Source organism: Leucopleurus acutus (assembly GCF_964270905.1).
Source record: "Leucopleurus acutus genome assembly, chromosome: 7".
NCBI lineage: Eukaryota > Metazoa > Chordata > Mammalia > Artiodactyla > Delphinidae > Leucopleurus > Leucopleurus acutus.
In genome coordinates, this window is record NC_139150.1 from 109,049,359 (window position 1) to 109,121,447 (window position 72,089).

The 72,089-nt window shown below is 38.6% G+C and overlaps 1 protein-coding gene across 1 annotated transcript; it reads left to right on the forward strand.

Moving 5' to 3' along the window:
* Nucleotides 1–10,608: 10,608 nt before the first annotated feature.
* HPGD (15-hydroxyprostaglandin dehydrogenase) lies at nucleotides 10,609–39,034 on the forward strand. The gene is made up of 7 exons (XM_082842277.1): nucleotides 10,609–10,750; nucleotides 11,045–11,168; nucleotides 14,292–14,398; nucleotides 22,203–22,299; nucleotides 34,213–34,289; nucleotides 36,906–37,069; nucleotides 38,064–39,034. Exons 1-7 carry the CDS (start codon nucleotides 10,658–10,660, stop codon nucleotides 38,200–38,202), a joined length of 801 nt encoding a protein of 266 aa, XP_082698403.1. The 5' UTR covers nucleotides 10,609–10,657; the 3' UTR covers nucleotides 38,203–39,034.
* The last annotated feature ends 33,055 nt before the right edge of the window (nucleotides 39,035–72,089 follow it).

Sequence of the window (72,089 nt, forward strand, 5' to 3'; positions counted from 1 at the left end):
TCCTCCACTTACCCACCTCCTCAGATAATCCGTTTCTATTGTGCTACATGGGAACTCTGTACTTTCTGTTCAGTTTTTCTGTAAACCTGAAACTGCTCTAAAAATTAAATCTGCTCGGGGCTTCCCTGGTGGTGCAGTGGTTGGGAATCCGCCTGCCAGTGCAGGGGACACGGGTTCGAGCCCTGGTCCGGGAGGATCTCACATGCCGCGGAGTACCTAGGCCCATCCGCCACAACTACTGAGCCTGCGCTCTGGAGCCCGCGAGCCACAACTACTGAGGCCCGCGTGCCTAGAGCCCGTGCTCCGCAACAAGAGAAGCCACCGCAATAAGACCCGCACCGCAACGAAGAGTAGACCCTGCTCTTCAGAGCTGGAGAAAGCCCGCACGCAGCAGCAAGGACCCAATGCAGCCAAAACAAATAATTAATTAATTTTAAAAAATTAAATCTGTTCACTTTAAAAATGTATTGCAAAATAAAATGTTTAGGGGTCAAGATTTTGTTTCATGTGACCGAGCAATATCAAATTTTTTCTCAAACGTTACAACTGCCATTAGCGTATTTAAAAACTCTAATGTCAGCATATTAAGATTAATTTGGCCAAACTGTAGTTTGAATGTCTCAGATTCTTTACATTTCTGACACGCTGCCAGTAATCATTACTTGGCAAAAGCAAGTCTCTCCTTAGGGAATCTTCCCTATTTCTTCTTCTTTTTTTTTTATACAGCAGGTTCTTATTAGTCATCTAGTTTATACATATTAATGTATATATGTTAACCCCAATCTCCCCATTCATCCCACCACCACTCCCTGCCACACTTTCCCCCCTTGGGGTCCATAAGTTTGTTCTCTACATCTCTCTATTTCTGCCTTGCAAACTGGTTCATCTGTACCATTTTTCTAGAAGGAATCTTCCCTACTTCTAAACATACTTTTCTATCTGTCAGCAGCCTGCTAATGTTTAAAGTATATTAGGTAGAGTCCCCTGTGCTATACAGTGCAGGCTAACACAATATTATAAAGCAACCATACTCCAATAAAAATTAATAAAAAAATAAAAATATAAAGTATATGTGCACACAAGGGAAGAGTTTCATGTTTAGTTATAGTAGTATTTATTTGAGGATTCTATGTGAAGTTTTTATAACTTGTATAATAAACTTATTACACTAATAGATTATATTCAAATAGTATATTTTTGACTCAAATCTATAGTGCCGAGATTATTTCCTCGATCAAGATAAATCTTTAAAAGACTGCCCCAATATATACTTTCAGCTATTGTGTACTCAATACTATTAAACTCAAAAATACTGAAATAATTAAATTAATTAAAATTATAATTTATCTAGAATCTCTTATCCTTCCAAAAATATTTTAAATTACACAACTTCCAGACCAGGTGTGAGAAGCTGAGAAGATAACAGAGAACATTCCTACCATTAAGGAATTTACACTTTCTTGAGTGAAAGGGACCAATGAACAGACAATTATAATACAGTACAATTATTTCTACAGTAATGGATAAGTTTAAGATTTTTAGTGAGTAAAAATTGTTCACATACCTATTGCTTTTATGCCAGTCTGAAAGATATTGCAGAGTTAAAATAGACAGGATAAGAAAAATGATTAGGAAAGGAAAGAAAAGGTGGAGGAATAGTAAGGATATGATGATGGTCTCTGACTTGGGGAAGTGGGGCGATGAAGACATGGTGCATGGGAGCAGGACCTGATTCTGGGGCCTGTTGGAGGTGAGAAGGGGAGAGTGATCAATGCAGATGGAATTGCAGATGCAAGAACTGGGCTTTAGATTTGAGAATGGTTTGCATTTAGATAAAACTGACGCCAGGAAACGAATGTGCATAACCAGCGAGTCTGTGTAAGGTGTGAAAACAAGAGAAGGCGTTAGCATTTAGAAGTTGACATCAACAGGTTAACAGAAGAAGACCTTGCAAAGAATTCTGAAAAGACTCAAAAATTAGAGAGAAAAAAGCATAGAGTGCAAGGTCAGGAAACTCAAGGCAAGAAAATGTTTCAAGAGGTAAGTGATAAAGAGGGTTAAGTGGGGAAGAGAAATAAATGTGATCAAGACCGGAATGTGCTTGGGCCTTGCGGTGTGGGTACTATTATCATCTTAATGGAAATTTAAGATGGTTCTGTTTCACCTGCCCACTCTCAGTGCCCAGCTCACTAAGCACCATCCATTCACTGATTCAGAAAATATTTATTAAGGGCCTATTATGTCCCAAGAAATGCAGTTCTTTCAAAAGAAAAGGTGAGCTTTTTCAGGTTTGGAATATATCAAAGACAAAACACACCCAACTCTTTGCCCTTGTGGTGTACCCATTCCAGAGGTAGGGAAGACAGACAATAAAACACATATATATATTTTTTAATGGATTGAAGAATGAACAGAAAGTGATGGATTTAAGATAATGAATATATACCAATATGAAAATACGTTAACTAAATATGACAGCAAGAGATTTTTTTCTAATTCAACAGAAAAGAAACTGGAAAATTTTCGCATAGCATTGATGCTAGCAGAGAAAGAAGAACTGAAAATAAGGGGGAAAGGAAGCAGATAAATGGTGAATTAGCATTGCCATGAAGAGGGAAAGGACTAGATTTCAAAGTACAGATGGAGAGATTAGACTTACACCGAAGTGACTTTGCTAGCATGATCTGGATACAAGGAGAAAGGAAGTAAAGTCACAGGTAGGTTGATAATAATAGAGGAAATTCCATTTTATACTTGCAGGGAAAGTAAAAGGTTTCCTCCTGACAGTGAAAGGAAAAGAATAGCGATAAAGGGGTTAGAAGAGAATTCGAACGCTTCAATTATATAATTACCATGGGGCATGAGAGAGAGGACAGCATTGTTAGAGTTTATGATTTGCCCTCATAGCACCCCAGCTGCCTGAATTTGAAAATAGAGAAGCTGGATAGTTGTGTCGTTATTGGTCCAGTAGACGGACAATGGCGCAAAGGTTACTGGCCAAGAAGGTAATGCACTAGTGGGTTGTGGGTTCTAGAAAAGACGAGGAACAGGGAAAGGCAAGAGAGGCCAGATAGGCAAGAGGGAGAATGCCCAAAGATCTAGAGGTGCAAGTTTGAAAGCCTCGTGAAGTCCAGCTTATCGATTCTTTCTTTCATGGATCATGCCTTTGGTGTTGGCTGTACAAAGTCACTGCCAAACCCAAGGTCAACCTAGATGTGCACCTATGTCATCTTCCAGGAATTTTATATGTTTGCATTTTATATTTAGGTCTGTGGTCCATTTTGAGTTCACTTTTGTGAAGGGGTACTGTGAAGGCCTGTGACCGTTCATTATTTTTGCACGTGGATGTTCGGCTGTTCCAGCACTACTCGGTGAAAAGACTATCTTTGCGCCATTATATTGCCTTTGTTCCTTTGTCAAAGACTGGCTAAATATAAAGATCTTCCTCGACCTATGATGTTGTTACATCCTGATAAACCCATCATAAGTGGAAAATATCATCAGTCAATAATGCATTTAATACACCTAACCTACACCTTAGGGGGACATTGTTCCCTCCTCTCTGACCCCATTTTGGCCAAGAAGACCCAGTCTGAACCTGCTGTATAAAAAAATAAATAAAATAAAATTTTAAAATTAAAAAAAAAAAGGACCCAGTCTGGATATTGCTGGCAACTTGCAAGAATTTTTTCTTCTCCCAGTTTTGATCTACTTTGCATTGCTGACAAATGCCACCTAGGAAAGACTACAGCACTTTGTGGTTCTCTTCTGTGGCCTGGATTCCAGGGGTTTTTGAGGATCCAGAAGTCACCCTGAGGAGGGGGAAGTTGTCATGACAACCTCTAGTGGTTTGGGGAGAAGGATGAATTGACTCCCTTTTTCCCAAGAGATGTCACATAACACCCAGCATATAGAGGGGGAGCTGTTCCCAGGTACTACAAAGGAACATGCACCCTGATGTCCAGAATTTGGTTTGCTAGAGTCACTTGTGGTAAGACTACAGGGGCCAAGCTGAAACCATAATTGGTACAGAGACACTGTGTGTGATACGAATCACACAGGGTCTGGAGGAGACTGTACCGAACTAGAGAGACAGTGCCTTTTCTGAAGGTGCATCCCCAGATGTCTTGATGACTACAGTTATAAGAGATGAGTGTGTACATATCACACTGGGGCTTTTCCTGGAGTTGAGGTCACTGTCAGAGCAAATAAGGGTTTGTTTACTCCTGTAGCCTAAGAACGGTTCACCTCAAGGCTATTACTGCACAGACAAGAAAATGAAAATAGAAGAAAGGGGAATCCTATAGTCTTTTATCATCCAGCCAGAGTTTTGTCGACGCAGATAGAAGTGATCTTTACTGCTTACCAATGTTGCCGGCCCCTAAGGCGGGCTACCCTTCCCAAGGCATGGAGAGACAGAAGGTCAAGTCAATATAAGCTTGAGAAATCTTCCGGTTTCTGGAAAAAAAAAAAAAAGAAGTAGATCCAAACTTTTACTGAACCATTTTCTAAAAAGTTCTACTGACATCTGACAAACTACAGACTGCACATAATTAAAGTGTACAATTGGATTTGTATGATGTACATATAAACCCATGAAACCATTGTAACCATTCTAGTGAACCCTTCCATCACCCCTCTATTCACCCTGTGCCCTTTAGTAATCTCTCCCTGCCCTCACTGACCCTCAGGGAAACCACTGATTTACTTTCTTTGACAGTAAATTAGTTTGTATATCTAGAATTTCACATGACTGGAATCATAACATGTTTGCTTTTAAAAAAAATCCTGGTTTCCTTCATGCTTCATAATTATTTTAAGATTCATAAACACTATTTTTGTGAATAGTTCATTATCTTTATTGCTGAGTAGTATTCCACTGTATGGATACACCAGTACTTGTTTATCTATTCAGCTGTTAATGGACACTGGGGCTGTTTCCATTTTGGGGCTATTACAAATAAAGCTGCATTTTTTTTTTTTTTCCGGTAAGCGGGCCTCTCACTGTTGTGGCCTCTCCCGTTGCGGAGCACAGGCTCTGGACGCTCAGGCTCAGTGGCCATGGCTCACGGGCACAGCCGCTCCGCGGCATGTGGGATCTTCCCGGACCGGGGCACGAACCCGTGTTCCCTGCGTCGGCAGGCGGACTCTCAACCACTGCGCCACCAGGGAAGCCCTAAAGCTGCAAATTTTAAACGTACAATTTGATGTTTTGATACATGCTTAAACCCTTGACACCAAAGGTGTCCTCTGGCCTTTTTAATCCATCCTTAGTGACTAATAAAATTATTGGTACAAGGACCATATCCTAGCTTTTGGAGGATATTCACATGGAGTGGATAGTCACACGTCCATACAAATAGCCAGGAATGTGCCATGAAGGCTTAGTCCTCACTGTATCTCACGGCCATTCTTGCTTCACTGGTGTCCACCACGTTACGGGGTTATTTTACTTACAATTCCAAACACCCTGTCACTTAATGCATAACCTCTTCAGAGTGCATTTCTAAAATATAATTTCATAATCTTTGTAACTATCACACAAAATAAAAATATTTAAACTATGATCAGAAATGGATAAGGTGAAGGAGCTGACAATTCATAGAATAAAAAAAAGTGACCAGTAAACATAGGAAAAATATCCAACTACACTAGCAATAAAGATATACAAACTCAAATACAGCCACCTATTTAAATTTTTTGCCCACATTTGGCAAGCCAAGGAGAGAGGCCTCAGAAGAAACCAAACCTGCCAACGCCTTGATCTTAGACTTCCACCTTCCAGAGCTGAGTGAAATAAATATCTGATGTTTAAGCCACAGAGTCTATGCTATTTTGTTATGGCAGCTGGAGCAGACTAGTACGCTATGAAAGGTTAGAAACATCTCACCTGTATTCTGGAGCTGAAAGTTTACCCTCATCAGCATTGTTTTTCCATTTTTACCTGTCTTTTATCTCTAAATCCAGAAATAAATATGAACATCAAGGAAGAAACTAATAACAAGGATTCATTGGTCAAAGTATGCATGGCACGTCCTGTAATGGGTGCTTCACAGAATGCCAGTTTACTCTGCACCTAACAGTCCAGGGCACTTTGGGCCATAGACATTGAGTAACCAGCCCAAGATCATACCATCAGCACAAAGGTGGGGACGGCATTTGAACGCACATCTGTCGAAGAGCTGAGTTTGCTGGAAGGAGCAGAGGCTTGGGTTTGAATCCAGGTGTGTTGCTAAAATCTCAAAGTTTGACCTTGGGAGAGATTACTCGTCTTCCATGAGCCTCAGTTTCTTCATCTGTAAAACGCGGGGAGTAATATTTACTTTGCAGGCTTGGAAAAGGGATTCAGTGAGACAACATGCAGAAGAATGAGAACATAGTAGATATCCCAAAGTGGTCAGCTCCTCTGCTGTAGCTTGCAGAGGCAAAGCCGAGACAAGAATCCTTGACCCTGGTGTTAGCAGAAACTGCCGTATGTCAACAGGGCTTCTTGGTTTCAATAAGGAAAAAGCCTATTTCTGTGTTTCTTTATATGTGATTGTTTAAAAATTAAACAAGCTTTTATCTATCAGGTGACTGATCTGTCACAGGTAGATCAGTCCCCTGATAGACTGGGGCCCTCACAAGCTGGGGCCTGAGACTAGGTACATTTTGGGATGTCTGTGCTCACCCCTGGGCACAGGACAAAGGAAAAGCAAGTGGAGACTGGCCTGTCTTAACAAGTCAGGGCTGAGCTACAAGCACTAGTGTGTGTGTGAAAATCTAATGGGATCAAGGAATTCTGATTTGAATTTTAACTTGAATTTAAGTCTGTTTTTAACTTGTGTTTCTTAAAGAAATCACTATTCAATCATGGCGAAAAGTACTGCTCAGCTACAATTATCTCAAAAAATAAAGAGTTTAATTTAAGAAAAAGAAGAAGAAGGAGTACCACTCAGGAGTCAGCCACACTTGGAGTCAAAGCCAGCTCCTTCTATTTTCTAGATAAGTGACCTTGGCCAAATCCCCTAACCTCCCCAAACCTGTTCTCCTCATCTGTAAAATGACCACAATAATAACCACCTCACAGTTTGGTAGTGAATAACAAATTCAATTACATATGTAGTATTTATTTAATTTGGTATAGTCTTTGCAACAACTTTATGAAATAGGTACTATCATCATCCTCATTTTCCTGATGAGGAAGCTGAGATTCAGAGAAGTTATGTCACTTGCCCAAGGTCACACAGCCAGTAGGCGGTAAAGCTGGATTCCAGAGGCTGTGCTTTTAGCCTTTATGGGATGACTGTCCCTGAGTAAATATCAAACACCTGCAATTGCATTAAAGGAAAAATAATCCCTTTTTTTTTTAACATCTTTTTTGGAGTATAATTGCTTTACAATGGTGTGTTAGTTTCTGCTGTATAACAAAGTGAATCAGCTATACATAAACATATAACCCCATATCTCCTCCCTCTTGCGTCTCCCTCTCACCCTCCCTATCCCACCCCTCTAGGGGTGGGATAAAAATAATAAAAATAATCCCTTTTAATTCGACTGTTAATTAATTTTTGTTTTTATTTTAAGAGAACTTTGTACAACAAACTAAATAAAACATAACCTATAAATAGGAATGCTTTCACAAAATTATATGAATGATGGTTTGTTTCAGATTTAACCTAGTTTTAGCTAAGAATTATGTTTTTAATTACACAAATTACATTGACGATAGAATTATAGAGTTAATGTAAATGAAATTAAATAATGTTATGAGCACGGAAGATGAGAAATGTTTATCAAAAAACCACAGAGGAATGGGGAATTTGTTTATTGGGTAGAGAGTGCTTCTTTTGGTTTTCAAATATACTATACATAATATCCTTTAGATATTTTAAAATCAAAATGTACATTTAATATAAAATATCAAAACATTCTTCTTCCAAACCGCCATACCCACGTATTTTTTCTAGTCTTACTTTTAAGTTATATAAAAAGGTAATCACAGTATATGGGAATTTTCATCATTTTCCATCTTCTCTCAAACACATATCTTATATTTATCTGTTCTTTTCTTTATTCAACATGTATTAAGCACAGACCCTGCCGTGGGTGCTCAGGACACAGCTTGAAGGCACTCAGGGACAGGAAGGTAATTACAATAATGTGAGTGAGAAGTGTTTCCACTGTAGAGTTCTCCAGCTCAGTGGGAAGACAGGTGAAGAAAGCAGGAGGGGACTATACTCAGGTGAGCAGATACTGTATGGCAAAGGCCTGAGCCTGGACAGTGGGATAGGTTTTAACTGATGTGGCTTCCCAGGCTGTAAAGAGGGGTTACAAGAAAGATATGGGGAGTGGCATGCGCCCTATGCCATGCCCTGGGGTTGAGATAGTTTAAGGGTTTTAAACATCAGAATGTCTAAACACGATCAGATCAGTGTTTTAGAACTTTTATTGGGAGGAGTGTGGAAACCGAATTGGATCTAAGAAATCTGGGGGCAAGGAAATCATTCAGGAGTCTAACTGCTGCTGCTGTCACAGGAAAAAGTATAAGGGTCTGAACAAAGGCAGTGGCCATGGAAACCAACAGGAGGGAAAGGGGTTGGGGGTAGATCCCAGTCCTTCCTTTGTGCTAATAAACCTGTTTCTCACATTTTTCTCCATCTCATGTGTATTATTTGTTAAGGACCCAGCAGTAATTAGTTGAACTAATATTGTTATTATCTTGTGCCAGACGTAATTTCATTGTTGCAAGAAATCTGAGGCACAGAGCGGAAGCGACTTGCCCAAGATCCCACAGCTGGGCAGGAGCAGAGAGAAAAGACCCGAACCAGCTTTGTGTGAATCCACAGCCAATGCTCTTCCAGTTCACCCACCCGCCCCCGTACTGCTTCCTGTTTCCGGCTTTGCTCTCAGTGACTGGCAGCCTTTTAACCTGAATCCGTCCCCTTCCTTTCTTAAAGGAATAACTTATTGGCTTACTAATCTTTCCAACTACTGTCCAATCTACTGCTTTCCATATCATGTTGGTCTGGAGCCTCTGCAATGTTCATCTTCTCATCAGACATTTTTTTCCTTAAATTTCAGCCATTTGGTTTCTGTACCATCTAAATTTACTGACGTTGACTACTGTCTGGAAAAATTCAAAGTATTTCGTCATCCTTCCTTCCCTGCACTTATCAGAGTACTTTGTGTTAGTAACAGCTCCTTTATTCTTGAAACTCCTTTCCCCGTATGTGCTGCAACACTTTTCTTTCCCAACATGTCCCTGGGTCACTCCAGAGGCTCCCTCTCTGGCTCTTAAGGTGTTCTTTCTTGATAAAGAAAAACAGTTCCTTTTCTCCTTCTATGTTCTGTGCGTGCCCCTAGAGGTGTTGGGTTTTCTTTGGTTTCCTATGTTTGTTTGAATCCTCTGCTGTTCTCTTTCAACGTGAAGACTTGTTTCAGTGATTTACTGACAACATACGTTTCACACAACCTCCCCAAACATTCCTGCCCTGTCAGTCACCTCCTCTGCCGGTGACAAAGAAGTACACAAAGGATTCATTCTGCTGTGTAAGCTTTCTGCCTGACCCCCACCTCCCCAGGTGCTTAAATTTCTTTGATCATAAAAATAAATGCCAAGTAGGTATTAAGCTTACAGAATTAGAATTGAAGCCTGCGGGTGAGAGAGAAAGACAGACAGACAGACAGACAGACTAGGTCAGCTGCGTAATCCCGGCTGAATGCATCTCAGTTCACAGCTCAAGCTCAAGTTCCTGGAGGACCAGGAACCTCTGTCCCATACTTAACTCAGAGCCTCCAGAGCTAGTATGACTCAACCAGCAAGCATACCATTGAACCAGCACGCCACCAGGCTGACAGCGAGTCTGGGAGTCCCGTGCAGTCAGTGATAACAATTCTTGCTGGGCACTCTCAGGATGACCCAGGATTGATACTGATCTGAAACATAAGTGCCAATAAGACTCCTACTTCCAAGATTCAAGAGTTCCAGCCTTGAAATGATAGGATCCAGGGGTTTCTGTTCCGAGCACAGTGCACCTTTCATCTCCAATATCTATACAGGTTTGTCCAAAACACAATTAAGAAAGAAAAACAAAACCCCCCAAAAACCCACAACGGTGTTCGTGACCTCTGCTCCCTCCATCCCCACCCCAATGTCCAGGAGATGGGAATTCAGACAAAAACTTAGACAAAAAAGCAACATCCCTAAAATTGTGCTTTACAGTTTGCTGGGTTTGTTTGTGGGTTTTTTTCCCGGTTTTATTTTTCTTTGGGGTGGGGGGTAAGGAAGGAGAGGGGAGGACCTGGGCGCAGAGGAGGAATCCAGGCTCTCAAGCCTCTCCTCCACCATTCTTTTGTGGGGTGGTCTTCAGCGCACTGAAGGGAACACTTCTTGGGGAGCACCCTTTCCGCTTGGTGCCTCCCACCGCCAGTCAGGCAGCCACAGGCAGAGGGGAGGCTCTGATCTGGGCTTGGCTGCGAGTCAGGAAGGCAAAGATCGCGGAACCGGAGCGCTCAGGGCCAGGTGACACAATCGTGGGTGCCCGGCGCTGCTTGACAGCTTCATCCCCGCCCACTGGCAGGAGAACGCGGACGGGCAGCACGCGAGCGCGCAGGGTCCTTAAAAGCCGCGGCCGCGCGGAGACGCCGAGCTCGCCCACCGCGCGCAGGCGGCGACATGCACGTGAACGGCAAAGTGGCGCTGGTGACCGGCGCGGCCCAGGGCATCGGCCGAGCCTCCGCCGAGGCGCTGCTGCTCAAGGGCGCCAAGGTAAGCGAGGCAGGGCGCACGGCGCGAACCTCGCCGGCCCACCCGAGACCCGCTCCCCGAGCCGGGGCCCCGGGGGATGCGGGCAGCGACCGAGGCTGAGCCCCCGGTGCCCGCCGTGCAGTCTCCAGAGCTGCCCAGGCTGGCGCGCCCGAGCGGACCTCGAACGCTCCGGGAGAGATCCCGAACTGTAAACTGCCCATCCCAGGTCCAAAAGAGGAGCGTCCTGTGGTCTCTTTATTGTTGGTCTATTTCAAGAGCCGCGCAGGATCTCGATTCCTCTCCTCTTGTCTGTAGGTAGCGCTTGTCGATTGGAATCGTGAAGCAGGTTTAAAGTGTAAAGCTGCCCTGGATGAGCAGTTTGAACCTCAGAAGACTCTCTTTATCCAGTGCGATGTGGCCGATCAGGAACAACTAAGAGGTAAGGGCAGGGAATCCATCCATCCACGCGGAGCGTACCTTGAGTAAGCAGCAACATGAAGGCAACCCCCGGCCAGAGATCCAGCCTGGGGCGGGCGGCCGGCTATCTCCTGGAGAGCAGCTACCTCTGAGCTGCAAGAGATAGCTGGGACTGTTACGTTTCCTCTGACGTCTCAGTAGCCCTAAAAGCTAAGGGGCAAGAAAAGCCAAGCATGCTTGAGAAATCCTTTTATTTTAGTCATGTGGCCGCACAGAATGTAATCAAGATTCCTTGGTGTATTCCAAGACGGTGCTGCTACAGTAATTATTAAATGATCGAACTTGCAGATGGAACTGGGAAAGACAAAGTGGGCTAGGCCAGTATGGCAAACAACTTCTCCCAGAAAGCTGGAAGTCACAGAGTCCAATGACAATCAAATGTGGCAGTGTTTCTCTTTGGCATGGACTAGAATGAAAGGTCAAGGGTTGTCATCACAGACGTACTGGATACTTTTAACCACATGCTCTCTCTGGTGTTTCCCCTATGAAATGATATTTTAAAAACAATAATAGCTGTACTGTAGTCTTAGAATTGCAGAAGAAAAGTTTCTACCAGATTTTCCTCAATGCTTTCCTGTTTCCGTCTACTCACTTAAAATAGACCAATCTAGTTGTGAAATATCAGGGACAGAATTGGTGTACACAATTAACAGATTTGGTCATATAGAAACCCAATACATCTATATGAAAAACATACATATTTTTCTGGGGGAAAATGGGAAAATAAAATATTTGTATTTCACAAAGTTTTTTTGAAAGACTAAATTATTAGGCACGTCTTTAGTCAAGGGACCAAAAATATCTTCATAAAAGTCACTCTGGTACTTCTGTTCTTAACGTGGATGTGTGTTTTTTCGAAAATGTTGGGCTGTTCTGTGAGAGAGTGAAAATGGAGCTATATGTTAGAAGGAAGCCAATGCTGTTCAGGGAAATTGTTTTAAAGGAAATTATATAATTAAAATCCGAAAATGTTATAAAGACCTATAACACGGATTACAAGCATGAGTAGAAGAGACCTGTAAACATAGTGCTAGTTGCTAGAGGATAAAGTTTTGCTGATTGCACAGGATAGTTTTCATCAGGGATAAAGTCATGTCAAATCCCAACAGCCATGCTGATGGAACAGGGAACAGATTCCCTACAGATCATCTGAAAGCTATTTCTGTCTGAATTTATGTAGTTTCACACGTGACATTTAACCTTAATTGTTTTGCTTCCCAGTATTTAAAATTAGTACCTTGACTGTAAACACATTCCTTAAGGATAAGTGATTGTGAAGGAGGAAACCAGACACATAAGTGACCAGCAGAAGGCATGTTGGTCGTGAGAAATCCACATGTTGTCTGGACATCAGCGTTTATTTGCAGTTTAGGAAAACGTGGCATTGGCTCTTCCAGTGTCAGGATTTAATGTTGCCTACAACTTTTAAAACTGCTTAGACATGTGGCCAAAGAGACTTCATTGAAATCATAAAAATACAGAGGTGAAAAAGTTCTTGGAGATGACTTACAGATGAAAAATGCAACCTGAAGAGTTTAGGCAAATTACAAAGAGTACCACAGCATATAAATGTCAGCAAGAGTTACTAATAGACTGTAAGTTGCTTGAGCCCAAAATTCAGTGGTGTGTTATAAAGAAGAATACACCAATGTATAATTTGGTGTGTTACACATCAGTAAGGGCAGAGTATAAGGAATACAGTGGACACCGAAAGAGGAAAGAAAAGTAAAGAAGCAAGTAGACGTCCGTATTTGACAACCTAATTTCCTGTAAGGTGGATGTGGAGTTCTGAAGAGTAGAATATATTTAAGATGAAATGCAAAAATTAACAATAATAATATTCCTTAGATCTTTTCTACTGGAGGACCCTTTCTGGAATCAATTTGAGATCTTAAGAAGCATTTTAAAGATTCTTTGAAAAAATGAACAGTTTTTATATATTTTGTCGTTTTCCATTCCAGTACAGTAAAAGGTACTGTAAAGGGTACATATTAGAAAGTCTTGGCAATATTTTTGGCAGCTAACTTGCATAGTAATTTATCCATTTGGCAAACTGGTCCATGCCGTCTTCTATATGTCTGGTGGTTGTTAATAATTCTTTAATTTTATTTCAATCAGTATAAAGTTTGTGCGGATCTATTTTTTTCAAGGAACCCATATGTTGGACCCAAGACCCGAGAACACATTCCTATCATTTGGAAGAATAACCACAATTGTTATCTATAGTTTCAAGTAATAGAACTAGAACCAGGGGTAAAAGGCCCAGGGAAACAACAGAACTATGTAAAAGGCTACTTTGAGAAATAATGTTTCTCAATACCAAGGGGTAAAGCCTAATTTTAACTGGTCAAGGAGGGTTGGCAAGGACTGGAAATGTGGTTGGACAACGTAATGAGGGACCTTCAGACCTCAGAATCTATGCAGACTTGACCTTAGTTGAACACAGTTGTTATACAAACTTGCAATACAAAGCTGTCAAAATAGAAAAAGAAAAGGCAAACATCGAAGTTACAATAATCAAATAAAATCATCTGAATGAAAAATAGACTTACTAGGATATCCAAATGCACTGAAATGATCATTATGGATCTGGATACATAACTGTTTAATATGACACTTTATGAAGAAAATATGGCTTCTTTTTAAAGGGATGCTCGTCATAGTCTAAGCCACAGAGCTTCAGTAACTTCTTAGGGACAGAGATGCTGGCTGCTCAGACTGACTTCTAAGAGCTCTTAGCATATGATGCTCAGTTCTCTAAAATTTACACCACTGATACTGCTTACAGAACTTTAATGTGCATACAAATCATCTGCGGATCTTATTACGGTTAAGATTCCGATTCCATAGGTCTGTGGTGGCCACAGATTCTGCATTTCTAGCAGGTTCCCGGGTAATACTGATTGATGCTGCTGGCTCACAAACCACACTTGAGAAGCAAGGCAGGAAGTCACCGTCTAAGAGTATAACTTTCACGAGAAGCGTGGATGAATTAAAACCTCATTTCAGGGCACAGACTGTCATAAATGTGTCTGTGCAAAATAAGAACGTATCTATGATGTCTTTTTTCTTTTTTTCTTATTAGATACTTTTAGGAAAGTTGTAGACCACTTTGGAAAACTGGACATTTTGGTGAATAATGCTGGAGTGAATAATGAGAAAAACTGGGAAAAAACTCTGCAAATTAATTTGGTAAGCCGTCTTAGCCATGTTCATGGTCTACAATTACTTAACAAAATGTTTTAAAAGGAAAAAAGGTTTTTTTTCATGGAAACAATACAATGACCTACAATGTAGAAAAAGGGAAGTTATAAAAAGCTGGGGAAAAAAGTATTTCCTTTTACAAATAGGAAGACATTTGAGGTTTTCAATTATGAAAATAAATCTGCCTTAAAATATTAAAAGGAAATATCAGAAAAAACCATCGTTTACTGTATAACTTAGGAGTTGGCAAACTACGGCCCTCAGGCCAAATGAGCCTGCCACCTGTTTTTGTGACCTGCAAGCTAAAAATGGGCTTTACATGTTTTAACAGTTGAAAAAATAAGAAAAAAAAGAAATGTATGAATATACAAAATTCAAATTTCAGTTTCTATAAAGTTTCATTGGAACACAGCCAAGGTCGTTTATTTACATGTTATCTCTGGCTACTTTCATGCTACCGTGGTAGAATCGAATAATTGTGACAGAGGCCCTATGATGTGCAATGCCTGAAATGTTTACCATCTGACTCTTTACAGAAAAAAAAATTTCTAACCCCTGGCTTAATTTATGTACTTAAAAAATAAATCTTAATTCCAGGACTATAACAGACAACAAGGCTAAAGTGACCGTTGGACTCTGTAATTATTAAGATTTTTATCCTGAATGCCAGTGTGTGTGTGCATGCGTGTGTGTGTGCATGAGTGTGTGTAATTCCCACAATGTTTGATGACTATTTAGCTCTTCCTTGAATTGTAAACATGTAGAATAAGGAAATAAAATTTGTTTTATTCATTGTATCATAAGCTTGCTGATTATCTTATTTTATAAACAGACTTGACATAAGATATTGGGGTTTAGTAACAAACTTTAGCTAAAGCCAAATGTCAGAGCTGGGCAGGGCATGGGGTCACCCTGTTTTTGGTAAGGTCTTTCTTACTAGTCTCGCAAAGCAGGCACATGTAAAGTACAGAGGGGCAGCTGTGTGTGTATAAATGCACAGGGAGTGGTCCCTACTTCGCCACATCCAACTCCTTAAAAACAGGAACCATGTGATGTTTTTCTTTGTGCTTCTCTCAGTAATCAACACAGTATCTTGAAGATAGTGCTTAGTCAATAAATGTTTGACTTGAATTGACATTCTCATGAGTAATGACTTAACTGTAATAACTTGATAGGAGTAATGAGAATTACCCTAACTCACAAGAAAGCTGAATCTGTGAGTACCACTTTGATAAGGTACAAGCTTGACAGATGCCTAAAATCCTTTGACCCAGAACAAAAGATACTATTTTAAAGTACAAACACTCTCCTTCCAGTTCTTTCTAAAATTTGTCTCAAGTGTTCCTGGATATCATTATAGTTCAAAATAACTTTAAAACCTATTTGTCAAGTGTCCCTCAAAATCTTTCTGGTGTTGTGTGTGTGTGTGTGTGTGTGTGTGTGTGTTTAGAGACATGACAACTGCTGTTCCTGAGTTGAGATAATTCTATGATTTTCTTCTACTTTAGGCTAATAATGTAGTGAAATAAAATGAAACATTTTCATACTGTGAACCATACTTACATCTCTTGGCTAAATCTTACTTTGTCATGGTATATCCATGTCTAAGATACCATTGAATTTGCTTAGTTAATACCTAATTTAATTTTATATTTGTGTCTCTCTGTTATAAATGATAAGAGCTTATAATTTTCTTTTCTTTTTTTTTTTTTAAAGAAGATGTTGGGGGTAGGAGTTTATTAATTAATTTATTTTTGCTGTGTTGGGTCTTCGTCTCTGCGCGAGGGCCCTCTCCAGTTGTGGCAAGCGGGGGCCACTCTTCATCGCGGTGCGCGGGCCTCTCACCGCTGCGGCCTCTCTCGCTGCGGAGCACAGGCTCCAGATGCACAGGCTCAGTAGTTGTGGCCCACGGGCCCAGCTGCTCCACGGCACGTGGGATCCCCCCAGACCAGGGCTCGAACCCGTGTCCCCTGCATTGGCAGGCAGACTCTCAACCGCTGCGCCACCAGGGAAGCCCTAATTTTCTTTTCTTAAAATATTTCTATTTGGTTTGTCTGTCAGCTATTCCTTTGCTTACTTCTATCTCCTTGATCTGTCCGTTTCTGAATAGCATGTAGTCATATCTCAAATGACAAATGTCAACTTGCCTACCTCTTTCAGTCATTCTGTCAGTGTGAATTCTACATAAATGGCTGGTGATTATAATTTACTGATCTTTGATTTTTTAAAGTTGTAGCCCCATTTGCAACCTGTGATTTTTGATTTGTTTTATATTTCCAGAAATAATATTGGTACCTTATGTTTTCTTTTGATTCACATTTACCTAGGCGTATCTTTTTCTATTTCTTTATTTTGAAAATGAAAGTAACCTTTTATGTGAATTTTGTCTCTTGCTAACAGTATAATGTGAGATCTTAGTTTTCAAATCACATCTAGAAACAAATGCTTTTTATATTTGTGAATTTAAGTCACTCATATTTATTTTTACTCTTCTATTAGGACTTATTCCTTCCACTTTAGTTCATACTTTATGTTCACTAAATTTTCTTTCTGTTTATGTTCTTTTTCCATTCTTGTCTTAAATTCCATTGGATCACTTTAATTTTCTTCAGCTGGTAAGAAAACCATACATTTTATATGCAATCTTTGGTGGTTACCCCTGACTTATTATGAACCATACTTCATTACATCCTTTGGTTGCCAGATTTAAAATAATTTTTTTTGGAATATGCAACCAATTGGAAACTGCAGGAATTTTTAAAAACATGTTTTTATAAACTTATGCCCGTCTCCAAAACCACATAAAGTGACTTTTTTTTTAATCAAGCTATGCTAATGAAAAAGCATAAATCACACAGCAGCTCTCTCCCTAGAACATCACTACTATTTGTAGTTTCATCAGTAAAACTACAGATATTTTATAGATAGAGGTCCCTAGGGTATAAAGTTCCTATATTCAGTGCATTCATAATGGGCACCTACTGTGCCTTTCTTCTGAGAAATCAGCTGTCAGAAAACATGTGCAGTGATTAGAGTTAATATAATGAAACATGAAAATAGTGAAGAGATTGTCTCAGAGGTAATAGGATTCGAATTATCTATCTTCATCCAGCAGACAGGGCATGTTTGCTTTAATATAATAAATATACAGGTGAATTAACACCTGCTCCAATGTGGAAAGTTCCTGCATTATCTGCAAATAGAAAATTCTGCAAGACGGGAATTTTATTTGCCCTGTTTGGTTACAACTCACTCTCCTGGAGCTGGCCTTTATTTTTCTTTGAACTCTGCTGACAAAGGCCACTCCTTAGCTTAACTCCAGGGACTGATGACATTTATTTAATATTACATAAAAAGAACAAGCTATAACCTTTGTTACCCATATATAACTTAAAAACAAATTACTTCCCCTCCTACTTACAACACCCATTGCAAAAGTAGATTAGAGTCTGACCAATCATTATCCTTATAACTTGATTATCTCTGTTAGTATAATGCAAATATTTGTGTGTGGTTTGTATAATAATTTTTTTCAACTCTGCTCTGGATGTAATTTACCTCCTTGTACAATTCCCTGTGTGGTCTTTTGCATATTTTTCCATGTTCTTGTCCATGTCAGAGAGTAACGGCTTAAAGGACCTCACCATGTATCTTTCCCTCTTCTGAAATTTTATACAACATAGTTTATACCATCCTTATAAGGCATGTCAGTTTTTAAATTTTATTAGAATTATTTCTATACATGTATAACTTATGCTACTCTACTGTAAGTTCTCTGAAGGCAGAAAATTGTTGTTTTGCATACACAGATGTTCAATTAAAGTGTATTAGAAAAATAAACTGCTATTCTATGATATTTTGCATACGTGGATATTCATTTTTGTGTTTCAGTACAATGTTTGGATGGTTTCCTAACACATCAGTGTTGCAAACAGTGTACGACAAACAGTATATATGTCCTTCCACTTTTACTCCTTAGCAAATTTGCCCTTTCTTTATTCTCCAGCCAGCAGCTCCCACCGCTCTTCCCACACAAGAGATACAGTAAACCTCTTCCCAGTCTTTTGTTTCCACTAGGCTCCTCTGTGTGTCAGCCACAGCTGCCTTATTTATAGCTGCTCAGGCTCACAGGGAATGTTCAGGAAAGAATGAGTCTTTGTATAACTCTCAAAGGTTGGTCTGGCCATTGGGCAGAGGTAGACTTAACTCTGAATATTGATGAGGCCATTTGGTAATGTATTTATTTTACTTTTTGAAGCTTTAATAAACATAAATAATTCATTCCCACTCAGATGGGACTTCCAACCTAATTTGGACATATGACTAACTTATATTGACGCCTTTAGTATATTCAAATAAAAATTAAACAAAATAGATGGCTATTGTTGGGGATTTTAAAAAAGATTTGTTTCAGACCTGAATTTAAAATTCATGAACTTTTATTTCGTGTCTCTGATCTTGAATTTCCCAGTCTGTGAAAGGATGAAGGTAATCCTCTTACCTCTAAGGTTGGTTAAGCGTCACTAATCCATAATTTGTATGAAGCATCCAGCACGGTGCTACTACACAGCAGTCACTCAAAAAATTGCACTTCTCATCCAGAGACAAAAAACCTACATTTTCTTCATTTGCACTATCTCATTTCTAAACGAGGTGGGTCCCTCTGCTCTATACTGTCTCTAATGGAGAGTTGAGGAAACGGATAGAAACAGTGTTGTCAAGTGTACTCCTTTTTCTTGGCTCCCAGGGGTGTTGATTACACCTTAAATTAGTAACTACTTTCTGTTATTGCTACTCTGCCATATCTAAAGATCCCACTGAAATGTTATAGTTAGGGAAAGCTTGTTAAATTTTATAAGCAGCTTCTGCGAGGGGGAAGACAATCATATCTACCCCCTAAATACGCAGAAATTTTAAAAGATTGAACATGCAAGAATAAAAGATGAGAAAAGGTTTCAGGAAAAAACTGATCATCTATATTAGTATCCCTTGAGAACTGGCTGGAGAAAAAACAAGAAACCTGAAAGGCAGAGTTTCATGATTTAGATGACAGAATCTTTTAAAAAATTGCTTTAATTACAGTGTAGCACAAGAATCATAAATAAACTAAAAGCAACTGCAGACTGGAGGGAAATTAAATAAAGGAAATGACAGATTAGGAAAATTCCGTAGTGAATACACACACACATACACACAAATGTTATAGAAGCATATATACATATATGTGTGTATAATAGGAAGACATTATGCCTAATAAGAGGAGTTAAACAAGTTCATTTATCCATTTATCTGTATTACTAGAGAATTATTTCCAGGATAGAGGAATTTATGAGAGTGGTTTTAAGTTATAGAATGCTTTAACTTGTTAAAAAAAAAAAGTATATTAACATTTGGAATACTATACAATTTCAGTATTACATATAAAAATTGTCTCTTTGTAACTAAAAATGTTGAGTAAGCATGTGTTAATTATATCACTTTGTCAATAACTGAATTTTCATTTATCCTCACTAAGTAAAAGCAGACTTTGGATTTTCCTCTTTTTTTGTTTGAGAGTCAAATACAAAATTTTAATACCTTTACAAAATGGACTAAAATAATGCTATAGATTCCAGCTTTTTTTTGTATCTGTAGCGAGAACATATCTGTAATTTTTGTTTTCTTTTTTCCCCTGGATATTACAATGGCCCAATCTATACAATGTATAAGCATTGCCAAAAGACCACAAATATATTTAGGAAACATTTTTATTCTGCGTTTTTCTAACAATTCCATTAATATATGATCTGGGATATGGAAGAGGTTGTCAAAGTAAAGGAAAAGAGGTGAAAATTTCTTATATGTACAGCTAAAACCTTAGGCTTTGTCTTGCAGGTTTATCCTAAGAAGCCTTTTATTTGAAAAGTTACTCAGTTCTTAACCTGATAATGGATGGCAAGATAATCCTTTGCCTTCTCCATCAAAAACCAGGAAATAAATCTGGCTTTTAAAAAAAATTAAAAACATTCCCAAATTTTCTATCTGGCTGCATCTTGTAGATGTTGAAAACACAAAAGCAGGTGTCAGCAAAGCTGTAAATACCTGAGAATAAAAGCGTAGCGCCAATACACATAAACAGAAATTCTGTTCAGACATGCTGGAGACTTGGGCAGAAACACACAGAATCTAACTGACTTCAGTAATTTCAGCCATCTACATTCTTTTCCTTCTTATATAAGCCATTAATGTTTTGTTTTTCCTTTTTAAAGGGAATCATGTGCAGGTTTTACTCATTCTCCCTAAGCCTACTTAATATCAAACTGATGCATGGCTTAAGTGAATAGAATCTTCAGCTTACTTTTTTTTGTGCTAGAACTACTGTTAGGTAGAGAGGCAACTCTGGATCCTTGTCAAAAAAACTCCAAAAGGACTTTTTAAAATAAAAAGAAGGTAACCACCAATATATACCCTCAGGTTCAGACTCATTATCTCATTATCTGTTGTATCATTTTCTTTGCAGTGCTATAAAGAATGAGAGACATAGGAATTAAGATGTCAAAAGCAAATTTTCACCTTTCAAAAGTCTGAGTTGGAAGGGAGAGGAGTTCTTAAATCTCAAAGGGAATGCAAGGTTTCAAATATGTTTCATGTCACAAGTTGATTTTGACAGTGGTTAATTCTTAAATGTTAGGATAAAACCCAAAAGGTGCCTATACATGGATGTGAGTAGCAAAGCAGGGTAAGCTTTCAAAGGGACAGCTGCAGGAGTGATGAACAAAATTAAGTGATTTCATTACTGAAGACCATATGTCCAAGGAACAGAAATCCCTTTTGCTCAAACTGGGTACAACGGCTATGTGATCTCATACGACACAGAGCTCAGGATGGCTTGACGCTGCAGCTCCCAGATCTCATTCCCGTCTGCCAGCCATCATGGTGGTTTCCTCTTAAAGATGCTATCAATATAACTTCATTCCAGCCATCGCCCCCATATGAAGCAATGAGAAAGGAGTAACGCAATCATTTCTTCCTGGTTTTCTTAAGAGCGATGACAATTTTCTCCGCAGAGTCCTCTTCCATCACCCTCCCCAGCCCAGACCCCACCTCCAGCGGACTGCTTCTCAGGTCTCGCCAGAAATGGTCACATTTGGCTCCTAAACCAGTCACGGGCAAGGGGAATGGGATTTCTGTGATTGAAATAGGTTAATCACTGTCTGCACTAAAACAGGGGAGATCACCTTCCTCTATATTACATGCAGAAGAAGTAGACACGAATGCAAAATAGAAGGAGGAAATGAAAACTGTAGGAAATCAAGGGTATCCACTATTACATATTCCAAGATCCAAGAGAATGAAACAGAGCAGATGGATGTAGAATAGTTGGACAAGAGAACCATGTGCTAAGAAGGGTGAATACATTTTGTATCCAGTATTTAGAAAAGAAAAAGAATGTACAGAATTCTTGAAGATGCTGAGGATTAGTGAAAGTAACAAGACACTTGGAATATAACCTTTATCATAAAATCTCAGATCAGGCAACTAAGTGAAGTTTTGCAGAGATGTGATGAGCTCTACAAGTTTAGGCAAATAAAAGAGAATCCAGTCAGTGCGTTTGAAAAAAACACAGCCACTTCGAAACCTTTCATTGATAACATGTGCAGGAGTCTCCCTCGGTATCTGGGGTAGCAATAAAAACTGTGGTGTGTGACCATATGATAAAGTATGATAAAGTATAATAGCTCTTTATCAGAGCTATACTCTTTAATAGAGTATAATAGCTCTGTTGCTTTTCCCATTTCTGCCCCTGGACTAGGTTTCTGTCATCAGTGGAACCTACCTGGGTTTGGATTACATGAGCAAGCAAAATGGAGGTGAAGGTGGCATCATTATTAATATGTCCTCTTTAGCAGGTAAGGACAATTATCATGTTAATAATGATTTCTTACTGGTAATTGGGACCACAAAAGTAACTCTTCAAAGTGTATTTATTATCAACTCAGGTTTGAAATTGAAACTTGGTTTACTTTTTTTTTTTTACTGGTTCTATGGAATTTTCTGTTATATGATATCAGAAGTTCAAACTCTAAGTTTATTCCTATTATCTTAAATTGTGACTTTATCTTTCTGCAGTACTATTTAAAAAAAATGTATAGATATTTTCCTAGCGTTGCTATTTGTCAAAGGTTACTGTGAGATTCCTAAGCAGTAAAACATGTAAAAGCACCTTTGATAAGACTAAAAAGGACTGAAACAAAGTTAAGGTATCTCTAGTCCTGTGTGATTTTAGTAAGCGTGCCTAATTTTTCAATATGGCATATATAGTTAGTTCGGATATACTGTAGGGGAAGCCAGACTTGATCTCTACTTTCTCAGCCTCTCTGGCCCAGCCTGAGAATGAAATTGACATAAGATGGATCAACAAGGGCAAAGCGTACAGGTTTTCACACGTCCATGAGAGTCCCCACAGGAAAATGAAGACCCAAAGAAATGGCAAGGCCTCGCTGTTTATAAACTAGGTTGAACAAAGCAAGGCAACTGTGGGAAGGTAACTAAAATATATGGGGAGACTAAAGAAAGATAAAGTTATTTTAACAACGTCTGTACAGATGTCTCTTGGCCTTGACTCCTATCTCCAGCGATAAGGTTCCTTTTCTCCTGGTACCGGGACAGCATCTTTTACATGGGATTCTGTGTCCTGCTTTCAGGAAGAAAAGGGAGATTAAAGTGCTCCCTTGCATCTGCTGTTTTACAAGTGCCTTTAGCTCAAATTCACCCTTATGCCCATGTGACATACTTTGGGGTGGCATATTCCACCTCCCTTCAGTGCTAAACTGCAATAATAAATAGACCCAAAGGTGTAATGGTTTAAACATAGCGTAAGCTTATTCCTCACTCATATATCAGCCCAGGGCAAGGGAACCTCTTCTGTACGCAGTCTTTTGGGAAACCAGGCTGGCAGAAGCTCTTCAGCGTGGAGCTTCCAGGGTTACGCTGGCACTGGGGGACTCCTTTCTCTCCTACAGAAAGAGCAAGAGAACCCTGAGGAGGTGTGGCTCCTCTTCTAAATCCCAGCCCTGCAATGGCAAACCTCACTCTGTTCACATTCCTATAGGCTTTGACCTCATGGCTCACCTGACGACAGGGAGTCTGGGAAATGTAGTCTAGCTGTGTGTCTAAGGGTGGATGTCAGAGGAGAGCTGATCATCCTTGCCACAAAGGGCAATCCAAAATGTGTTTTATTCGGGGCAGTGTGATTTACGATCAGCTGATGTCGTCTTACTCAGTATTAGCTATAAACCTTTGGCAGGGACTTTTGGAGCAGAAAGCCTTTACTTTGAAAATTCTAGGAAAAAATCATTAATGGGTCTTGAATAGTTAAAGTGAAATCATGAAATTTTAGAACACTGACCAATATTGACAGCAAGTCTAAACTATTCGTGTCCAAAAAACAGTGAGACTTTCTTCAGTCATCGGGTTGGTTTCAGTTATTGTGGTAATTGCAGAATCGGTGTTCCTTGCCCCCCACCCCCCATCCTGTCCTCCACCTCCTGGCTGCAGTAGCACTGGGGGAGTCAGGTGACCACACTAGTGTCTGAGGCTCAGCGTTTTTCTCATTCCTCCAGGAATCATTGTCAGATGGTCTTGAAACCACTGTGAACTTAGCACGAGTGGAAACTTAGACATCTCCCTCTTCAGAAGTTCTCAAAAATAAACCCGCATCTCATTTTCTGAGTTGCTTCAAGACAAAAATGCCATCCTAGAGTTATTATAGCCCTGGTTCTATAAATTGTTCAGGGTAATCTGGTTATTTTTCCTAACATGTCATCTACTTATAAATTATAACATTTCAAGTCCAAGAGTACATTAAAAGATGAAAGCATGGGCAATACTTAAAAGAGATATTCAGCCCCAGAGAGGGCTAAAGTTTGGATTCTCAGAGGCTGGAACCCAAAAGGCAAATTGTCACGGCTAAATCTACACTATTTTGAAATGAAATCGTAAGAAAAATATATAAATGATTGGAGACTTAAGAAGAAATATTTAATAGTTTAATATAAATGTACAAAAGAACCTAGGGTGGTGATTAAGACATAATTCCATGAATTCTCTCTTAAAGTTAAGGGGGCTAGTGACACTGGAGAACCATGGACATCAGAGACTCTTGACCTTGTATCATTGGAGGCACTGGTTTCAATCTCAGGAAAGAGAGAAGGCCTCGGGGTTGAATCAATATAGGACTCTCTGGGAGAGCCTCTGTACCGGAAGAGGCTTACTTGCCCCAAAGAGCATGAATAGAGAAATGCAGGGTAGTACTGCCTTTTATCCAATAAAAATATTTAAATATATAGTAACAATTAACTTTCACTGAGCGCTCACCGTTTGCATGATACTCTTTTAAACACTGCGTATGTGTTCTCTCATTTAATACTCTCAACAGCACAGTGAAGTAGATTCTATAATCTTCATCTTGCAGATAAGGGAACCTAGCCTGGGGAGTGTAGGTTTCTTGCACAAGCTTACATGCAGGGAAGCGGGGGAGCTGCAGTTCTCATGCTAGCAGCCTGATACGTGATCCCCTACTCTTAACCACTTGATTTTCTCTCTCTTCTATCTATGAGTCTGTCAGTCTCTCTCTCTTTCTGTGTCTATCTTAGCCTAATTATAAAGAAAGAGAAACTGAATTCCTGTAAATTGATTAAGCCAATGCGATGTGCTAGTATCTTCAGGCCTCCTGGGCACTACTTGAATCTCAGGACTGTTTATTAAACCTTCAGCGAAAGCTTAAGCTATTGCCCCATTTGACACACACAGAGTAAAGCCCTGGAACCATTTGGGGAGCTTACCAACATCACAAGTCAAAACATGCCATAGAGAAGAGTAATTTAGGGATTACAATTAGATGTCCACTTGGCTTTCTTGCCTAAGAGCTTGCTTTGTCACAGTACCCATCCTGGGTGTGAATTTTCCTCTTAACCTATCTCAGAGCCAGTACTGGGAACCCTGTGTAGATCCTTCTCTAATCGTGCAAATAAAACAATGAATGGATATAAATTCAATGAAGAGACCACTTTGGCTTTGAATTACCTTTCTGACACTCTTACAGTCTAGTGAATAGCAGAACAGTCTAAAGTGGAGTAGTACTGACACATATACACTACCAAATGCAAAATGCATGGCTAGTGGGAAGCAGCCGCATAGCACAGGGAGATCAGCTCAGTGCTTTGTGACCACCTAGAGGGGTGGGATAGGGAGGGTGGGAGGGAGACGCAGGAGGGAGGGGATATGGGGATATATGTATACTTATAGCTGATTCACTTTGTTATACAGCAGAAACTAACACAACATTGTAAAGCAATTATACTCCAATAAAGTTACTTTTTAAAAAAACAAAGAAACAAACAAACAAAAAAAGCAAAGTGGTTCTCCCTCTGATATTCCTCCCAACAGGCAGGGTAACTCTGTTGATCATGGTTCAATAGTTCGTCTCTGTCCATTATACTTGATTGGGTACCTTCATAATGCCCGTCCTCCATACTTGTGGCATCTACACCATTTCCTTGTTGCCTCTGGCCAATCCAGACAGCCCCTGCTACCCCTCCTCTGACCCTGGGCTTTGTCACTGAGGTGTCCTCATCTCAGAAAGAGTATTAAAATGTATTGTCTTGAATTTTATCCACTCACCAAGAGCTTCTGTTCTTCCCATAATGAGATCAGTTTGATAAAAATACAGGATTTTGTAATAGTAGCAGAAGATAAATATAGACGTCTCACATCCTCATACTTTCCTCAGAAATAATATCAACAATTTTGTTCCCTTGAAGTTGGAGCATGTCGGCAGAGGTCAGATGACCAAAAACGTCTTTGAGGGGTTACTGGAGTCGAAGTAATTCTTTTTTTTTTTTTTTGACTCCTCAGCTTATATGAAGTATAATTGACAAATTTGTAGGAAGAGAGTTCTAATGCTTGCTTCCTCTGTGTTTTCCAAATATTCCTTCCTTACAGACTTTCCCTCTTTTCCCCTACTGCTCACTCTGTTGACGGAATGGTGGGTAATATTCAACCCAACCAGAGTCCATCCCATGATCTCTTGCACAGATCCAGTGGAATCATTTAGTGTCATAGTAAAACCTCAAGTTGACACACTGGTTTCGGCAGAGAAGTTAATGAGTAACGACCGCTGACGCAGACCGAGTATCAGATGCAATTAATAAGTTTAACAAACAGAGGAGTAGTTACAGGGGAGAGTGATTCCTCGGTGTATTGAGGGAAGGGTGTGCTTGTCCCTGGAAGCCCTGGAAGTTGTTCCAACCTCTGTTAACCACATAGATTCTTCTGTACAAGTTTTTGTCTATAAATACAATATATAAACCTGCACTCATTTTACCACATCCATCCTTAACTGTCAAACAAGAAAAAGTTGAACAAGAGAGAAGAGTGAAGTCTGGTTTAAAGCAGATAGACAGCTCTGCTCCCATGAGGCATCCCATAGGAGTCGAGTATGCTGCTTCTATACATAGTGGGAAAGGAAGAGTAGTCATCACAGGAAGAGTCTGCCCACCAACCCTGCTCCCACCTGCTCAGCTACTGAGGTCTTGGTGTTTGCTATGCCTCAAAAATAAGTCACTCAGTAGCATTGGTGAGTGACACCACGAAGGTCGTATCTGCTCTGAATTGAAAACACTAGAGTCCCAAGAAAATACCTGAAAATCTTAGAACTTGTTTAGCATGTCTTAAACCCAGCCCAGTGACATACTCACTTGAGCTCTAAGTTGTATCGACAACTATGTAATTACTTTGTGTTACAGTAGAAGAGCTCAAGTTACCACTTTAAATAACACATTCAAGTTAACCAAACGTGTTAAACATGGACAGAAGGGAAGTGGGGCTATGAAAGTAACTGGCAAAGTTTCTACCCCAAGAGCTATACGTGTTTCGTCAACATGGCAGCACCAGTTAGCGTGGCACAGGTGAAACAGAAGCACGATGAGAGGTACAAGGCTTTAGAACTCACATGGCCTGAAGAGCAGCTGGACTGGAATGTCACAGCAGACCAGAAATTTCAGGTAATCACGTGGTACAACCCTCTGCAACTATTTTTGCTTTAAAGAAGAGGGAGTAACATATTTAGCAAGTGCCAAGTTCCAGGCACTGTGATGAACTATTGGCTCTGTGATATCACATTGAACTTTTACAAATCCCTACAATAGAAGTCTGTTTAATTCTCTCCAATTTATAGTGGAACCACTCATCTCAAACAAGCTGCGTAACATGGGAAAGGTGGTGACGATTAGCAGTCGTAATAAAAGCAATTGTATGTTGCTCTATTTTAGTGTATATCGTACAATGGCTGAGTCTGCATTATTTGGATCTTAACTGGTCAGATGTCAACGGCTATGAGTACGTGGGCCACCTCCCTCGCTTAGTACCAGCGAAAGTCTTCGTGGTGTCCGTTTTGCTGTCCTATGGCTTAAAATTATTAAGAAGACACATACTAAAAGGAATCAGTAGGAAAGGCTAAATATTTATAAATTGGCCTTTTGAGGAATGGATAAAAGATGTAGGGTTTCCTAGCCATAAAGACTATTAAGAAAATGAATAGTCTTCTAGAATTCAACATGAGAGACATTACCTACGGGCTCTGTTTAGAGGCAGATTCTTCTGACTCAGTACGTCTGGGGTGGATCCCGCAATTCTGATGCTGATCCTTGACCCACACTTCGAGGAACCAGCCTCTAGTTTGCACAGGGACATTCTCTGAGTGGCTGAGAAAGCTCACCTTGGTTTCCTCTGATCACAGCCTAGGGGATAACTGAACTTTTAGGAAGGGGGATTGTGATGGGACCTTAGGGACAACTTTCTGAGAATTAACAATCCCTGGAAAGTGCTGCTGGGGTTACCTTTCTGGAAGGTAGAAAGATGTAGTCGTTCCGTGGAAGTTTATCCCACTTTTTATGTCAGGTCATACTTTAAGACATAATTTGTTAACGGCAAGCATGTGACTGGGGAGAAAAAGCAGCATCAGATAAGGTGTTCTGTTGTGTGGGAAAGCATCTAATAAGGAAGTCCACCAGTTACTTCGGTCCACTTTCTGCACAAACATAGATAAACGGATTCTCACCAGTTCTCTTTTTTTTCCTTATTAGAGAAGTGCTGGTTAACCACAGAAAGATGGGTAGACCGTTTCTTTTTTGATTTTAAAGAAAATGTGAGGAATTTCGACCCCTGCTTTTTAGCACAGCTGCTGAACTCAAGTTTTTATCATGCAAAGATCAGTATCCTTAGATTCTCAATTTCCTTTCCTAAGTTGAATTTCTTTAGCACTTCTGTATAGTCTATCTTACCTAGTTTCTATCCATTTAAAAGAAAATATGTTTAAGGATTCAGTACAACTGCCATCTGAGCAGATTTCAGTTTTTTGCACAAAAACTTTTTGAGCGATTTACCTCCTGTGAAATGTAGATATTAAAGTTATCTTTTGTAAATACAGGTAGAAAGAATATTAAAGATAGAGGAACTAATGTGGAAAGGGAAATGGTATTTTACTTTTCCAAATGCCTTCTTTATTTGTTCTATAATTACATGTGTCATTTTCAAGTATTTAAAATTTTTTTCATAATTATCCCATCAGTCAGTGCCATTTGGTGTTATTATCCTGAGTGGCTGTAGAAAATATTTCTCTGTTTCGTGGGTAGAATTTCTCCCTCTGTTGATATTATTTTTCTTAATCTACAGTTAGGACGGACATAAACCTGCAACTAAATTACACGTGTTGTATTTTGGAGAGAGAGCCATTTCACAATTCTTTAAGTAAACTTGCAGAGTGCTGGGCCCAGAATAAATAAGTATTGAAAATCTATTCTTAACTTTTTAAATATAAGGCATCCATTTTTAAGCACAATTAAGGATTCCCCACATCAAACAAAACGACATTTTTTTAGAGACTGTTCTCTCATGGTCTCAGTCCTTTGTTGTGTTATTCTTAAATCCTTTAACATGAAGGCAAAATAATTTTGCTGTGCATATGGGAATTAATTTGCAAGATTTTAAAAAATCCAAATTAATTCCAGCAACTGGGCCTGTAGTCACTATCCTGGCAGAACTCCCTGTGAAGTCAGATGGGGTGATCTGGATGGTCAGATATCAAAGCTCTACCCTAGCCCTGCGCCAGGGGCTCTCAATAGAGCAGATTTAAAATACTACGTCAATATCCTTTGTATTTAAAGTAACTAAATACATAGTTCTTAAATGGATGCACTTCTGTAATACTTTTGAATTAGGATTAGCGAGAGTCCACGGTTTGCCAAGGTTCAGAAACCAAACCCAGTTAGGATGCTGTGCCAGATTTGTGGCATTTTAGTGCAAAAGACACATTTTCATAAAAAGGTACAATGTGGATAAACAGGTAAATAAAACAATAAATAAGACTTGAGATGTTTCATCTTTAGGAAAAATGATTACATTTATATAAAGATAATGGCAAATAGTAATGCTTTTTATGTGTCAGGCACAGTTTTAAGTATTTTATGTAAATTAGCTCATTCAGGACTCAGAATAGCTACTATTACTACTCTATTTCACAGAGGAAAAACACCATGGTAGGCAGCAGTAACCCCTCCAAAGGTAACAGAGCTCATTGTGGTGGATTCAAGATTTGAGATCAGCCAGTCTGGCACCCAAAATCCAAACTACTGTGCTACAATCTGTCTCGACCAATTCAATTAAAAGGACATTTTTAAATGGCTAAGTAGTATAAGAAATAACATTCTGGCCAAATGGTGATCCTCCCCTTGGTTTTATACATTTCAACTAACTATTTAAAACATGTTTTCATTATATTTGGCACTTATTTGGTACCAAACACGTATTTCTAAAATGAATTCACTCCTATAAAACCTTTTGAATTAGCACACACTGTATTTTAAGGGAAGAAAACTAAATTTCCCATCTCAAGACAGAGTAAAAGATCTTGGCTGGACATCTGGAATTCAAATTTGAAAATTATGTGTGTGTGTGTGTGTGTGTGTGTGTGTGTGTGTGAGAGAGAGAGAGAGAGAGAGAGAGAGAGAGAGAGAGAGAGAATGAGAATGAAGGAGGCATGGAGAGAATGAATTTCATCCATAGGAGTGGATAAGGTCACCTAAGGAAAGAGTGCACATAGAAAAGCAGAGAGGACCAGGACCGGCTCTTGGGCCCCCAGCCTCTTTGTGGGTCTGGTGGAGGAGTAGGAGATGCTAGTGAGGGTGAGGTGGCAGGACACCAGCGTAAGGAGGGAGGTGTTTCAAGGAGAGCATCATGAACTGTGCTGGCTGCTACTGAGCAAAGTATCAAGCAAGATGAAGACCTAGCCTTAGCAGACGCCCGTCACTGGCAACCGCCACAAGATCTGTTGCACTGGACTGGTCAGAGGAAAGCCTGGTTAGGGGGAGCTGTGGAGCAGTGGAGAGGCAGCTGGAGAAGGAAGTGAAAGCAAGAAGGCTACTATTTTTAGATGAGTGATTTTGAAATGTTAATATCTCAAAGAAAAGCCATTCTCTTTTGATTCTGCACATGATAAAAGTAACCACTCTAGGCTTCTTAAAATAGTCCCATCTTTAATTTCTGCAACATGATGCTTAGCTTGTTTTCTTCCTACCTCCAATGGTTCATCCTTCTCAGTCTCTTGCCCCGTCATCCTCCTCTACCATGGAGGGCTGCCATGTATAGTTGTGCAGGTTGTAAACTGCAGGAACTCTGTGGGGCACAATCTCCACAAACTACCACATGAGTGGTGTCCCCAGAGTCATATCAGACACACCCTGAACAATTCTCTGAGCTGACCCTTATTACTAGCCTCAGAACAGGTTTTTATTTGAAGCACATGGAAACATTATATGTTGGTGCTGCAGGTCTAAGGTTGGTAACAGAGGTATGGCTAAACAATACGATACTGAAGTTGACCACAACAGCAGTAATGTTATATTTGGAAGCGAGAAATGGATCGTGAGACCCAACAGAAAATGTTGGATTTCTGAAAAATTTCCACCCCAACTAAAATCATTGTCAGAAAGAAAAACCTTAAAAAAAGCCTCAAAAAAAAAAAAAAAAAAAAAACCCTTTTCTCTCTCCCTTTAGCCTCCCTTTTCAAAGCAGCAAACTGAGGGAGAGAGAGCAAACTTCTACACTGAAAGTCAGTTGGCAAGTTGGGGACAAAATCCCACACATCTTTACCTGTCTGAAACATAAGGAGCCACAGTTAAAATCTACATGTACTGGGGAGATAAAGAAAAACTCTCTACTTAACTAAATTAACTACAACTTGCCTAAATAAAATAATTGAAAAACAGAATTCTCTTTTTTTGTAAGACCCCAAACTGAATATATCTATCAAAAGAGCAATGCATATGCAATTGATAGGTATATCCTTACAGTGTAATACCATTCAGAAAAAAAAAAGGAAGAAAGAGAAAAAAAAAAAAGGAAGAAAGAGAAATGAGCTATTGATACACATTACAACATGGATGAATCCCACAAGAATTACCCCGAGTGAAAGAAGTCAGACAGAAAAGTTTACACTGTATGATTACATTTATATAAACTTCTAGAAGAGGCAAACTAATCTATAGTGACACAAAACAGATCAGTGGTTGCTTAGGGGAAGGGGAAACGCAGAAGGACAGGATGATGGGGCACAAGGAAACTTTCAGGGGATGGCTGTGTTCACATCTTGATTGTGGTCTTGGTTTTGTGGGTGTAGACCTATGTCAAAACGTATCAAACCACACACTTTAAATATATGCAGTTTATTGTATGCCAGTTATACCAAAAAGCTGGAAAAATATCTTAAAAGGATGCCTGATTTCTGAATGTCTGAAATGGATTTATGCAGCCTTTGATCTAATGCCAGAGAGTGAAAGCAATGCAAGAGGAAACATTCTGCAGGACTGCAGTGAAAAATGTCATTGGAATGCCACGAGAGTCATAAAGCTAAGTGCCACTCTAAAAATGCAAACAAATTCTGATTGCATCTGCAATTCTTCCTTTAAAGGAAAGTATGTGTTTTGCAGCTGGCTTCTTAGACAGAACCAACACAACAGTATTTGCTCTCTTTTGCTGCTGTGACACTTTGAACCAGTTTGGGTTCAGAAGTTCAGTGCCTCCACATGCATAACAGAAATTCATTCCCATTCATCTTTGACATCCTTGTGTTTTTTGTGGCTGTCAACAGCTCATCTCTGACTCAGGTTCACTCTGCATTTCCTGCTGTCCGTGAATGCCACCTACAACCACTACCTTGGTCTCATAAACATTGAAGGAGCGGGTAGAACAGTGACTAACTTACAAGAACAAGAAGCAGCAACGCCTGGCTGCACCTGTTTATTGTCTTTATCTCGATCTGCTAATACACCTGTTCACCCTGTGGAAGCATCATGAATTCTTGTTGACTGACACTGACAAACTTAATTAACTTACACACGCTACTGAACAGACAAAACAAAACAAAACAAAACAAAAAGAGAACCACGTTACAGTACTTTGAGATCATTGGGAGGACGCACTCTGTGTGATCTACCATCCCCAGGGATTTAAACTGCTCTTGAGCAAACGTACTTCATAAATTGAGACCTGGCAGGCACCCAGGGAGTGGTTAAGGTCTGCCATTATTACTGCACTTTGGTACAACACGCTCACCATCGGTGGGGTTCTGGGACTAGTTAGCTGAGTGGAGATGACCACGTCTCAGCAGAATCATTTAGTAGTATCATGACATTTGACATTAATGACATTAAAGTAATCAGGGATCGCTCTTCCTTGGAGAAATCACAAATTTTAAAAATGGTAGAACGCGTTAACTCAAGAAATTAGTTAAAAGCCAAGATGTACAAATGGCTCTAGTTAAAAGTTTCACTGTTGATTGAGACAGAGAATTGACCATTATGAGAAATAAGCTTGATAGTGATAATAACTACAGAAAAATCAGTTTTTCTTGTTTTGTTTCTTCTGGTAGCGGGGAGCGGGTAACGTCGGGCTGGGAGATAGAGGGGAAAAGATGCCATACCTGCTGCAGTACCACTTTTTCTCCACACCATGGATTTAATCATAATTTTGAGCAGTTACTATTGTGTGTAAATGGAAAATTAAGCCAATTCTAAAGCTGCTTGAATTCTGTTGCTGAGTACATAATTATGAAAGGAAATAAAATAGGATCAAACATTTTTATTTCTGACTTTCTTTTCCTAAGTCATGGGATGAGAAGATCTAGGCATCTGCTACAGATCAGAATCAAAAGAAGTTAATTAACTTTTAATTTTCTTAAACACTTAGCGGCATTGTTCAGTGCAATTCGTGACAGGGAAATGCTTACCAACTTATAACGAAGACAAATAATACTCTCCAGATCCCGCTTAAGCAGTTTAAAGTCCTTCAGCCATTTGGAAGCCTTAAAAAATAAAGAATATACACTTTTTAAAAATCCAGACATAAAAACTGAAAATTAGATAGTAACTTACTGGATTTCAAGATGATTCTTTCGGTGTTTTAGATAACACTGACTTCTCTTGTCTTCATCAGGGAAGCAGAAAAACTTATGTATCACTCTTGGCTACATCCCTAGGCGGTAGCTTACTGACCATAAATTTTGGACAGTATAGTAGAGGTTATAGGAGGAATAAACTATGCCTGGACTAGTGAGTTTTACAAAACTGTCCAGTGATTACCTTAGTGTATTTTCTAGATTAATCTTAAAATGGAACAGGCACAAATTATTCATTTTCATAGCAAGTATTGGGGTTTGTCTGCTCATTTTTTTAATAAAAGTGTTTTTGTTTTTTATTTGTTTGTCTCAGGGCTGATGCCTGTTGCACAACAGCCTGTTTATTGTGCTTCCAAACATGGCATAATTGGATTCACACGCTCGGCAGCGGTGAGGATACAACGACCGCAGTGTCTCTTTTTCTCTTTTCTGCACATATGTGACGCATGAGTTCTATGAAGTAGAGGGGAACAGGGTCAGAATTCAATACATCTGGATTAAAGATAGAAAAATAAGTTCTACTTCAATATTTATTATTAAAAAATAGTTTTCAGATCATGTAAAGGACTAAATATAGAATAGATAATTTTATTTTACTTTAACATGAAATTAGCCATCTTATTTATTTACTTTATTTATTTATTGGCCTCATAACACGGCATGTGGGATCCTAGTTCCTGACCAGGGATCAAACCTGTGCCCCCTGCACTGGAAGCACAGAGTCTTAACCACTGGACTGCCAGGGAAGTCCCTAGAATAGATAATTTTAAAATGAAGTAGATTCTAAACATAGGTTACTGAAAAATATCCTTAAGGGTAAAAAATGGGAAGATATTCCTTATTTTTTTGAAATTGACTCCAAATTTAAAAATCATTAACTTAAGACTTCCTTAAACAGAATATACAGTATGCTCCAGGTGTTACTTGTCCCTGAAGATATGGTAAAAATGAGTGAGAGCGTGGAGAATGGAAGGAGGGGTGCGGCCAGAGTTTACCTGATAGGGTTGTCAAGGATGCTGTCTCCATGGAGACCTAGGGTAAAAGTGTACAGAGCTTAGGAAACTATTTTAGAACTTACTGACCACATGCATTGATAGCATGAAGTGCCTTTTTATAATAACTGGAAAAAAAAAAAAGGGCAAGCTTGAATGGAGCCTGATGAGCAAGGGGAAAGGAGCATGTGATTGACTGGAGATGTAAGCAGAAGCCAGACGAAAGGCGGCTTATGAGTCAGGGTCATGAGCTTGGATTTTATTCTAAATACAGCCGTCAATGGGTTTTTTCTGCACAGGAGTGACAAGATTATATTTCCATTTGAAGAAGACCATTCTATCCGCTCTTTAGAGAATGTATGGGAATTCCCTGGCAGTCTGGTCGTTAGGACTCCCACTGTCAAGGGCCTGGGTTCAATCTCTGGTCGGGGAACTAAGATCCTGCAAGCTGCGTGGCAAGGCCAAAAAAAACCAAAATAAGACATAAAAAGAGAGATTCAGAAAGAATGTATGAGAGAGGACAAGTGCAGAAAAGGAAAGAGCAGTTGGGAGACCTCTACGGTGGTTAGTCTAGGTGAGATGGAGAGAGCGGCCAGATGAACAGGAAATCATTGATAACAAGAAACGCTAAGGATAGAGAAAGCAGATGGTGAACGGTAAATGTTCAGTCAAAAAGGAAGATTGGCAGCTCTCACACTCTTAATTAAAATTGCTTGGAAATTTTAATTTAATTTGCAAAGACTTAATCTTTAATTCAACTTTTAATGAACATATAACACTACTACAAAGCAAAGTAAATCAAAGCGAAGACCAGAACTGTTGCATTTACAGTTATAAGACTGGACACTGTACAGCTGATGCTCATTATTTGTTAGTTATGTTCTATAAATTCACTTGCAAACACTGAATTAGAGGGTACTAAACTGTTGCTCATAGGGGAAATTCAGGGTTAAGTTCCTTTGAACCTCTGGCTACAACATTTTGAATAACCAATCAACACATAGCCTAGTTTTATGTATATTTCTGTTTAAAGACACCTTATTTAATATGCATTGTGTTTAATATGTATTGTATTAGCATGGCAAACAGCATTTATACCTCATGCCTGAAGGAAGCTCCTCTAACACGTGTATTTTATCCATAGGCACACTGCAGCCTTCTTGCACTTAGAAATACTAGACAGCACTTCAGCACTATGCCTTGAAGACATTTCAGATAGCAAAATCATCAACACAAGCACAAAGATGAGAAAAACATGGGCAAGTACCGCGAAAAGGACACTTGTTCATGGTGTAAGAGCTGAAACAAGGAAGCAGAGCATTGTTTTATTTGACCTTGGTCCACATCAGGCAACTCAAATTTCTTATTACTCTGTGCTTGTCCACAGAAAACCTTGAAAGCACCACAAGTATTGATTAGGGGGGTTATGAATGAATGTTAGCAAGAAAGCAAATGGAATCCACAAATAATTGACTTACATTTTGTTTTATAAATAGTTCAAATAAAAGCCAAAGAAGGTTAGTCTAAAAATAATTAAAATTGTCTTCCAGATAGTGCAAATTACTGAGTGTCTTTAGAATCAATCAAAGTCCTAAAATTTTCCACTAACAGTATTTTTTAAGTAAGTATTCTCTTTAAAATACAACCCCAATTTCAAAGAAAACTTGGGATATCAATTCTAAGCCTCAGCTTCTTACCTTCAGCTGCCTGCAGTGTTCAGTAGATAAGAGCACTTTAGATAATCAAGTATTTTCAGGAGTCGCCCAGTAATATTGATATTTTAAAAAAAGTAATTAGGTGAGACTTGCAAGAATTAGTTCAGCACTTTAGTTATGTATTCTTTTACTTTCTGCCACCAGTCAGCCTTACCATTGTCATCATTATATAGCTAGAAGGACAGCTGTCTAGTACTTTTCACATCAGCATCTTTTAACTAGCTTTAATTATCAGTTTATCCTATGTTATACATTTACAAAACTCCTGAAATCTGCAACCTTCTACTTCCAATTGGCAGATGGCTGCTAATCTCATGAACAGTGGTGTGAGACTGAATGCCATTTGCCCAGGCTTTGTTAATACACCCATCCTCAAATCCATTGAAAATGAAGAAAACATGGGACAATATATAGAATACACGGATCATATCAAGGATATGATGAAATACTATGGAATTTTGGAGTAAGTAAAACTATACCTATCTTCCTTTATACAATGGAGCAAAGTGCTATCTAGACATAAGCAATCGAAAGGAAAAAAAATTAGCTTTTAAATTTGAGAAACTCATGCAAGCTTCAAAGTTTTGGTTTGACAAAATCTCTGAAAAAAAATACTTTTTCTGGGTTTCCGAATAGAATATGTTGACACATCATGAATTTTGCTGTTAGGTATAAAGAATGCATCATTAATACCTTCAACCATAATCAGATACTTTTTTTTAAAGGTGATGTTTAGTTGTCTTTGGAAGCAATGATACCTTATTTGCCTAAATTCCAAGCAATATTCATATATACCCTTTGTGAAATTAAATATGCCCCCCTAACTTCAACCACTTTCCTAGAAACAACTGGTCAACACACGTTTGGGGAACCATGTCTGAGTTAGAGCAGTTGGCGTCTCACAGGACAGAGTCATCTGGATCTAATCCTGACTTCACCACACTCACCATGAACTTATCCATCAACCTCTACTTACCTTGATTTTCTTGCATGTAAAATGGGGATAATACTAAAACAAACTTAGGGGACTTTGTAAAGTCCACAAATAAGTTGATATATGTAAGGTACTTAAAACAGTAGCAGATAAATAATAGACGCTCAATAAATGTTAGTTACAATTCTTCAAATTTCTACTCTAATAAACATTTCTATCTGATAAGTCTAAATTCTACTGATAGGTTAAAGATGGAAAAATAATCATTTACTCAATGTAAATAATAAATATAAATTTATGAATCCTTCCTATAAAATAACAGAAGGGTGGGTGTGGAAATCTACCACTAAATTTATAATTTAGTCATCTAATTGAATAAAAAACGAAAGTAGCAATAGCTTCATGATATACATTTCCCTATTACATGTTAAAGGTGATAGATACTTCAAAAATAACTCAAGACGATGTGATAATTATGCCTCATTCTTTAATTTTAAAACCCTGATGTTTCCTTTATTTTTAGCCCATCAATGATTGCCAGTGGATTAATAACACTCATTGAAGATGACACTTTGAATGGGGCTATAATGAAGATCACAACTGCTAAGGGAATTCATTTTCAAGATTATGATACAACCCCATTTCACACGAAAGCTCCGTGACCATCTTATGTGTCAGCTTTAGCCGAAAATAAGCACAAATGACTTAGACCACATCTTCATTTGAATACAGCTTTTTCAATGAAATGTTATCGCTTGAAGCTTTCCTTTCATGCACGTGATGTTCATTTTTTCTAAATGATTAGTTAAGTATATAGATTTAAAAAATGAGGAACTATCAAAAATATGACGTGGACCAAAGCTAGGTTTTGACCTTTATAGCCTAAGTAATGATTAAAACAAAGGATATTCCAGGAATATTCTGCCTTGCAGAAAATATATTTAAATTTGTGATTCATAAATGTTAATGTTTTTCAGAACATCATTTTAAAGGAGATACTTGAATTGTTATTTATATCAAACCAGATGTGAAAAACTCATTTTGTTTCTATGTTCGCACTTTAAAAGAAGGAAGCTACCTACAACGGCAAATATTTAGTAACAATAACTTTTACTTATATACCATCTTTCAGCCGAATAGTTCAGCTCTTTGAGGATGTGCCACCTTTGGGAGCCCGTAGGTAAGGAATAAATTACAGTGTGAATATATCCTAAATGAAAAATCTAATGTATGGAAAAGTGACAGAAATGAACTGGCTGAGATGTTAATCCACAGTTCAGCCTCCCATCTGGGGAAAACATTTCTTTCCTCTCTGCTTACTTTAAGAATTTTGACTACAAAAATCTCAGGAATTAAACTCTTAATAGTTACAGCAAAAAGGATAGTTAGTGCTCCTAAAACAAGCTTGTTAAGAAAAAAATACAAATGTAATTTTTTTCAGATTACTTCTTTATTTGTACCAATTTCAAAAATGCCTACTTTTCAATAAAACTTTTTTTTTCTAATCTTCAGAAGTTACTTAGTGTTCTATGTATAGCTACTGAGAGAAGGAAACCAATTTTGTCAACACCTCAACTGAAGATGCTTTTGTGTTTTCAAAGCGGTAATAACAAGAGGTAAAAATAGGTGTGATGTTTTGCCATTTTCCTTGTCAGGTATTTTAAGACAGGATCATTCAATGCACCTGCTTTGGGTAACATGATGTGCAAGCAATAATTAATGCTAATAATAGTGAAAGCACAAGATTTCCAAATCAATCATTTCTTCATAGAAATACTGTAGAAGTAACACATTCTGCCTGCTAACTCCAAAGCTCCCAGGTGGGAGCAAAATCCATCCACGTGAGATTAATAAGGATTTCCTAGAGATATTGGCAGGTTGTCAGATCTTGCTCTGTTTTAATTCTGCCACAGAGAACTGTTGCCTTCACTTCTAAGGAGTGCATTGAATATGAGTGACTGTTGTCTAGATGTCCACATAACTTCTTTGAAAAACACCAAGTAGTGAACATCTAAGAGAAGTTGTAAAATTAGGCACAAACTTGTTCAAACCTTGTGGCAGTAACTAACCAGTCGATGATATAGGTATGAGGAATATCATTTATCTCAACTCTTTTTTCCATGGTAATGTTCAAAGCTATAGCTTAAACTTTTCATTTGCGGATAAGTCTTTGCACTGCCGGCCTTCAATATACTTTGTGCTTTGAATTATTGTTTTTAAATCAATAAACTATGCAGACATTTAAAACCACATACTGAGTAGAACTGAAAAAAAATGCATTATATTTTTAAAAGTTATTTTTACATTAAAATGTATCTTATATAAATAGCTTTAAATAAATCTATAATGTTATAGGTGTAGAGCCCTATATCAAGGGCACAGGACAAAAATCTCCGGAATTAACTGAGCCCGCATAGCGACTGTTGCCATGGGCTCTCCTGACCTAAACCGGACAGCCCTCGAGTCCATATTAGGTAAAATATTCACCATGTAGCAACCATGTAGCATCCTGACCAATCACCTAATGCCATCCTGCCAGCAGGAATTTTCTTTGTCTTGAGGCTATAGAAGTTGGCTACTAGCCCACAAAGGGGGTCGGCTCTCCCTGGTCCATCAGGAAGCTGACCCCTGTATTCCCTGCACCCCTCACTAACTCTGCTCTTTGTTCTCAATAAACTCACTCTCATCTAAAATACTTTGTGTCTGGAAACTCTTCTTCCAACCCACGCACGGACCACAACAATAGGGTACCTCTATTTACTGGTTAAGAAAAAAATAAATATTAAATTTGCAGCGGGGGGAGTCTTAATTTCCTTAATTGAATTTTTCAGTGAAAACCCTAATGTAAATAATTTTTTTCAAACCTATTTTTCTTAATAAATGAAGCAGGGCTCCCAGCGCAGCAAAACTAAAAATATGTTGGCACTGAAAAAAGATTAAGAGACTGGATAATGCCATTGAAATATTCAACACAATTGTATAAAATTATAAACATAATTTTAAATATTTGCAGTACCATTTAAAATACAAGTGATTATGTGATGATTTCAGTCTAATTTTGCCCTATCTGTTTATAAATTTGGGATACTGAAGAGGTCTGAAAGTATACACTTCTAATTTAGGTCATTTCACAAATTAAGTATCATTTGTAAATAGCTTTTTACTTACATTAGAATTTCAGAACTCAGTTTACCGGTGCTCAGGAAAAATGAGCAGATCCAGGATCACAAATGTCATCGTCCCTCCATGCCTTCCCTCTTGGTAGCTTCTCTATTAGGCAGCTCTCTCCATCTGATGGCTCCCAGGATCCATCCCTGATTCTCACCAGCTTCCAGTCTGGCCAAACAAGAAAGTGTTTTTGGTGAGAGAGTTCATTGGCCTATCTTAGCTTATGTGCCAACTATTGAGGTGTTCCTTGTGGTCACAGAGATAGCGTCTCTGCTTGACCAAAACTAGATGACATGCTTCCGCCAGAGCTGGTCAAGTTGGAGAGTCGGGGGGACAGGAGAGGTGGGCAGGAAGTTGACCTGAACCCTATGGACTAAGAAAAGGAGAGGGATAGTTTCCAAGAGGAAAGCAGGTGAACACACGCTGAGATAACCAAAACAATAGGTGGCCACTATGCAGGAAGACAAAGAAAGAGTGAGCAGAGGATGAGTTATGCCTCAATCCTTTGGATACATTTTCAAAGATGATCACGGTTCCTGTAATATGCCGAGACCCATGTTTTTAAACTGTGTCACACTGGGTAGGATATGCTAGAAGAAAATGAATAGGAAATATAGCAGGAATCTCATGCATATATGATTGCACTCATTCTCAATATAAAATATATTTCCTATTATGAATCAAAGTGGAAAAGGGTTGAAAAGATACTTGCTTTAATAAAGGCTGTAATCTTTGCCTCTAGATTTCCTTCTCTTTTGAATTTATGACTGCATTACCATTTTAATTCTAGGGCTCCATTCAAATTTATTAGCACGATTTCTAATACCTCTTACTAAAATTTCCTCCTTACCATATAGTTATGTAACAGAGAAGAGCAAAGCTGACTCCTTATTAAGTCTTTCCGTTTAGTTCTAACATTTGTGTTTTCTATTGCCTGTGCTTAGTCATGCTGGCTCTGCACCTTTTAGAAAAGAATATACAGGATAGCCCGTTCTCAAGGCTCCGACCTTTGAAGGTGTAACACTTTTCCATTCATTTAGAGATAAAAAGTTGCAGAACAGAGAATAACATTTGTCTTGTTGGAGGCTTATAGGAACATCATGACCTGACCTCCGCGGACAGCGGCAAGAACAAAGGATTCCAGCACCAAGAAGTCTGCAACAACCAACCACATCCCCTCCCCTTTTAGTACAAAAGATGCCTGAAATCTAAGTGGGGTAAGATGGTTCTTTGGGACACTAGTCCAGCATCATCACGGTCTGCTGGCTTTCCAAATAAAGTCGCTATTCCTTGCCCCAACAAGTCGTCTCTCGATTTATTGGCCTGTCCTGCGGTGAGCAGTACAAGCTTGGACTTGGTAACAGTTACACAAAATATTAATAGGGATTTCTAGGTTTAACTTTTTTTTTTTTTTTTTAGGTTTAACTTTGAAACATTGAAATATCTCCCCTTACCCCCAGTTTTCAAGTAACCCTTCCATACATATATTCACTCATTCAACAAATAATCACTGAAAAGTTATTTTGTTGGTAAGTTTATATATGCAAGTTGTGTTACATATTGTGTTCTATGTAGCCATTAGTGCACACATATATTGATTAGGGTCCTCTCTGGAGAACAGCATTCAAGTCTGAAGGACTCTAATATAAGGAACCAGTTACAACAGTACTGGAAGAACTGAGGAGACAAACATGGGATGATGAAGTAATCCGGCAGCAGCAGGAAGGCACCACCACCTCCAGAACTGGTGGGATGCAGGGTATCAGTACCACCAGGAACCACCAGGGAGGCTGCCATGCAAAGTTGTGACTACAGAGCAGGGGCTGTCCCGTGGTTGTTAGGGATGCCACCTGCCCTGCCAGGGATGCCACCTTAAATGAAAGTAAGAGGAAATCTCCCATCTGCCTGCCCTTCAGTATTCCTGTCAGTGTCTCCCAGCTGAGAAGGGGGTCAGGAAAATGTAGTTTGCAGGGTCAGCCCCTTGTGATACAGAGCCAAGCAGTGGAGTGGAAAGGAATGGATTTGAGAATAAACAGGCAAATGACAGGCATGACATACATTGGATATGTTCCCTGCTACAGTCATAGATTTGAGCTTTAGCGCCAACTTGCTTTTAAAAGTCATTTGTAAAGATATCACTCTAACTCCATAATACTATAATGGTGCAATATTCTGGGGTCTAATTCCACAATAGCTAGTGACCTTACAGTCATCTTGCATGTATGTAACAGCCTATGCATTTAGGCATAATGATGCATGAATTTATTATTAATTCCTATCAGTAATCCTTAAGATCATTTGTCTTCTTTGTCTTAGACTCAAGAAATACTGTCTCTCCATCACTGTATAGATGCTGTGAAGGATACAATGATATTAAAACACGTTGACTGTCTTATTAAATCCTATCACATTTTTGGGTTCAACCTCCTGAGTTTAAATTGTAAGAGGATAAACTGGTAAATTCCTAGATTTATATTACCCTAAAGCAATTGCATGCTAATCAGACACCATTATCTAAAACCTAAATGTAAGACCTAAATGTAAGGCCAGAAACTATCAAACTCTTAGAGGAAAACATAGGCAGAACACTCTATGACATAAATCACAGCAAGATCCTTTCTGACCCACCTCCTAGAGTAATGGAAATAAAAACAAAAATAAACAAATGGGACCTAATGAAACTTCAAAGCTTTTGCACAGCAAAGGAAACCATAAACAGGACCAAAAGACAACCCTCAGAATGGGAGAAAATATTTGCAAATGAAGCAACCGACAAAGGATTAATCTCCAAAATTTACAAGCAGCTCATGCAGCTCAATAACAAGAAAACAAACAACCCAATCCAAAAATGGGCAGAAGACCTAAATAGACATTTCTCCAAAGAAGATATACAGACTGCCAACAAACACATGAAAGAATGCTCAACATCATTAATCATTAGAGAAATGCAAATCAAAACTACAATGAGATATCATCTCACACCAGTCAGAATGGCCATCATCAAAAAATCTAGAAACAATAAATGCTGGAGAGGGTGTGGAGAAAAGGGAACCCTCTTGCACTGCTGGCGGGAATGTGAATTGGTTCAGCCACTATGGAGAACAGTATGGAGGTTCCTTAAAAAACTACAAATAGAACTACCATATGACCCAGCAATCCCACTACTGGGCATATACCCTGAGAAAACCAAAATTCAAAAAGAGTCATGTACCAAAATGTTCATTGCAGCTCTATTTACAATAGCCCGGAGATGGAAACAACCTAAGTGCCCGTCATCGGATGAATGGATAAAGAAGATGTGGCGCATATATACAGTGGAGTATTACTCAGCCATAAAAAGAAACGAAGTTGAGCTATTTGTAGTGAGGTGGATAGACCTAGAGTCTGTCATTCAGAGTGAAGTAAGTCAGAAAGAAAAAGACAAATACCGTATGCTAACACATATATATGGAATTTAAGAAAAAAAATGTCATGAAGAACCTAGGGGTAAAGCAGGAATAAAGACGGAGACCTCCTAGAGAACGGACTTGAGGTTATGGGGAGGGGGAAGGGTGAGCTGTGACAGGGCGAGAGAGAGTCATGGGCATATACACACTAACAAACGTAGTAAGGTAGATAGCTAGTGGGAAGCAGCCGCATGGCACAGGGATATTGGCTCGGTGCTTTGTGACAGCCTGGAGGGGTGGGATAGGGAGGGTGGGAGGGAGGGAGACGCAACAGGGAAGACATATGGGAACATATGTTTATGTATGACTGATTCACTTTGTTATAAAGCAGAAACTAACACACCATTGTAAAGCAATTATACCCCAATAAAGATGTTAAAAAAAAACAACAACAACAACAAAGCACAAAAAAAAAAATAAATAAAACCTAAATGTATAAGCTTAAGTAAATTTTTATTTCTTTGCTCTTAAATTTATATATGTGTGATACGTAGAGAGAAACATATAGATATAGATATATATTTGCTCCTGGACCCACAAAGTAATTTATAGAACTTTGTGTACTTTGTAATCATTGAGTATGAGTAGCAGAGGATTCAGATAAACCTTGAAATTCATGACTTAACACAACAGAGTTGTTTTTCTTTGCTCACAGAGTCCAGCGCTGGTATTCAGTGAGCATATTTCCACGAGGTGGTTTAGGCTGCTTTGCCTTGTAGCTCCACCGTCTAGAGCTTTGCAGTCATTCAATTCCAGCCAGTGGATTGGAGAAGAAAAAATGGAGAACGTATACCTGCTTCTTAAACATTTCAGCCCGAAAATAACATTCATTATTTTACTCATAGCCCACTGGTGAGAGCTAGTCTAAAAGTCCTATCTAGATGCTGAGAAATGCAGACACATACATGCCTCCCAGAAACAACTCCACGCAACAGAAAGGGCGCATGAATTTTCAAGGGACAAACACATCTTTTGTCTTTGCCACATCTACTGTCTCTATAAATCCCGTGTTCCTCACACTGAATACATTCGCTCCCACTCCAGGGAAACATCCTAAAATCCCATGCAGTTACTATACCCAACTCAAATCCAGATCTCCAATAGCGGCCCTGCCCTCTCCTTTAGGACACGGTGGCTTCTCATGATCAAGGGATGATTTATCTGGCCTGAGCACACACTCTATAGTCATGAGCAGAGAGAAAATCTACAATCAAATCTCTCATTTAGAAAAGGGAAGAATGGCATCACTGGTCAATAGCCATGGTACAACCCTACAAGTAGGCATTGTGAGGTCTCTGCCCTGAAGTGGAGACTTTCTTGACTTTCCTACAGTCTTCAATTTGGGATTAATGATTTCACCATTGTGCTGGAAAGGGGAGGCGGAGGGGGACTCTGGCTTTTTTGCTGTATTATCCTCTGTGGTTTGTTTGTTTTTCGGGGTTTTGGGGTTTTTTTTTGGTACCAGATCTTCTGGGAAGTGATGTAGTTTTCACACACGCTATCCTGTCAATGCAAGTTTCAAAACCCAAGGTTTACTTTAAGTCTTAAACAGTTAAAGGCTTTTTCAGTCTGGCGTGTGATTTCTTTAGCTGAGCAATTCAAAAAAACGAGTAGGCTTCTGCTCTGTTTGCTTCCAGTTGATTTCATTTGCCTGAAAAACACCCAGATATCTTGAATAGTCATAATTACTAGCCATAATCCTTCAGGCTGATATATTTCTTTGAACCTCCTCCCCCCATTCCTTCTCTTCTTTCAACATAAGGGTAGTTACATTGAGGTAAGCCAGCTTGGAGGGAACTCTACACTAGTAGTTTGTGGCAGAACTCTGCTTTAATGGATCTTTAATGCAGAAAACATTTCTGAATCTTATCTTTTCATATTTGGAGTCTAAAACCATTTGAGTTTTCAATCCAAAAGGCTCCAAGTTTCTGGATTCTCTCTTCTCCTTTTCTTTCCATTTTTACTGCCAACTAAACTATATCAGCCTGAGTTTAACTGCTAGTTCTATTCCTTGCTAAATGTAACCAGAAGACACCAAAAGATACCACTAGCATTCTGTCTTCCAACGTCTTCATCTAGAAATCAGCCTGAGTAGGCAGGGGAGACAATATACTTGTCAAATGTTTCATCTTTGCTTAACAAGTTCCTCCAGTTTTGTAGCCTCACTGAGTACTGACCTACTAAGCCAATGACACTGCTGAGAAGTATAACAAAATGGCTATCCAAAATGTGTTGAGTATCTTGTGATTGCCCTCCCAGGCTGCTGATATATAAAGACTAACTACTCCTTTGCCTGTCAGCACCCGATTTGGTTCAGTCAACAGGAGGCTCTCAAAAGAGGCTGGAGAACCAGAGGAAAGTGAGGTCAGGGTATTTTTCCTTGGCTTCATTCCTGAGTTGTTGGTATCAGCATCTGTCTGGGAGTCCTTCCCCTATAGCTACTCACAATACAGCCTGGTAACCATTCTCTTCTCCAGGTCCTTGGGTGGTAATAATCTCCTGCAGTTACTACCCCAGGGTCCTACGCTCCCCCTTGCTATTTCCCTGAACACCACAGATAACTTTATAAATAAATGTTTTACTCAGCTCTCTTCAAATTGCCCAGTTTGAGAGTGCCATTTCTCTCCTGCCAGAACTATAACTAATAAACTCAAACTTATCAAATGACTATTAGCTAGAGCTGTTACTCTTTCACTCAGTAGCACCCTGTCGATGGAGTTTAAATTAGGTGAAACTGGGGTAAAACACCTCATACTATTGGTAGTAAAAGGAGAATTCACAAATAACAACTTCAGGAATAAAAACAGGTTCTGTAGAAAATGAAAAGATAGTACAAGGATATTATTAACAAATTGCAATAGTAAATACATTAAATGGGAAAATACCTAGAAATATACAACTTACTAAAATGGACACAAGTAGAGAAAGAAAATTGGATTAGTCAGATAACTACTAAAGAGATTGCAAACTAGCCAATTTATTTGATCTATAATTGGATACTTCCCATCAAGAAAGTCTTTACCCAGATGGCTTCACTGGTTAATTCTCTCAAATATTTAAGGAGGAAGCAATTCCAATGTTACGCTGACTCTCCCAGAATACAGAAGAAGCCAATTCCCAATTTATAACCTTGATTTCAAATACGGACCTTAAAAATAAAACAGTTATTTGACCAGCAAAAATGGGTTTATTCGGGAATAGCAGAGGAATAGCAATTCAGGAAAAGCAAGCTATAGCAAAAGCCATAGGCAAGTCCAACACACAACAAAAAGGAATGTTATTTTCTAGAGAGAAAAGGAGCAAAATGGAAAGGGTTATTTTGAAAAAAGTCCATTGGAGAAAAGTGAGAGTTCAGGGTGATGACGGTTTCTCACTGGCTGAGTTGCTGGGGTAGTCAATTTCTTGTAGGAGACACCATGTACATCTTTTCCTGTTGGGACCTGTGATGGATGATTCTTCCTGTTGATGATTCTTCTGTTGGGGTCTGCAATTGACAATGCTTCCTGTAATTGACATCAGGTGGTACTGCCTGAGAGCTCCCCCTTCTGGCTTCCTGACTCCATCTTAGTGAGGTTTTCCTTTATTAATTTTCACCAAAACCTTCCAAAGACATTTTTTTTTTTTTTTTTGTGGTACGCGGGCCTCTCTCCCGTTGCGGAGCACAGGCTCCGGATGCGCAGGCTCAGCGGCCATGGCTCACGGGCCCAGCCGCTCCGCGGCATGTGGGATCTTCCGGGACCGGGGCACGAACCCGTGTCCCCTGCATTGGCAGGCGGACTCTCAACCACTGCACCACCAGGGAAGCCCCAAAGACATTATTTTAAAAAGTGTAGCTCAATAACACTTGTGCCACAATAAACACAAAAATTCTAAATAAGTTAGCAAAAAACTCTTCCACATCAAAAAATAACAGAAATCAACAAATGGTTAATATAGTAATTAAATTTGGTCTAATATTCAAATTGAATCAGTGAAATTATCATATTAACGAAATAACTTTAAAAATCATTTTAATATATGCAGAAAAAATACAAGTATCCACAAAGTACAGCATATTAATATTGAAAAGTTTTTCAAAATCTTTTCTTCTGCAATTGGGAACAAATCAAGGATGTCCACTCTCTCTCCTTTTATTTTAAATTGTACTGAATGGTCAATCCAGTGCAATCAGGCAATGAAGGGAAATGGCATTGTAAAACATTGGAAAGGAAAAGATAAAACTATCATTGTTTGCAATGGATGTGACTATCAATGAGCAAAAGTCTAAGAAATTTAAATTATTAGAATTAACGATGACTTTAGCGTTGTAGACTACCAAAAAGTGGCCACAATTCTTTGCAGCTTCTCCCAATGAGAGGTGGAGTCTATTTCTCCAACCCTGAATGTGGGTTGGCCTTGTGACCTCCTTTGTCACAACAGTGCAGGAAAATCGATACTGTGTGATTTCGGGAGAGGCCTTCACATGTTTCTGCTCTTGTGCATGGAATCCCGCCACCTCATGAACAAGCCTGAAGCTAACCTGCTGGTGGATGAGACATCACATAGGGAAGAACCAAAACCCTCCTATTAGCCAGTTCCCAGCCATCCCCCCAGCCGGCAGCAGATACATGAGTGAGCCCCACTGAAAGATTAGCCAAGCCTGACTCAAAGCAGCTGAGCCCAGCCCAAATCACCAACCTCCAGAATTGCAAGGTAAATAAATTGTTGTTTTAATCCATGAATGTATGGGTTCTTTGTTATGCAACAAATGCTAACTAATGCAGGAAGGCTCTGAAAACAAAGAGAGTATAGAAAAATATGAGAAATTCCTAAAACCAGGAAAAAAATATATATATGTTCAACAGCGTATGTTCAACAGCGTAAAAATTACCAAGTAGCCTCTGGCTTTGATGGGCTTCAAGAAAGAAAGAAAGAAGGAGAAGAAGGAGAAGAAGAAGAAAAGAGGAGAGGGGGAAATGGAAGGAAGAAAGAAAGAAAACTAAAAAAAGCTTGACTGAATGCAAAAAAAAAGAATCGTCTCACTGATGGCATAGGAAAGCTATCCAGGCAATCAGAATTTAAGGGACCAAGATGCTGGAGAGAAGATAAACCCACTGAAATGAGCATGGTGTTTCTGCTATTTTCTGTTGAGACACCACCCATTTGTAAAAGCACAGAGATGCTTTTACTGAGCAGAGCATGGTTGCTAAACTTCAGAGAAGTAGAATAGAACAGACTTAAAAGAGTTACATGGCGCGGAGAAATGGAGCTTAGGACTATCAAACAGCCAGGACTTAAGAGGAAAAGATTGTGGAAAGAAAGGATATACAGAAAAGAAAGCCCAACGATCTGAGCCAGTTTCCCCCCAAGCCATTCGCAGCTTGGTTTGAGAGACAGGCAAACTTGGTGAAAAGCTAAGCATAGCTCTCATCAGTATCACTACGTGAGGGAGAAAACAGTAAGAGCCAGTTCCCATTATGGTGGTGAGGTAATAAAAAATAGCCCAGGCTTTCATCTGAGGCCCCCAAAAGGTTATACTTTATAAGTAAGGGCAAACCAGAAATAGAGACCAGGCCTTATGAAGACTAAAACCCAGACTCAAATCAGCTTAATATCGTATTAGATTTAACTGATATAATATTATTCTCCTGGTCTGCCATATGCTATTAAAAACCTTCTCTGGAGAAAAATTATCAGCCAAAGCTTCCATAACTTTTCATACACAATTTCTAGCATTCCAATACAAATTAATATACATAAAAACAGATAGTGATAAAATAATAATGCATTTTTAAAGACAGTCCCTAAGGGCCAGATATTGCAGTCATCAGAAACAGATTTTAAAATAATTATGATTAGTATATTTAAAAATTAGATGACAAGATTGGGAATTTTGCTAAAGAACTAGAAATAATAAGAGTCCTAGAACTGAAAATACAATAACGGAAATTTAGAAAACAATAGATGAAATTAAAGATTAGACATAGCTGAAGAGAGGATTTGTGAGTCTGATCTGTGAATAAGAAAATAGGTCAGCAGAAAATGTCTAGACTGAAACAAAAAGAGGAAGGGGGATGAGAAATACGGAAAACAGTATAAAGGAAATATAGACCTTCGAACAGTCTAACATGGGTGCAATTAGAGTCCTAGAAAAGAAGGAAACAGAAATTGAGGTAGGAGCAATATTTGAAGCCAATGTTCGAGAATTTTCCAAAAGTAATTCAAGCTTCTGATTCAAGAATCAATACAAATGACAAGAAGAAAAGCATGCCTTGCCAAATAGATAGTAAAACCCACTGAAAGCCAATGACCGAATGAAATCTTAAAACCAGCCAGAGGGAAGCAAAGGAGCAAAAATAAAATTGGCAACAGACTTCTTACCAGTAACTGCCTAAGTCAGAAGACAATGAAATAATGTTTCAAAGTTTCAAAACAAAGAAAAAACCTAGAGTTCTACATGCAGAAAAAAAAAATCTTTCAAAATTGAAGGTGCAATAAAGATATTTCCAGAAAAAACAAACGAACAAACAACTGGGAGAACTTATCACAACAGATCCACATTCAAAGAAATACAATCAAGGAGTTTTTCAGGCAGCAGAAAGGATCCCCAGATGGAGAAAGAGAAATGCAGGGAGATATGAAGGATATTGGAAAAGGAAAGGGAAGTGAGGAAATAGAAATAAGTATTTATTTTATTAAGCAATGAAACTACTGACTTTCAGGATTTAACATATATGAAAGCACAGAAGTTAAGAGTAAACAGAGTTAAGGTGCTCTAAGGTATCTGTATTTTCTAAAATTTGGTTAAAAGCCACTAATTAATATTAGATATCAATAAATCAAGCATGCCTATGGTAATATATAAGATAAATCATGTATAACCAGTAAGCTAATTGAGAAGAGATCTTAATAATAATAATTAGCTGATGAGTCCAAAGGAAAGAAGAAAAAACAGTACATATAATTGTGGACCCAATAGAACACAAATAGGTCTTCGAGTGAGCAAATCGTAATTTGTCATCCCACACTTCTCTTTACAACCCCCTTGGTTTCCCCCCGCAGTTAGGACAAAAATTCTCATTTGAGTTATTGTAAGGAAGACAGAATAGACACAGTTTTCTCCAAGGAACAGAACTGTGAATAAGTGGAGGTCCAAGTGATGTGGTATAAGGTACCATCAGAATTAGGATACTCCAAATGAAATACATTTGCCCTGGAAGCAGACAATTCATTGCTCATTGAGATGATGGAGGCTGATACCAGTTAGCCACCTATTAGGGATATTGTGCACAGCATTTCTACCTAAGTGGGAAATTGGACCAAAAGAGCTTTAAATCTCTTTTAACTTTTGTTTCTATTCTATGCACTATATAATGGTCTTTGCAGTTTAGTTTATACAAAGTAAATACCATCCATGATAATGTTGATACTTTTCCTTAGTCACAAAAGGTCATTATGGTATTCCTGCACTATTTTGCTTCCTTTCTAACTTTTTTAATGTCTGGTTTCCCCTATCTATTTAATAGATGAAGTATTTGGTAGGAGGCTTTCCAGAACTGTGTACCTACTTTGCTGCTTCCCCATCGTATAGCCAGGTGCCTACTTCCAGCCTATGGCAGGGACCTTTTCAAATGAATCACGGAGGCTGCCTAATTTTGGATAAATCCAAAGACTACTTTATTCAGATTGCGTGGCAAAAGGCTCACAAAATGTTAGTTGATTAATGGCCTGCTCCATTCTTCCTGCCCATGGGGATGGGAGGGGGGAGGTTTTCTTGGCAAGGAGGATGTTTTGAGCACTGTTTTCTTAAGTAAACTTTATCACCCTTATCTAATGGCTGCTCAAGTATTATGGTGAAAATGATTTTTTTGGTCACTTCCTATGTCTTACCAGTGAGGGGATGTTGAAAGTTTACAGGAACAACACAAGCAGACACCTAGGGTTTTATGGGGATGAACGTGCTGCCTTATATGAAACTGAGTCAGAAAGTTGCATCTTTCTGGTCTTTGATCTTTTGTTTTCCTCGTTCCTCTGACCCACTTCTACTGCCCCAAATCAAGTTCTCATAACATCTTACATGTGCTAAAGTAATTTTACTTTTCTCATTAACTGCTCTTAAGTCCCCAGTGTCTATTAACCCGAAATACTGATGTGGTGTAGCCTAACACATGCTCTAACTGGGTCACTCCCCGGCTCAGAACCTTCTGCCTTCTGTTTCCAGAGGCATGAAGTCCAGACCTCCAGCCGAACATTCCAGGCCTTTCCCAATCTGACCACCACTCACCAGTCCTGCCTTATCTGAGCTCATCCTTATCAAATTATAGGCTTCCCCAAATCCAGCCCCACCCCACCCCAGCTTTTGCTTATTCTCTTCCCTTTTTATCCTCATCTGTAAATCTTCTCTATATTGAAAGGAGAAGGAGAATGTGCCAGGGGATGTTTTGGATAGAATTCCTGCAAGTGGAAGAAAATTAAAATTGGGGGTGGGGGAGGCGATGATGGAAGTTTTAGGGTAAAGATGCTAGGAAAAAAATTTGGATAAATTTCAGAGAAACATGGTTTTCATATTTAGCCTAGTATAAAAGCGTAAGGAATAGATTTCTGAATTACCTGCATACAGATGTTTGTAATCATTGTTGATTCAGATGCAACTGAACAATGAATAAGCTTTTCTTATTATAATCACAGCACCTAAGACAGAAAAGCAGGCCTTTCCATGGTGCCCAATACCTCGCTGGTTAAGTGCTTATCACATAGTTAAGTGCTTTTTTACATGTTGGTTCACCTGAACTGTTTAGTGGTGAGGGGTGATCAGTCATAACCCGAAACGGCCCATCCACCATAGGGCTTTATCCCTGCCAATTCTTTCTTTGTGTTCTAAAACGTCTAAAACAAGTCAGGCACCAGGGTTGCTGGGTTGCTTGGTCTCTCAGCATCATTTCACACCCAGGATGACAGAGTCCTGCTTAGTCCCTGCTTCCCATTATCTTTTTCATCTAATTACCAGTTGTGGTGAGTGACTAATGAGGATTGCTGAACTCCGAGCAATCCTATTTTTCTTGTCATTGCTGTAAAATATTCAAAACTTAAAAAAAAAAAAAAACCAACAAAAAACTAAGCAGAATAACACTATTTGGAGAGCTCTACACACACATACATGCAAACGCACAACTTGATTGGGTAGAAAGCCAGAAACAAGAGAAATGGCAGATTTCCAATACAACTTCCTCATTTTTAAAATAATTCTTATTGGAGTCTAGTTGATTTACAATGTTGTATTAGTTTCTGCTGTACAGCAAAGTGAATTAGTTATACGTATACATATATCCACTCTTTTTTAGATTCTTTTCCCATATAGGTTATCACAGAGCATCGAGTAGAGTTCCCTGTGCTCTACAGAAGGTCCTTATTAGTTATCTATTTTATATATAGTCGTGTGTATGTGTCAGTCCCAGTTCTCCCATTTTATCCTTCCCTCCCCCTTTCCCTGCTTGGGAACCGTAAGTTTGTTTTCTATACCTGTGACTCTATTTCTAAGACTTTCTCTTTTAATAGGCTCCTCACTTTTAGATGTTTCTAAGGCAAATACTAGTATCTTGTTTCATTCACCTCTTCATGGCTCCTTAAGCATTTTACAGAAAAGAGAAGAGGCTGAGTCAGCCCAAGTAATTCTCAGTCATAAGCTTCCCTGAGTCCATCCCTGCTTGTGTTCTCCCCCTTTACACCAAAACAAAACGTAAATAAAGGGGAAAACTAGCCCTTCTTTAAACTCCCCCTTGTTTAACTTAAATATAGTCAATCAACCCTGTTGTGTTTCAGCTTATTTGTGACAAATCTTACTTTAATGACGTTTCAACCTGCATGTAAAAAACTAAAGCAATAAAGTACTTTTCTATTCTTCCCTGTCCCTCTATCTCAAGAAAGAGACAATCTTGCTTTACTTTAATTGAGTGCTCTGTTACAGTCTAAACCAGTCCTTTCTACCCATAGAAGAGAAATTTGTAAGGAAAGTTAAATAATTTTCTTAGGGCTCTGAAGTAGGGTATTTCCTGAGTGAATTTTTAAATTTAAACTACATTTAATGTTGTAAATTCCAAGAATAGTAATAGATCTACCTTCAGTTCACATACGTTTACTGAATAACCTCCTTGTTTCAAGCACAGCCCTAGAAACCAAGCAGCCAAGGATGAATAAGTTATATGTCTGCCTTCAAGGAGCTCACAATCATGTTTGGGAAGCAAACATGTAGAGGAAAAAATTACAATTCCATGCTATAAAGATTGTAACAGATTTCTGTACAAGGTGGATGGGAAAATTGTAACGGAAACTCTGCTTGGGTGGGTCAGGGAAGGAGAGACTTCATAAAAAGGAAACACTTGAGCCCAGCCTTGACAGATTTTTAAGAATTTGGAGGAAGATGTTCCAAGGAGAGGGAAAGTGCATAATTGGTTCAACAAACTAAAATCAGTTCCTTATGATTTCAGCATAAAACTTAGGGTTGAAAGCTGGTGTAAAGCATCCTGTGAGTCATTCTAAGAGGTCTGCACTTTATTTTGGCAGTTGGGAACCTTTCCTGGACGTTGAGAAGAAGTAATATGGACTTATTTGTGTTTGAGAAGATGAGCTTGGGGTGGTTTCAGAATGGAATAGATAAAAGCTGACCTGAAAATCTGGGTAACTTAGTGGGAAAATATCACAAAATTCCATAGAAGAGATGATAGAGGCTTCAGTACATGCAGTAACCATGGAGATGAAGAGGTAAACACAGACAGGGGCACAGTTAGGAATCAGAATCAGCAGTGCCACATGAGAAATGAGCAGTGACAAGGAAGACAACTCAAAGTTTAAAAAAACCACAGAGTTTATAAAAGCATCATCAGCATCACTGAAATGCAACAGTAACATCAGCAGCCTTGAACCAGAATCATTCTTTTCAGCACATTTTGAAACTGATTATTTCCTCCACAGCCACATGAGGCAGGGCTCAACTATCAAATCTACTTATTCTTAATAAATAGGGAAATGGACAGATCTGGGAAGAAAGGATGGCAGGTCAAGAGTGAAACGGTGTCTCATCATTCCCACCCTGGAGAGGTTTTCTGACTCTCATGGTTACTATTATTAGAGATGATAGTGTGTCCAGTGTGTGTTTCACAAATTACATTTCTGCAGAAGAGATTATAGGGAAAAACATGAGTTTGGGCTCTTGGTTTCAAGAGAAAACAATTATAAGGACATCAAGGTGTCTTCCAGAACTCGAGGGCAGGAATGCAGCTGATGGCAGGCAGGAACACCTGGGACCAAGATCTCCAAAATATCGGCACTGCCCATTTCTTCTCATCTATTTGAATCTTCTCTCTGTTTCTCTCTCTGAAGACTTGCTTTTATCAATGTCAGATTTCATTTTCTCTGAGGGCATTAATTTTTTTTTCAAAGAAAGGACAAATTACAGCTACTGGGATTCTCTTCAATTGATATTCAATTTACTAAAGTAAAAAATTCTAAAACTTAGTTTCCCTTAAGCCCTTAATCATATATATATATGTATATACATCATATACTTGTATTTATAAATTTAGTAGAATTTAACAATAACTTTCAAATTGGTCTTTGACTGCTCTTTGAGTCACTCAAGTTACAGAATTCAGTACACACACAGGCTTCTCACCAATTAGTTAATTTAATTGCCTTCAACATTTTAGATGCATCCGTAAGATTAATACATTTGTTGCCTGATCCGACCTGACAAGTGAAGTTTCCCCCAAGTACTTTCTCAAGTATTTACACTACTGTAGTAAACCTAATATATTAAATTCATAAATATGATAAATCTGAAGTCCCCTCAAGCATCTCAGCAGTCTTTACAATCTTAGAAAAAAAGTCTCTCTTGTTTTGCAACATACATCCCAAGTTCAAATCAGTTCTTTAATTATGATTTTAAATTAGAATTTAAAAACCTCAACTGTCAGATTCTCTAACAAGCTAAATGTGGTAGCAACCTTTAAGCTGGCCCCCCATGACCCTCCCCTCCTGGTATTCACATTCTTGTGCAATACCCTCCCCTTGGAGGGCTAGCATTTAGTGACTTCTAGTGGATAGAATGCAAGAGAAGTGATGCTATGTTACTTCCAAAATGAGGTTATGAAAAAACTGCCTTCTGTCTTTGGTGACCTCCTACCTCTCTTGATTGCTCACTCTGAGGTAGCCAGCTGCTGTGCTGTGAGCTTCCCTATGGAAGACCCATGTGGCAGGGAACAAGAGGGAAGCCTTCAGGCAACAGCCAGTGAGGAGCTGGGACAATCAGATCAACAAACCATGAGGAACTGAATCTCGTGAGCAACCAGGTGAATGAACTTCGAAGCAGAACCACCCTCTCCCTGCCCTCAGTTGAGCCTTCAAATGAGACTGCAGCCCCAGCTGACACCTCGACTGCAGCCTTGAAGAGACTTTGAGGCAGAGGTATTCAGCAGAGCTGCACCTTGATTCCTGATCTACAGAAACTGTGAGATAATAAATATTTGTGCCTTTAAGCCACGAAGTTTTGGAGTCATTTGTTATAAATATGTACTAGTCAGGGTTCTCCAGAAAAGCAGAACCAATAGCTTGTGTGCGCGCGCGTGTGTGTGTGCAGTGTGTACACAGAGAGAAAGAGAGACAGAGAGAACTGGCTAGTCCAAAGGGCAGACTGACCAGATGGTAGTTCCAAAAAGAGTTCACGCTGCAGCCTTGAGTCCAAAAGCAGTCTGGCAGGGAGCACGTTGAGGGTGGGGTGGTTGGCAGAATTCCACCCTCTTTGGAGGACCTCAGTCTTTTCTCCTAAGGCCTTCAACTGAGGCCCATCCACTCTATGGAAGGTCCTCTGCTTTGCTCAAAGTCTACTGATTTAAATGTTAATCATAGCTAAGAAATGCCTTCACAGCAACATCTAGACTGGTGTTTGACCAGACAGCTGGGCACCCGAGCCAAGTCTCAAGCTGACATATGAAATCAACCATCACAGCATCAATAAATAATTTACACATATTAAAACTATAAATAATTTATTACCAAATATGAGCATATTTTTCCTACATTAATACCAAAGTATGTACTTAACCATGTCTATATTTAACTTTAAACCTCTTCAAGGAGATTGTTTTGTGACTCAGAGAAGAACTGGTATTGTCATCTCAGTGTGTCAAGGTTGCTACTGACCTGTGTGATTTGGGGTCAGGATGAAAGGTCTGGGACAGCAGACATACAGACTGATACCGTTCCTGCCTCTGAAAGCAGGCTTCAGACATTCCTTTAGCATATATTTCCATCTGATTTGGATAAACGGAATTTTAACACCTGAGGCTTCAGCTACATTTTTTTCACCATTTAATAGGATTTTGTATTTTTTTGTTTGTTTCCTTTTAGATTTAGGTTTATCTGTTGGAGCTTGCATATCCTTCACGCTTTTGTTTGACTCAAATACCACAGTAGTAACTGCATCCTGGCTTGTCCTGTCCACAGAGTAGAAATTATGGCCACTAATAGCTCCTATGCTTCTACCTTTATACCTACATGTCTGGCATCCTGAAAGCTATTAACTTCATTTCTATTTCTAAAACTGTTGTAAGGATTCCAGTTGATCTGGTCCAGGTATGTCCTGTCCAATGAAAAAAGACACACAGCCAGGGCCAGATAGGCAAGGGCCAACCATATTACATTCTAAGCTTGGCACGTGATTTAAGTTGCATATGAACAGCATGTTTTACTCTGTAGTCTGTATTAAGAATTCTGAAAAGTAACTTGCTGGGATAAGGTCTAAAAGCAAACAAGGAATGATCCTACAGGTAAGAATTCTAGGCACTAGAGGAAGATAAAGAGGTACTTTTAGATGTAGAGACTCTGGTAGCCATAAAGTTGGGGACTGGAGCATGGCTGCTCTAGGCCTACTTGTCAATACCAAGCAGAAAAATACTTATTTGCTGCTTTCTGCTACCTGGATTGTCTTAAATATTTGAACATGATGATCTGAAAGTTGAAGACAGGTTTTCTTCTTCCTTTTCCCTTCACTGTAATAAAGTAAGAGCTATCGTAAGGACATCAAATTAAAATTTCTAATGATTGACTTTTAGAAGACATAGTAGCAATAGAATCAAGAAGAGAAATGAGAATAAAGGAAATCGATTCCTAGGTAACTCTTTAAGCACTGAATGGGTTCTTTCCTCAGAATTACCTTTTTATAAATAGGAGACACATACATGCCCTGCATTCAGTCTCAGGATGGGCACGTAAATCTTACACCAGTTATGTGGAATTCATAACTTTGGCTGGCTACCATCTTTTCCTCTTAAATTAATCATATGCGGCATCTCAGAACTTACCCCCACGGCTGGGGACTAGAAGTGTCATTTAACCATGTGCTCCTTGGAATCTCTCACATGATTAAGTATGTATATCCAGTTCTAAGAAAGAGTAAAGATTTGGTTACTAGAGCAGAATGGAGCTTTCATCAATCTTGAGAAATAAAAATGAAGCTGGAGGAATCAGGCTCCCTGACTTCAGACTATACTACAAAGCTACAGTAATCAAGACAGTATGGTACTGGCACAAAACTAGAAATATAGATCAATGGGACAGGATAGAAATCCAAGAGATAAACCCATGCACATATGGTCACCTTGTCTTTGATAAAGGAGGCAAGAATATATAATGGAGAAAAGACAGCCTCTTCAATAAGTGGTGCTGGGAAAACTGGACAGCTACATGTAAAAGAATGAAATTAGAACACTCCCTAACACCATACACAAAAATAAACTCAAAATGGATTAAAGACCTAAATGTAAGGCCACACACTATAAAACTCTTACACGAAAACATAGGCAGAACACTCTATGACAAATCACAGCAAGATCCTTTTTGATCCACCTCCTAGAGAAATGGAAATAAAAACAAAAATAAACAAATGGGACCTAATGAAACTTAAAATCTTTTGCACAACAAAGGAAACTGTAAACAAGACAAAAAGACAACCCTCAGAGTGGGAGAAAATATTTGCAAACAAAGCAACTGACAAACGAAGCAACTCCAAAATACACAAGCAGCTCATGCAGCTCGATATCAAAAAACAAACGACCCAATCCAAAAATGGGCAGAAGACCTAAATAGACATTTCTCCAAAGAAGATATACAGGTTGCCAACAAACACATGAAAGGATGCTTAACATCACTCATCATTAGAGAAATGCAAATCAAAATTACAATGAGGTATCACCTCACACTGGTCAGAATGGTCATCAACAAAAAATCTACAAACAATAAATGCTAGAGAGGATGTGGGGAAAAAGGAACCCTCTTGCAGTGTTGGTGGGAATGTAAATTGATACAGCCACTATGGAAAACAGTAGAGAGGTTCCTTAAAAAACTAAAAATAGAACTACCATATGACCCAGAATTCCCACTACTGGGCATATACCCTGAGAATACCATAATTCAAAAATAGTCATGTACCACAATGTTCATTGCAGCACTATTTACAATAGCCAGGACATGGAAGCAACCTAAGTGTCCATTGACAGATGAATGGATAAAGAAGATGTGGCACAGATATACAATGGAATATTACTCAGCCATAAAAAGAAACGAAATTGAGTTATCTGTAGTGAGGTGGATGGGCCTAGAGTCTGTCATACAGAGTGAAGTAAGTCAGAAAGAGAAAAACAAATACTGTAATGTTAACACATACATATGGAATCTAAAAAAAAAAAAAGGTTCTGAAGAACCTAGGGGCAGGACAGGAATAAAGATGCAGATGTAGAGAATGGACTTGATGACACAGGGAAGGGTAAGCTGGGATGAAGTGAGAGAGTGGCATGGACATATATACACTACCAAATGTAAAACAGATAGCTAGTGGGAAGCAGCCGCATAGCACAGGGAGATCAGCTCGGGGCTCTGTGACCACCTAGAGGGGTGGGATAGGGAGGGTGGGAGGGAGATGCAAGAGGGAGGAGATATGGGGATATATGTATATGTATAGTTGATTCACTTTGTTATACAGCAGAAACTAACACAACATTGTAAAGCAATTATACTCCAATAAAGATGTTAAAAAAAAAAAGAAAGGAAGCTTTCTTTGCTGAACTAGATATGAGTCACATACAATTTTCCTGTTTGACAAGAGATTAACTCTATACCTCTGTTTTCCTGTGCATTTGTCAAAAAGTTGAAAGAATGCACTTCACATAAAGGAACTTGGTGAATAATATTTGGTTACATACTTAGAATTTATTCCACTTTGGCAAACTGCCCTCAGATTCTCTTTGGAAATGTCCCTCACTCAGTATGCCATATGCCATGAGCTTTGGAATGGACTGACTCCATCCCAGCTCCAAGGTATATTATTTTTTCCCCACTTAAAGCAAAGGTTGGTTCAATAGAGGCTTTCATCCAAACCTAGATCAATCAGCATTTGGCTTCTTCCTGGCCACAGTGATTGGCCCAATCAGAGTAAATCTCAAGACTTTTATTAAATGGTTATAGGAAGTGACCATCTCTGTCCCCTTGGATGTGAATCAAGTTAACATGTTGCCCTGGTTGCTATTGGCAGCCATTCTGAGAATATGATAGGAACCAGAGTGAGAATGGGATGAAGCCAGCATGCAGAGGAGGGCATAGCCAAGGGAATCACAGAAGACTGGGAGACCGCCTTAATCAAAACACGCCCGGACTTTTCAGACATGGGAGCCAGTAAATCTGGTTTGTTATTTATGCTAATTTGTGTTGGAGGTCTGTTACGTACAACCAAAAACATCCCAACTAATACATAAATCATTTGGGAAGGTGGACTTATCCAGAGAGCAAATACTAGAATATAGTAAAGGTTAAATTAATCACTACTGTTTATTTTCACTCACTGCAGCATTTCATGAATTCAAGAATATCAGATGGAAAGAAACTAAGTTTATCAGGACCAGGCACTCCTTTGATAGTATACATACGTGGTCATCAATTCAAGTGCTTTTTAATAAATGTTGGATGCCAACTTTGAAAGTCTTGTTTGAAAAATATGCCCAGTAAGGGGAGTGCGCCATTGGGAGGTTGCTTAATCTAATATGTTCTCTCTACTAACCAACTTCTCTATTCTATAAAATACCCAACATTAGTCATGCTTCCAAAGATAAAGCTTCTTCCTTTTCAAAATTATGATCTTAGATGGGCAAAGTAGGAGCAATTATTTATTACTTAACAACTCAGCAGGCATTACCTTATCAGATTAGGTCCAGCAGAGAAATAACCCTCAGGAAATGGAATACAAACATTATTAGGTGGAGGAATGGGGTGGAAGAGAGTTTTGGATCTCGCGAGCCTACAGGGGAAGGCAGGTCTCAGGGGAGGCGAGATCATAAGGTAGGGGTGAGGAAAGAGTAGTAAAGTGACAAAGAGTATTCAAAACCCTAACCTCACTTTCCGTAATTTTCTCCAGAGCCAGTCTATGTATGTAGAGAACGTTGATAAATGATATCTTAATATTTGGACTATGTATGTCTACATTTGAGTATGAACCCTGACACCAACAATTGGCAAAGTCCTAAGAACATGTCCTTGAACTAGAAGAGGGTTCAAGCCAAAAACCTGCTACAAACAAACTGAATCAATGCCACGTTTTAAACCTTAGGCTTTGCCTTCCTACTCCCTTTCCCCACCCCCTCGCTTCACCTAATCCTGCCAGTCAATGATTTTCTTGGCAATCTGTCCTTACAAGATATTTACATGATTTCTCTGCTGCCCTTTCCATCCAAACGGGAAAGGCACCAGCTTTGCGAAAAACTTCTACTTGTCTCACTGGACAAAAAGCAATAATTAACTACTAGAATTGCAACCAGACATAGTTAAAAGCTGGTTCAGCTTTCATTTAATAAACTTTGCTTTTCCAAAAGAAATGGGGTCCTTCTTTTTCCTTCCATTCTGTTATCTGTCCACTACATCTTTAACTGCCTTTTTTTGGTAACATATCAAATAAAAGGTCATTTGATTTAAGGGAGGTTTCCAAATATTTATGGAGTAGCTTGAAAGAAGAATGTCTATAACATCAATTTGGGAAAAACATTTTTTTCCCTACAGATAAAAGACCTTAAAAAATATACTCTAATTTCTTTCTAACCAAAAGAGAGAGACAGATTATATTAAGGTATAAAACTACAACCTGACCACTTGGTATTGAGTTAATATTTTATATAGAAAAATGATAATACTAACAAAACTCTCTGGTGTGTAAAATTAGACTATTAGGAAAAACTAATGCCATGTACAATTTTTGGAAACGAAAACTCCTGTCCTATATATCTGGTTTATGGTTTGCTTTCAGGAAGAAAGGTGTACCATTCAAGCCTCATTTGAACCATGGTAACAACTTACCAGTAGATTAATGTCATATTGTCCTATTTTTGAGATTCTGACCTTTTATGTTGTTTAATCAGGAAATATTTTAAATTATACTGTTTAGGCTTCTAGGTTTCACATCAGCTGGTTTGCCAGCAGGCTGTTCTCCTCCATAGTTCTGGTAGAAGCCTGGTAGAATATCAAAGTTTATCAAGCCACAGGATCCACAGAGTCTTAATTTTCCCTCATTTCTCCCCAATCCACCCACCCACCCACTCCCACCCTAGAAATTAGTAAGGCATTCCAGAAGGGAACCTTGAAGTTACTAAATCAGATAGAGGGTGGCAGAGAATCCTAGACTCAGCAGAAAGATCTATTTAAATTGGTTTATAAATCTCTAAAAAAAATTTCTAAGAATGATGCTGAAAAATTAATATTTAGAAAGTTCGTTAGTACACCATTCTCACGATGGCCCCTGTGATCAGTTGATAATTATACTTTATTCTTATAGCCAAAGAATCTGAATCCAACTTCTAGAAAATACATGAAGTACTTATCAGAAAGAACTTGAAATAATGGTATAAGGCAAACTCAGGAACTTATTTTTTATTTCCCTCTGAAAATGTCTACCTCAAAGATAGAAGCTTTAGTGGGAAGCAGCCGCATGGCACAGGGATATCGGCTCCGTGCTATGTGACCGCCTGGAGGGGTGGGATAGGGAGGGTGGGAGGGAGGGAGACGCAAGAGGGAAGAGATATGGGAACATATGTATATGTATAACTGATTCACTTTGTTATAAAGCAGAAACTAACACACCATTGTAAAGCAATTATACCCCAATAAAGATGTTAAAAAAAAAATTTAAAAAAAGATAGAAGCTTTGACTGTGTAAATGACAGCCTTAAAATATGACATTTGCTAAAATCTTAGAGAAGTAATTCCTCAGTACGACTTCTAACCTTCAGTATACTGTCATATTTCCAAGAGGAAGAAAACAAAAACAAAATATAACTACAGAAGTCATGAGATTTTATACGGAAAAAATACTGAATATATTTAAATTTTAAAAAATAATTTATTATTCTTACCTTTCTAGCTACCCAAACATCGGTAGACAACTTCTAAATACTAAAAAACAGACAAATAATAAATGTAACTCAACGGCAACCTTTAGGTTTTGAATATCTAAATGCTCCTGTATTTTCCTAACGTGCTGTTCTTGGATAACCCAGGTACCTACCTTCTTGTACTTCTCCTCTGGCTTTCTCACACATTTGCAAGGAAATGGACCAAAACATTCATTAAACACTGGAAAAATTAAGCTCCAGAGGAAATATTTTAGGACTATAGCAATGGGTTTTATTTTCTTATTCTAAAAACAATAATGATAACATCTTGTGTTTAAAATGTCTTTCTTTGAAAGCATTTGAGCATGTTGTTTTTGTTTGTCCTGTTAATAGATTACCCACTGTTCCCATGACATACTTCAAGCTACTTGACTCACCGGTAGAGCTAAGTCTCGAACCTCAGCCTCCCACATGGATGTCTAAGGTTCATTCCACTAGGTTATATATTGGCCAATTCATGAGGTAGCCACCTGAGAGACAGAGTCCAAAGGCCTCTGAATAACAGCAGAAGGTCACAGCAATTAAGGTTACTTTCCTTCCCTCTGGGTATGAGCTCTGTTCCTTCATGATAGAGCTAATTTTGATTTTTAAAATCAGCTCCTTGCTTTTCCCTGCATAATTATTATCTAAAGAAAGAACTGTCTGAGCTGTTGCCTTGGGGTCTAACTTCAAGTCCATCACTTGCCTAATATGGCCTTGAGTCTGCCAAATACGTTTTAGTACATTTCTTCCTACACAGATAAGCAAAAGGACCTTAGCACAATCCAGGCCAGGAAGCCAGGTCTCGGTAGTAATGAATGGGAGAATTTCCATTTACTATAAGTAACTAATTTCTTTCTACCTTAATTTTTTTTAATATACTGGGTTAATCAAATTAATAATAACTATCTCACAGGATTCCTGTGAATTTTAAAGAGAAATTATATATATATGCCATATATCATATATATATATATAAAACATAGTATATGCAGTATATTACCTATATGTATGTGTAAGTTTCATGAGTGCTCAAGTAATTTTATTTTATTCTTATTTTTTAATTTGTATCATTTATTTTTATCTCGATTAGGATTTATCCCGACAGGTCCAATACTGAGCTCAGAAACACCAGCTGGCCAGGTCAGGGACTGTCAGGGCCCCAGTGCAGCCTGCATAGACCTTTACTCCTACCCTGCCCTGCCCCTCCAAAAAAATGATTAGGAAATTTCGGCAGAATGACTGCGGTCATCCTAGCACATTTACTCAAAGCTGAAATTATTTGTGAATAGCCTGGCCGTTCCTGAATCTAAATATATATATAAACTGTTGTAAAACTCATTCATTAATTTTTCTATTGAATTCTCAGAATATTCAGAATATTTTCAAAATATGGGTGTTTGAAGATTATGTGAATATATATTCATATATTACATGTATATATGTATTATATATGTATATATGTGTGTAATATATATTCAATAAAAATGTGAAAGAAATCTCCATGTATTAAATCGTCAAGAATTAAGAATGTTCAGCAGTAATAAAATGAGTATGTTTAAATTACTGCAGGCAGAAGATGATTATAAAGGAAAAGAAGCATTGTTTTAAAGGTTAAATGGATTTCCTTGCAACATTTCAGTGTTAAACATGGCTTTGCATACTATGTATAGTGTATGATACTGAACTTTTCAGTTCTCCATTTTAAATACATATATCTAACATTTTCCATTCCATTTTTTCTCTGGAAACACTAGTTTGTTATTTTTAAATTGTTGATATAGCCAAGATGGAATTGCAAAATCTTTAAGGGCTTTTTCAGTCTTCCTTGTTTAAAGTGGATATTGTAAAACAGAATAGCAAGTATGAAATTCATATACATGCTTTTGCTAAAAGATAAAGTCAAGAGGCTTTAAAAATACTAAACTTTATATTGAAAAGGAAAGTTAATTTTTAGGAGTTAGAAGTTTTATGTTTATAAATTTATTCCACATAGTATGTATCTGGATTGATGAATGTCTGCCTTAGGTAAGTCGTCATAGTCTTAACTTGCTTATTCATACTGTTTCTTTCCTCTTTTTTTTTTTTTTTTTTTTTTTAGTTTTAACTTTAAACATAGTTTTATTGAAGTGTATAGCAAAGACTCTAGGACACTAGCTGTTTGCAAATATACTGGATTTGAGATGACCTCAGAGGCTAGAGCTACATATAATTCAGACTGTGCTAAATCATATAAACATTTCAGTCTGTTTAAAAAAAGGTCATTTTTATTATATGCCTTTTTTTTGTCTGGGCAGAGTGCCTTCACCTGCCCTGTTCTCTCCTATCAGTCTTCTTTATTTACATAACAGTTTCCTTCAACTTATAACTTACAAGTTGACTTGACACAAAGCTGTTTCTTGCTGGATAAGAAAAAGAAAATATGTCATGTATTATTATTCTTTTTTTATTAAACCATCTGGACATCTGGAAGCAGAGTCCAAACCTGTCAGCCTCGCATGTTATAAAGCAAATATGCATTATTCTATGGAGGAAACGAAAACAGAGGTGTTCTTTCCTCATCTCCCCACCTCATGGAAAGAAGTTTAATTTCTGGGAATTTCTGTGACAGACAGTCTGTACCAGAGAGGAATGGCATAGCAATTTACCTAAAGAAAACCAAAAAAACACAGAGTTTCATCAAACACCTCCCAGATCTTCGAGAGTTTGCTCAAACTCCATTTAATTTTTGACAGAGGGTTTAGATATATAGAAAGGGAAGGACAAGCTTCGAAGCCAAATGTTCTTAATGGATGCCAACTGAGGGAGAAACAATGGCGTGTTGTTTCCTCGGCCATTCGGTCAAGTTTGTACTATAAGACTTAATAAATAAGGTGTGTTTACAGCACACAGTGGCTGTGAGACGTGCCAGGTGGTGTGTTAAATACACTCATACTTAGCTAAGGTGTTCCATTTCCTAATCTACGTGTCTCAAAGTAACAGGGTCACACCCTGGCGTAGTGCTCTGAACAATTAAAAGCAACAGTCAGACACTGGAGGTAACAGGAATCAACCTATTTCAGTGTTTTCAGACAGCTGCTATTACACAACTGAAAGAAAATGCGTTCTTGGGTCCTCTGAGACTTAAAGGGACATAATATACATGAATCGTTTAGCCCACTAAATCCACGGCTGAGTTATCAAGGTATCAAAGAATCAGTCATAGGAGCTGAAATAGCCAATCCCCTTCCTTCTCTATGCTAACATAGAATTATTCTCTATGAGAGAATCACATCCAATCTTAAAAATGCCCCATTTTTTTTAACATAAAGCTAATGCCTCCCACTCACCAACAGTACTTTCATAAACAGAGTAGTTTTACTTTGTACGAAGCAATGGGTCTGTAAAGCATTCATGTCCACAACTGTAGCATACAAAGACAATGATCTGGTACCTAACAGTCTTTTAAAAATGCCATTCAACCCTATTTATCTGGACAATTCTATGATTCTCAGAGTTGACCCAGGATGATTATTCTAATCTAACTCCTGTCACTCATACAGAATAATAGTGCATACCAAAAGCAAACTTGAAGATGCTTCTCTTGATCTCTGTGGACTGACAGGCTATCTTTTCCCACCTTTCCCCTTGGTCAAGAGACTAGTTTCTTCTCCCCACTACTCCCACCGCCATTTCTAAGATCAAAGAAGCATTTGGGATTCTCTGTGACCCATTCTGCAGATTTGTCTGTTTTATGTCACCTTTTACTTGTGACAGAGGAGAGCCTAGTCACACGCTAAACTCTCTTGCCAATATTTTAAAAATCCCCTCATTGTCTATAGCTTCCCTTGATAGCTGGACCCACGCCTGAGTGGCAGGTTAAGTCTTGTAGATCTCTGAGATTTTAGGCTCCCTCAGGCTAGATTTCTAGAACTTGGAGGCAATTTTGAGAAAGCAATTTCAAACCTTTGCTCTAAGAAAGAACTAACAGAATTTCCCATTATAACTATTCCAACATGCATCTTTAAAGAACCAAAGCCAATGGATTTTCATCAGGCTCAAAGAAAATAGTGGTGCTTTTCAAAATCCATCAGAGTTCCTTTACAACCCAACTCTTTTCCTAGGCAAAATTCTCTGGCTTATATTCAGAACTTCCATAGACAGATTTTTAAATCACAGGTTGATGTGTTTTCATTTAAATGATAACTTCCCACATTTGCTATAGAACAAGATTTACCATTATCACTGGATGTCTGCACCTGAAAATAAACTTTATTTTAAGCCACACTTTTCTATGAAGTTTGACAAAAGAAGGCAGCCAGATTTGGAAGGTTATGAATTCTGCCATGGAACTTGATTCACGGCTTCTAATAAAGATATTTTAATGCTCCTGCCAAGTTCAGCAACAAGGCTTGCCAGAACGTAGAATCTCAAGTAAGCCTACCCCTTAATCTTGTGTGAGAAGAGAAAACAAGCCCAACAGCGACAAGGGTTGGATATAAGGGTTCGTCTCTATTACCTTCACCAGTAAAGGTCAGCTGTGCCCCCCAAAAAACACCATATCAACAATACCTCGCAGTGTTCAGAGTCAGCAAGAAGAGGGGGCTCTGATCAGTTGAGTATCTATCTACACAGGAAAGCCCCATATATTAACCCTCTTAATATATGTGTTTTCCCCATTAAACAGAGACAGCTTTTGATTACCCAAGTTAGTTGGGGTGAGAAGCAGGGGCGAGGGAACAAGACCAATCAAAGTGACAGGCAATAAACTCAACTGTGGTTGGCTTTCAATTTTGTTTTTGTGCTTGTGTTGGAATACGGGTGTGTCTGGCATTCTGGGAATTTGCATTTCAGACAAAGTAATAAAAAGACCATAGAAAACTAACTCAGAAAAGCTGGAGAGTCATTTTAGCTCTCCGTCTGCTCAACTTCTGGTTACCCCATTCCTTGCTGGGCAGACAGGCATCTCCACTTCTCCAGTTATTATCTGACTTAATTAGTGAAGTGGCGTATTTCTTGTTTCTCAACCACAAAATGAAAGCACAATTTTCCAGGGAATGATGATGTAAAACTTGAGCAATCAAGATATGACTGTTTCCTAAGAAAATCAGTGGAATAAAATCAATTTGATTCTTGAGAAATTGTAACTTGCCACACATTTCAGAGATATGTAGCCTAACGCACTTGATAATTGCATACATTTTGCAAAACAAGATTGCTTCTGGAACTTTTACCTAGCTCCTCACATACATCCCCCATCTCTGAGACTGAGACTGGGACAAACATCCAGGTAGTGACACAGAAGAATAAAAATCCAGGAAAAGCCAGTGGGAGATCTGTTGCCTAGCAATGAAACAGGGAGCGACGACTCAAGAACATCTTTCACCTGGAAGGAAAAACCCTCCCCAATGCTGGGTCAATGACATTACAAGATAAAAATATTTTAAAATTTATTTAACCTATGCATTTTTCTCTTTTCCAAGAAGTAAACACATATATTTGGCAGGTAGAATAAACCAATGTTCCCAATGGCACAGATACTGCCATTTTTGTGGCTGCTTAAAAAATTTTTTTTAATGTATGATTTTGATGTTTTACAATCATTTCCCTAATTCCAAGTCCTTTGAATTACTGTTTGGGATGAACTGAACAGAGTGCACAGATTCCTGAAGCCTGGAAAATTGTTCACCAGAAAGCGTTTCATTTTAGTCAGAGTTGTCTCAGGAGGACAGATATTTCTAAACAATGCGAATTTGGGGACTTGGCTGATATACCGGATATGGAAAATCATGCTCTATCGCCAAGTTTCAGAGATGTTCACACAATATCTAGATGATTGGATTATACACATGGCAAATCTAAGTGACAAATACCAGCTATACAAATTAATTTCTTAAAGGTATCTAATGATGGTACATTCTAAGTTAAAAATTAGAAATTCATCCCTTTTCTAAAATGAAAGCAAAAAGTTAACATCATTTCTTGTTTTATCAATCCATGCAAAAGCAAATAATATAAAATATTGTTAAATTGTTAGACCCTACTAATTTTATAATTGATGCTTTCAACTAAGATCTTTGCTGTAGAAAGTGATAGTATATGTTAGATAAGCACTCACAAGGTTATCAGTAAGATCCAGCTTGACTCAACCTGGCATTTTAACTCAATGAAAAAAATTTGTTCTGAAAAAACAGGTTAAGGAAAACAACAGAAATGGGGAAATATAATTGCATATTCATAAGCCAACACTAGATAGAAAATAATCAAAAGAAATGCAAGTGCTCTCTGACATAGATGTCATAAATAATGACTGAAAGTATGAGTCATAAATACAAAGTCAAAGTAGATGTAACAGTGTGTATAAAAAAGATGGATGGGCTTCCCTGGTGGCGCAGTGGTTGAGAGTCCGCCTGCCGATTGAAGGGACCCGGGTTCGGGCCCCGGTCCGGGAAGATCCCACATGCTGCAGAGCGGCTGGGCCTGTGAGCCACGGCCACTGAGCCTGCACGTCCGGAGCCTGTGCTCCGCAACAAGAGAGGCCACAACAGTGAGAGGCCCGCGTACCGCAAAAAAAAAAAAAAAGATGGATATTTCTTCTATGATGCATCTAGAACTTACTGTGACAGACATTAGAAAAACACATTATATAACAAAAAGGAAAAGATGGTCATTATTTTTCAAAGGATTTGAATTTAGTCATCCAAAGGGTTATGCAGAAACTACAGATTGTATACTATTTTTTTTTAGAAAATACCAGTTTAGATGATTCTTTCTTATATCCTTCAGTATCATTACATTGGAATAGCTGCACTTAAAGTACAAATTTACACAGTAATAGGGCAATCAAAGCCGTATGTAATTTCAAATGACTTACTGGGGGCTTTGGAATGTATTATAGGGCTTTCAGCAGGTTCACAATCCCCATTATACTTTGTATTTACAAAAAGAAGGTTGTGGACAGAAGTCAGAGATTACAAGCAGGAGAAAGATTCCAATGCTCCCTTTCTGGCTTGAAGATAGGCGGGTGGTGTGTCAAGGATTGCAAGCAGCTTGTAGATGCACAGGGCAATCCTTGACTGGCAGCCAGCAAGTAATCAGGGACCTCAGTCCTACAATCACGAGAACTGAACTCTGCCAACAATAAGAATGAAGTTAGGAGGTGGATTTTTTTCCCCAGAAAAATCCAGATGGCCACTCAACTCAGTCTACACCTTGATTTCAGCCTTGTGATACTCTGAACAGAGAACACAGCCATGCCACACTGGATGTTGATTTACAGAACTGTGCTAGCTGTGGTCCTTTTGTTCCATTATTGCCCAGGGAGCCAAACTGTTCATTTAAGCATCTTGTCAATTCACAACCCTGGGAAACAAATAGCCCTCATCATGTCAATGTTAGAGGAAGCAAACAAGAGATTAGGGTCTGCCTCTGAGGCTATACAATTTTTTATCTATTTGAATAATGAAATACTGACACATTTTCATTAAGCTTGTGAGCTAATTTGGTGCTTTAAGTATAAAATTGAAGTTGATGGGGAAGAAATAAAATGGAATAGGAGTTGCATGAGAGAACCAAGGAGAAAAAAACACAAAAAACAACAGAAATGAAAGACAGGGATTAGGCTTTGAGTAAGTGTGACTGAAAGGCTCTGAAGATGAACCATGTTTTTATTGTCTTAAGAAACTACTGGTGCTACTTCCTTTGAAAGTCAGTGGTGCTATTATTGTACTATTATTGGAAGTTTAATATTTAAAATAGTTTGTGGCATAAGCAAACTGTAATTATTTACTCACTAACAACCAGACTCTACATCTAATTCTAATATTTTCAAAGTTAGAGAAAAGAAATTTGAAATAGTAGGTTGAACCATTGAAACTTTGAATACATAACAAGTTATGACCTACAAAAATTACAGTCTCATATGGTTCAATCTAATAGATTGTTAGGAGAATATTAAAAACGTGATATGACTATAGCCACATAATCCTGGTGAAGAGAAGCCTGAATAGTGATTGAACAACTGGTAGGTCTCTCCATTGAGGACATTAAAGGAAAAATTGGGCTTAGCCTTTAAAGAAAGGACCTTTACAATTTACATTTACAATAAAGAATATTGGAGAGAGGGATGCTATTTACTGTAATTGGCTACCTTTCTTGAAGCTTTTGAGCAAGATCGAATATTTCTGTAAGGCAACAGAATATTTTAAAGTAAAGAATATTAATTTTTAGCTAAAGAAATAAGATTATATGGTTTGTGCATACATTAAATGACAGCATAACAAGATAAACCAGAACATTTTACCCCATAGAAAGAAGGTACTATATCTCAGAGAACTCCCTCTAAGCTCTTCCTATGTCCTGTTGACCAAAAAAATAACGTAGGAGGCTGCAAATAAGAAGAGTTTATTTGGGGTGTAAATAATTGCAATTCAGAAGGCACAGATTCTGTTAACCCTGAAAGAGTGTTCCAGGGAAGAGAAATAATCAGGGGCTTATAAAGACAAAATGCCACAAGGTTGT

What these genes read in the sequence shown, in the direction of transcription:
- HPGD (XM_082842277.1), top strand. Translation starts at nt 10,658, where the DNA reads ATGCACGTGAACGGCAAAGTGGCGCTGGTGACCGGCGCGGCCCAGGGC. An exon ending in CGATCAGGAACAACTAAGAG is followed by an intron (nt 11,169 to 14,291) that starts GTAAGGGCAGGG and finishes TTTTCTTATTAG; the next exon opens with ATACTTTTAGGAAAGTTGTA. An exon ending in AAACTCTGCAAATTAATTTG is followed by an intron (nt 14,399 to 22,202) that starts GTAAGCCGTCTT and finishes CCCCTGGACTAG; the next exon opens with GTTTCTGTCATCAGTGGAAC.